Source organism: Haliotis cracherodii, unplaced genomic scaffold (genome assembly GCF_022045235.1).
Source record: "Haliotis cracherodii isolate W230 unplaced genomic scaffold, xgHalCrac1.p SCAF_5, whole genome shotgun sequence".
In the NCBI taxonomy this organism is placed as follows: domain Eukaryota; kingdom Metazoa; phylum Mollusca; class Gastropoda; order Lepetellida; family Haliotidae; genus Haliotis; species Haliotis cracherodii.
The window spans coordinates 48,242,646-48,314,734 of record NW_027266308.1 but is presented as its reverse complement, the minus strand read 5'-3'; the positions used below and the strand labels follow the sequence as shown (position 1 = coordinate 48,314,734).

At 39.8% G+C, this 72,089-nt stretch overlaps 2 protein-coding genes across 3 annotated transcripts in view; one reads left to right on the top strand and one right to left on the bottom strand.

Moving 5' to 3' along the window:
• LOC139442838 (molybdenum cofactor biosynthesis protein 1-like) overlaps window positions 1–20,911 on the top strand; it is a 24,487-nt gene extending 3,576 nt beyond the window's left edge. Inside the window, exons 2-9 of one of the 2 annotated variants that reach the window (XM_071223739.1) lie at window positions 840–1,134; window positions 1,795–2,027; window positions 12,348–12,419; window positions 13,157–13,309; window positions 14,217–14,327; window positions 15,869–15,989; window positions 17,523–17,570; window positions 18,675–20,911. In XM_071223739.1, coding sequence (XP_071079840.1) covers window positions 840–1,134; window positions 1,795–2,027; window positions 12,348–12,419; window positions 13,157–13,309; window positions 14,217–14,327; window positions 15,869–15,989; window positions 17,523–17,570; window positions 18,675–19,462 — 1,821 coding nt within the window. In that variant the 3' untranslated portion in view covers window positions 19,463–20,911. Of the gene's footprint in view, window positions 1–839; window positions 1,135–1,794; window positions 2,028–12,347; window positions 12,420–13,156; window positions 13,310–14,216; window positions 14,328–15,868; window positions 15,990–17,522; window positions 17,598–18,674 lie in introns of both variants that reach the window. The other variant, XM_071223740.1, reaches the window with a different exon arrangement.
• A 6,343-nt stretch (window positions 20,912–27,254) lies between these two features.
• Window positions 27,255–59,524, bottom strand: LOC139444291 (kelch-like protein 14). The gene is made up of 5 exons (XM_071225225.1): window positions 59,140–59,524; window positions 52,813–52,999; window positions 30,616–30,734; window positions 29,678–29,836; window positions 27,255–27,475 (listed from the first exon to the last, which is right to left on the bottom strand). The coding sequence occupies exons 1-5, from the start codon at window positions 59,513–59,515 to the stop codon at window positions 27,255–27,257; spliced, it is 1,062 nt and encodes a 353-aa protein (XP_071081326.1). The 5' UTR covers window positions 59,516–59,524.
• Window positions 59,525–72,089: the final 12,565 nt, after the last annotated feature.

Genomic DNA, 72,089 nt, shown 5'->3' with positions numbered 1-72,089 from the left:
TGTTAAACATAGTAGTGAATACAAGCCTGTGAAACATAGTGGTGAATACAAGCATGTGAAACATGGTAGTGAATACACACCTGTGAAACATGGTAGTGAATACAAGCCTGTGGAACATGGTAGTGAATACAAACCTGTGAAACATTGTAGTGAATACAAGCCTGTGAATTTCTTCCTTGAGAGGCATTTAGAAGTTGGAGTACTAAGTAGGTGAGGTGAGGTGAAATGGGGTTTAACGTCGCGTCATAGATAATTGCACTTGTATAGCGACGTGCACGTACGTGTGTGTGTTTGTCTGGCTGCTTGTACTAGTCAGGACTGATGCCGATTTATAGTGCTAGCTCACTGAGATACCATGCCGACATGAATACCCCACTCAGACACAGTATACTGACTCCGAGCCGACCAGTCCTTGTTTTAGCCCCTTAATGCCGAGCCCCAGACAGGGTAACAACAAGTACCATCTTTTAACGTCTTTTGGTATGACGCGGCCGGGGATCAAACCCCGGACCTTCCGCTCTCCTGCCGGACGCTCTACCACTAGACCACAGAGGCGGTCTGGAGTACTAAGTAAGGATTAGATAGCTAAGATAAGATATATGGATGAACAACTACTTTATTACAGTTAAGACCAACAGTTCGGTGTAGGTTCTAACTCCATGATAAAATGATGAATTATTGACCCACCATTGCTCACCGCCTTCTGCTCCTGGAAACTGCTGTATGTACTGTAATCATAATATTCTGCCTGGTGCTCAGATTCACACACATTAGTGACAATGCAGAATCTGAGACACCCAATCACATGGTCACATATATTCCACATTTCCTGTTCACAGGTAGAGTCTCCTGCTTTGAAACCGGAGCAGAAGTCGGTTCCTTCATTCTCAGACTTCCTCACCGATACATTCGGACGGCAACACACGTACCTGCGTATTTCCCTGACGGAGCGCTGCAACCTCCGATGTCAGTACTGCATGCCGCAGGAGGGGGTGCAGCTCTCCCCCAAGCAGATGCTTCTGAGTACTGACGAGATCCTAGCACTGTCCCAAATGTTTGTCAAGGAGGGGATCACCAAAATCAGACTGACAGGGGGAGAGCCCACAGTCAGGAGGGACCTGGTCGATATCCTCAGTGAGTTGTCCTTCTTGATGTATGTTCCTTTCAAAGGGGCCTCATGTCACCTCACTTACCGGGTAAAAGTGGATCTTTCGTTCAGGATAGATGTTACATGCTTATGTACCTTGTATACTCCCCAGGGAGCTGAGAATGAAAATCAAGTACACACTGATCCTTTGACTGGGGTAATAATGTAGCACTTTGAGCATGCTTAAGGCGATACGGTGCGGATTTGACGCATGAGAAATATGTACATTGCTATGATTATTATCCATATTTCATTTCATTGCGTATTAATTGCTAAAGGGGGGCACGGGTGGCCCAGTCGTCTAAGGCGCCACGATTCGCTGTGCAGAGTTGCGTCCCTTGGGCACGCCAGAAACCTATGATTGTGGGTTTGAATCCCGGTTCGGCCCGATTATGTTTCTAAGTTTGTCAGCACCATACCCGTGCTCATGGGTTTCACCGTCTGAAACCTGCATCACTTCGGGCTTTCCGCCCACAGTAAGCTGACACGCCGTGGTATATATAACTGGAATACTGTTAAAAGCGGCGTTAAACTCAAACTCACTCACTCACTAATTGTTAAAAGTGGGAGGTTCATCCAGTGGAGCCCTTGTCTATGGTTTCATTGTGTGTCATTCTTAAAGACTTACTCAAGTAATTTCTTTTCAGAGGGACTGGACAGTTTACGATCTGAGGGTCTAAAGTCCATTGCCATGACAACCAATGGAATCACACTATCCAGACGGTTGCCTCTGTACCAGGATGCTGGTCTGGATCAGCTGAACATCAGTCTTGATACTCTAGTACCTCCAAAGTTTGAATTCATCACGCGACGGAAAGGTTTTGAGAAAGTCCTGCAGGGTATCGACAAGGCACTGGAGCTGGGATATGAACCAGTCAAGGTAAGAATATGTTGAGGAGTCAGAATAGAGGCAGTGAGTGAGTGAGTGAGTGCCACTTTGAACTGTGTACATGTTATTTCAGATTGTTTGGTGATGTCATCTTTTGTAAGCTCGGTTGTCAAGCATGTTGATTGTAATCAGAGAGAATCTAGGATTCTGAATAACTACCAGTGGATCATGGCACGACAAAGGGGAACAACTCTTGATCCCCTCAATAAAATGGGACGTAAATATATTCCAGTATGTCATTGAACTAAATTGGTCTGCATTTGGGAAGAAGTCGATTTCAGTTGTTCAGTACCCAGATCCATTACTAAATTGGTCAGTATTAAGTCAGTCAGTTGAAGTATTTGACCTGTATAAAACTGGATAAAGAAGTGACTGAACATTTGCCAGAATAATGACATGTAATGATTTAATCAACAATTAAGAAGTTCTTCTGTCCAGCATGCACAAAGGGTGCCTTAACCTTTAGCCTGCTGAATTGTTTTCAGACTTCTTGGCCCTGCCTGCTGGATTAATTTTAGCATAAGGCGATGTAAAGAGGGTGGGTGATTTCAAACAGCTGGTGCTTCATTATACAAAGGCCAATTGAAGAAATATTTTGCACATTTATTCCTGACAGAAAAATACACATTACTATGTAAAAAAATCCTGATGTTTTCAATCATACCAAGGTCAAGACCAAAACGAACACAAAATTTGTAAATTTTCGTAATCTTGCCTGAATTACGATATTGAAGGTGGTTTACGTTTCATGTTAGGAACCTTTCTAAATCGTTAAATTTGTGCAAATTGATTTCAATAATCAGATCACCGATATCTTAATTTTAACTGAGTCTAAAGTCGATGTTTTTTATTGGTAAGTATCAGCGCGGTGGTAAATTATGAACCATTTCTGTAAATTTATTATCAAAACGTTAAACAGAAAAAAAACTAAATTTTCGAGGTCACCATGTCAGTTGCAGAAATACGAACATTCGAGTTAATCTAACATGTCACGTTATCAAATTTGCAGGAAACAATAAATGACTCATGAATATTCACCAATCCTTATTTCAAGTGTTTTGGTTGAATATTTACGATATACGAAAATACAAATACCATGTCATGATGCTAGCAGACGTTCGAACATCAAACATGGCGCGCTTCGCTCGACCTCGGCGTAACTTATTGCTATTTTACTATCAACAAAGTTTACACTGTCTTCATGTTTATAACTTGGCGAAAGTTGACGATCTTCTAAATAGAAGATTGTTTCATTTGTCATTTTCCGTTTAATATGACGAGAGAAAAATGAAAATAAAGATCGTAAATTCTGAGAGCAATATTTCAGTTTGCGCAAAGGTCACCGGATGTGATGTCACAGACAGGGGTAGTCTGCTGATAATCTTTCGAAACAAAACAATTACAGTCAATTTTGAAATATTTCGCCTGTATTATAAAGAATAAACACAAATCACTACATACTATCAGTAATCACCACTAACATGAAATTACAAAGTGATTTTCACGATATAATTGACGTATTTTTTAATCCGTTGGACCTTGCATGCTCCCGTGACCCGGAAACGGGAGACGATGAATCAACACGCCACATGCGAGTTTCTCGGTATCTTTTATTTGAACTTTTGTTGATACATAAGGATCACCATTCCATGTTACGTTGAATATAAAGTGATATGATTCATGTATATGCGATGTACATGTTGATGACTTTGTTTTCACTATAATAATTATGTGTTTGAAGCAATAAGTCCATAGAAATCGTCGATCGGCAACGATCACATCCCACAACAGGTGCGCGAAAATAGGCGTTACAAAACGTATTTCAAAATAGCATTCATGCGATGCCGAATATGGTAGGATATACGCAGGTGGTTGATGTAAATATATATATTAAAAATACGATATACATATTACCAGTGTTAGTTTCTAATTAAATGTGGGATATTTAAATATTTTTTCCTTTTATAATTTAATACATTTATCAATTCTAGATCTAGCATGATTTTACAACAATTCATGGATAATCTTAAAATTTATTCCATCAATATAGAGACCGCCATGATTGCGTATTGATGATAGATTTGTTAATGTTTAATTATATAATCTGTTCACAGCTTCTAAAATATTAAGTTATATTTAGTATCTATTTTTTCCACACTGATTATGTGTATGGATACTAAATATTGGTCAACAGGTCAATGCATCAGCACAGTGTAACTGATCAGACTTTAATTATTATCTTTAGTTTAAACATATTTTATTCAACAATTGTCATCTTTCACCTGAACATAAATTATGTGCATAAGTAACTATTTGATGTCATTATTTAAGTTTAGTATTTCATAAAATAATATAGAAATAGATAAGATCCTTATATGAACCTATACATACACAACTCATATGGACATTAATCTTGTGTATGAAGTTGTTTGTTTCCAAAAAACTAATTCTTAAATATAATTGTAATATGAATACGATACATTAATTTCTTGTAACAGAACATGATATTTTTGTTTGTTTAATCACAAGAACCAGGGTGGCACTTAGCTGGTGAGTTAGCCATATATTTATAAGAGAATGTTATCTTTTGAAAAAGGAATAGGGCACATATACATACATTGACAATTCTTGCAGTTCTGTTCGGTTGGAGAAATGTACATGGAAATATCCTACCTTATGTATTTTTTCAGGGTTCTCACCAATGAAATAATGTGTAATTAGTGTGGCAGGACTTTCCAGGTTTGTTGCAGTATGCTCTCGTGTGCTTGACAGTGACACTCATGCATGTCCCCTGAAGGAACATGAACCATTGTGAAATGTGATCAACAGGTTTCGTCTTCAGTCAATATAATGTACAAAAATTCTAAATAAATGCAGATCATCACCAGCTTTGGATCTGACATCCTTAATCATTTTGATGGGTTTCTGAATATACAGTCAGTATAGGTCCTTATGTTCTTTGTGTCTCTCAGCCTTCTGGGTGGAATGAAAAGAAATGTCCCTGTATACATGATTACTTTTGTCAGATGTATTTTGTCCTGTCAGCCACACCCCCTGACTTTATGTGACCTTATGTGGTTAATTTTCGCATACATGTACTGCTGCAAACCTGTTTTTCCCTTGTATATGCAATCACAGTATCAAACTTAATCAGCTGGTGTGTCACTAGTTCCTCAGTTGGTGTGTGTAAAAGTGCCCTTGCCATCATGAAACAAGAAATGCCAAAAACAAAAGCATTTGCAATAACAAAAAACCCACATTTGTCCTTTCTTGAATAATCTTAGGATTAGTACTTCAAATTTTTTGTGTCATCAATTAATTATTAAATTTCATAAGGATTTTTCTTGGATGGACCAATAACAAACCATCTGACAAGTTAGACTCAATTATTACTTTAAAAGCCCTCATTTCTGAGGTGTCCATATTTTTTTTCTACTTTTAGGACAAAACATGAGCCGTCTACCTGAGCTTGGTTACGTAAACAAATACTTGTTTAAAATGTGAAATGGAATTCCACTGATTAGATATCTTTTTTTTTATCTAATTGTTCTATGAAATCCATTTGAAATGTGCTTTTTTGTACGTAAAATGTCTTGAGAGCTTGTGCCCAAACAGGTATGTGCTTTTGTGCCCAGAATATTTTTGTATTACAGTTTTGTAGTTTCAAACTTACACATTGCTTTTTGTATGAAAAAAGTTAATTTATTATCACTTTTCTGTCAAAACGCTAGATCTACAATTACCTTACGGTTTACCAATTTACTGGCCTCTTCTCTAGTGACAAGAATTTATTACTTTCCTATCACAATCAGTCAATTTGAGTTGTGCCAATGTGGACTGACTACACTCAAGGACCACGTACATTTAGGTTAGTCATATTATGAACTTGATGAAATGTTTTACAATAATGTTCAGCTCATTGTTTGAAAAAATAAATATGATCAAAAAGATTTAGTTTAGTTTTTTTGGGTACAAAATCATCAAGTGCTTTGGGTACAATTTTGTTATGGGTACAAAATCGCATAGGCCCTACATTTATCCAGTCGACGTGAGTACCTACTTCCATCCGTTCTGAAGATTGGGGAGGGGGAGTAAACGTTCTAAAAACAATCCTTAATATTCTAAATTGTCCTTCTTGCAATGACAGACCAATAACAATATTCTGTTGTTATTATTATGGCATATGAATATGTTAAATCGCTCTCCGCTGTCGTCGTTTTCAGAAAATAATTTTAAAATCATCGAGCGCGGAATCCATTACGGTTTCGGATTTAGACTTACAAATTTGATGTTACGCATCGGAGGCGATCACGTATAAATATGAAACAAATTGGAGTGAAGACTGCTATCCAGATCAATAAATAGTAAACAAATGTCGAAAAAAAGTAAACTATGTATTTTCTTTTGAATTTGAATCTATTTCGGAATTTGTTTTATGATCGCTTACCAACTTTTGCATATTTTGCTTCGATGTGTCATGCGGTACGTGCTTCCGGTTTCAGAAATGATAGGTAAAAATGCAAGTATTTCGATTATTTTCCGTAAACTGCATTATATTGCTATTGCATGATTTACCTAGAATGTATAACAGTTCAGATTTTGCGTATCATCCAATATTTGTCATTATTTGTAGTGTTTGTTGACTTTATTCAACTACACAAATCGCGAGTTAGGCCACGCCCAAACGTATCACCGACGTTTGTCGGCTTGTTGATGTGTCCGAAAGTTTATCAAACGAAATCATTTGAAAACTCTATAAAAATGATATTTTTTACACAGATTTATACATTCGTGTCAATAATTCTAGAAAATGAAGTTAGATGTAACAAAATTATTATAATAGTCTTACGGGATCACTATGCATGTGGAGTTGTTTGTTTACCGCCGTTGCCATGATCGCACAAGATTCATCCAATCGATGATGTTACGATTCAGATTGTTTTTGTTTATAATTAATTACTTCGAAAATTGCTAATTTTTAGAAATTAAGGAACTTGAGTGTGTTCCTTTCGTCGTCAAACAATAAATTATGATCGATCGTGAAAAATGATAACATTATAAAGAAAATATCGGACTGCATGCCGATCAGCGTGAAGTGCCAAAAGTTAACAATGGCCGTTTGTGGTAGTTGTGTGCCGCGAAGTTTGGCTAAAACTTTTTAAACTCGCGATATTTTCTTTTTGAGGTAAATACACTACTGAAAGTTGTGATATTGAGCAAGCTGAGCATTTATGCATGCCATACGTAATTTAAATGTAACGCAAAGCCTTCTTGGTAAATAGATATGGCGAGTTTTGTTTGTGGATGTCCTTATGCTATTCGCCTGTCGAACTGGTTCGACAGTAGCAACACTGGTAGTGACAAACTCTGTCGAACTGGTTCGACAGTAGCATTGAGAGCTTTAAAGCCCCATCTGCGGTAGTAACTACCGCACTCTAGTGGGCGGAGCTTATACAAGTGATCTGACAGGTCAATATGACGTCATCATAAACACATAGATTTCATTGGTTAATGCGTAAACGGGTGACGTCATGTAAACACCCACCCACGTGGGCCGTTTGACAACAAGGACGTAAGTTTTAATGGTAATATAAATATCTAACAAACGATTACAAGACTTTTCAACAAACGCGTTCATCTTTGGTTTCAAAACCTACCTGCCATGTCGTCTTCACATCTTCATAAAATGATACCGTGTGAATGTCCACGATTTATCCAACACACAAATTATAGTTCTAGATTTCTAGACTAGAACGAAATATGTTTGTCGTAATGCATATGAGCAGTGTAAATGAACAAGAAACATAATATGTGTTGGGGCACCAATCGTTATCCTGTGGTGTACGGTATATCTGCAGTTTATAAATAGCATTTCTCACAATATATACGGCAATCGGTGATTTCAACAATGTTTTTCTTCGTTGTGTTCGTCTTGCCTCATCTGGATGACAACGATCGTGTAAAAAAACCTGGTCAAAAATATTTTCAATTGATCAAAGTAGTTTCTTGTCGTTTTTTCATTGCCCAGTAGCAATGTATTTTGACAAAGTCTCACTTGTCCGATGAAGCTCTTCGTGCCGAAGTAACTCGATCCGTGAAACTTGGCGAGTCCGAGTGACCCAGATCCCTTTTGATTGGCATGCCAAGTGTCATTTGCATACGGCCATCTAATTGTTTGTATGTGTTTCTCCCCTCAAGCCTCAACTAATCAGAGAGCGGGTGGACGAAATAAAATATATGACTTATCAAAAAATGTCTTTCAATAATTGTGTAAGTAATTTTATGACATTTTAAAAAAACACTTGATACTAGAATCAAGTCTATGAATTAATTTATGATGTAGATCGATTCGCTTTGCTTCGGAAACGAATTTTTAATAAACAACGGAACAAAGATAAAGTTGACCTGGTTTTATGACGGTGCATTTGTAGATGTAGAAGTATTTCTTTTATTAGATCGGTGGGCAATTTTCCACTGCCGCAGCAAAATTGAGACACGAAGACATTATATTATTTCACGTCGGAAATGAGATAAAAATATTCAAATACGGACAGCCTCACAGACTTCGAAACGATGTTCAGATAAATATTTGTTCACATTAGTTCTGTCATGTGCGTGAAAATGGGTTTCATCATTACTTTCATCAAGCTTACATTCAGGTCGCTTGCTACTTTGGCAGTCGTGTTATGTCTCGAAGCTCAAAGCAACAATGTTTCTCTCAGATACATTTTTCTCTCCATTCACGACGAATATCTGGGCAGTTGAATTCAACAATGTAATACACACGGCCTCATTCACGGCGTCATCGCAAAGATTTCTTCCAAATACCCACCATGTGATCAGGGTTACGACCTTGGGATAAATTAATAAATCATTTTGCATTTTTAGAAAATATTATTTTTTTCGTGAATATTATAATTAAAAAATATCCCCTAGATGGTACTTTTTCATTGCACTGGGTATTTCTTTTATTACTTTCTAAAACTTTTTATTTTCGCATTTCTGACCACGCGATCTCCTAGCAACCACGCCCCATGAGCGCATCCAGTTGCTGCTTACAACTGTGAAGATCTTTGCAATTTCGCTTGTCTTCAATATGAGCAACAGAAGATTTTCATGTGAAGCCTACTTTGACGAAGAATTGTTCGAGATAATCAGGGAGCCTTATGTCATTTCGATTATGACATTGGTGACTTTATCGTGGAGAAAGTTCCAATTCAAGTTGACATCATTCCGATTCACAACTCGAATCGACAAGATGGCGCCTCTCTTCCCGCCCTTGCAAGGGCAACAGAAACTTTGATAAATTCAGTGACGATTCTTGGGATTAGTGAATCAGTGTCACAGCTAGATTTCATTGTGGAACCAGATGAAGCCGAATATGTATGTTCGCCCTTCTTTTGTCAACCATGCGCGACACGGCACAGGCAATCGCAGTTAAGGAATGGTGCGGCCACCATGTTGCAGAAATTCGTCGATTCGAGCACATTGCTTCTGGTCGAAGTGTTTGGAGAGATTGTAGATACTTGGACTTGAAGAAACAGAATTAAACGTTGCAGCAGATCAGAGACCATATAATATTATATGGTCTCTGAGCAGATGAAGGATTGGTGTGGACAAAACGGGAAAGGGATCCCAGATTGTATTTTAAAACTTGTGCGCTAAGTGTATCCAAATACCCCGAACAAAAATACATGGGACAAGTGTGGATCTAATGATCAAACTCAGTTTTGTGTGTGAAAATTCTGTGAAAGTGAAGGAAGTTCATAATTAAAGTTGTCTTGGAATATGTGTATTGGAGTTTTCGTTTATCGTAAGTACAATATTATCTGGATACGCCTTCTGTAGGTCAAATCATGAAATATATTTCGTTACTCATTTACCAATTGCTTATGTGCATTGTTATTTTGATACACGTGACATATTCATCTATTGTAGTCAAGCTGAGGAATATTGGCGTAACTTCTGGTGCTTCAAGTTAGGCCCCTTCCTAAACATTAGTTGAAAAATCTGTAATAATTTACGTTTTATGAATATAAACTGATTATTGTGTGGCATAAATCTAACTGTTGAATGCAAATGACCAAAACAAAACAAGTATCTGTAATTTTCGGATAGAACTGAAAGAATCGCGTCGTCAATTTCGTATTTAAGTATCGTTACTCTTACATTAACCGAAACTGATGTTCTGCCGTAAAAATATACAACACAATACACTTTGACCACAAATGCATTAAATGTGTCACATGTACACATGACCATGTGCTTTGCTATTTATAGCGCTAACGTAATTAAGCTCCGCCCACTGTGATTGATGCAGACGCCAAACACGATCGATTCGATTTTTTATGATAAAACTACAGAAAATTTATTTACTTATATCTTGATATGGAGCCATTTTTTGTATCCATGGTTTGTTATTCAAGTTGATACGAAGTTTGACGGTCAATGGTGATCTGGTTCCCGTATGGTTTTCAAAAAACCTCTCCCGACACTCGGTTGTGTTTACATTGTCAGTCATTGTTCGAAACTGAAACACCGCCACCTTGCGGGCTATTTATAGTCAGGGTGGGGCTTTAACAGCAACAACTATCTTGACTGGTGCAGGCAATAAGGAAAATATTGAACATTAAGGCTAAAAAAATAATTGTCTTGGTTCTCAGGCACCGCCTGCATATTCATAAAATCCGCCTCATGTTTCATTTCTATTTCCATTTTCAAAAAATGTAAAAAATCCTTATACATTAAAACAATGCGATCCAAGATATCAGACAGTTACATCCTATTACATGTGCACTGCTTTACTGCGCATCTTGTGTTATGGTCATGGCGGCAATAGGAATTTGTATGCCTGTTTTTGTAGGGAGGCCCTTCCCAGGTTGATGGAACATAACTGTTTATTTAGTTACATACTAGTTTGAACAAGCAACAACAAACAAAAACACCACCTGCCCGCACTATATTTTTAAAAGTCATTGCCTGAGAACCAATTCTTTTAATTTTTTTAAGCCTTACCCTGAGACTCTTATTAATAAGTTCAATAAATATGTCGGTTGAGCTTGAGTTGAATTTGTAGACAGGTCATCAGATACCGTAGTATTGCCAGTTAAGTTAATATAGTACTGTAGAGAAGTTAAGTACTACCACATTCTTTCATTATACTATAGTTAATCTGTCATGCCTATTCTTTCATAATACTATTGTTAATATGTCATGCCTATTCTTTAACTATACTAAAGTTAATCTGTCATGCCTATTCTTTCATAATACTATAGTTAATATGTCATGCCTATTCTTTAACTATACTATAGTTAATCTGTCATGCCTATTCTTTCATTATACTATAGTTAATCTGTCATGGCATGACGTATTAACTGTAGTAATATGAAAGAATCAAGAATAGAGCTTGTCTGGTTGAAGACGTGATTCATGTTGATGTAGAGCTTGCCTGGTAGAAGACGTGAATCATGTTTATGTAGAGCTTGCCTGGTAGAAGACGTGAATCATGTTTACCCGGTATGTAGAGCTTGCCTGGTAGAAGAAGTTATTCATGTTTACGTAGAGCTTGCTTGGTAGAAGACGTGAATCATGTTTATGTAGAGCTTGCCTGGTAGAAGATGTGATTCATGTTTATGTAGAGCTTGCCTGGGAGAAGACATGAATCATGTTTATGTAGAACTTGCCTGGTAGAAGATGTGATTCATGTTTATGTAGAGTTTGCCTGGTAGAAGACGTGAATCATGTTTATGTAGAGCTTGCCTGGTAGAAGATGTGAATCATGTTTATGTAGAGCTTGCCTGGTAGAAGACGTGAATCATGTTTATGTAGAGCTTGCCTGGTAGAAGACGTTATTCATGTTTATGTAGAGCTTGCCTGGTAGAAGACGTTATTCATGTTTATGTAGAGCTTGCTTGGTAGAAGACGTGAATCATGTTTATGTAGAGCTTGCCTAGTAGAAGACGTGAATCATGTTTATGTAGAGCTTACCAGGTTGAAGACGTGAATCATGTTTATGTAGAGCTTGCTTGGTAGAAGACGTGAATCATGTTTATGTAGAGCTTGCCTGGTAGAAGACGTTATTCATGTTTATGTAGAGCTTGCTTGGTAGAAGACGTGAATCATGTTTATGTAGAGCTTGCTTGGCAGAAGATGTGATTCATATTTATGTAGAGCTTGCCTGGTAGAAGACGTGAATCATGTAAAGGTAGGTATTTAGGATTTCTGTGGAATACATTGTTGACTTTATTCTGATATACTGAGAAGGATGGCAGGAGGTAGACAAGACGTGATGAAGCAAGGTTTACTTTTCAGGTGAACTGTGTTGTGATGAGGGGCCTAAATGAGGAGGAAATCTTGGACTTCGTGGAGTTCACACAACACAAGGTAGGTGCATACACTGGAATTTGCTTGGGACAATCTGTTTGTCAGTCCACTGGACAATTGTAGCAGGATCACGAGGGGTACATGGGGTTTTATGCGTCCCTCGTAAGGTTTGATACCACGAGCCAGGTACATTGGGTTTTAAGGGTCCCATCTTAGGTTTTATACCACGAGCCTCTGGTAAAACCTAACGAGGGATGCATAAAACCCCATGTACCCTGAGAACAAAGAAAACAGCTGTTTGATTGAGCTGAGGTTAGCTTGCGCTGTGTCACACGACTTCCATTAACTTGAAAAAAGTGTGCAGCTTTTTTCTTTGAAGTGGGTTAATTAGGGATTCATTCTGCCTCTCAGAAATCTACGTGCAGCCTGACTTGCACATGGTGGGGTATAAGAGGTGTTTTTCCCTGCTGAGAAATTTATTCCCATCCAATACACAGTATCTTATCAAGATCACGTGGACCAATCAGATCTCATCTTTATGACCTGAGGGTATATGATAATGTGATTTAAAACCTCTGCCATGTGAGATTGGCCAATCAGAATCAATTATTTTCAACTATTTTCCAAATTACTGGTAGACTGTAACAGAGTTAATGTTTACTAATACATTGTATTAAACCTCATTACATGTTAAAGAACTGTTGATGTTTTTTATATTTTTATTGTTAGAGAAAAAACGTTGTGCTGTTTCGAGATGTTGTATGCCATGCATGTGTATGTGTATGTTTGAACCACAGAAAGTGGACATCCGCTTCATTGAGTACATGCCCTTCGGAGGCAACAAGTGGAACTTCAACAAGCTGGTGTCCTACCAGCAGATGCTGGACATCATCAGGTCTCGGTGGCCAGACCTTGACCGGCTGTCTGACCATGCTAATGATACGTCTAAAGTGAGTGCCTTCCATCGTGTCAATAAAAGGAAATGTTATTTTACGTATTTTCATTTATAATTTGTGCTCACTACTTTGACACAAGGTGAGGTGAAATGGGGTTCAACATTGCATTCAATATTATTGCACATACTTAGCGATGCGCATGCAAGTGTGTGTGTAGCTGCTTGTATAAGTCAGGATTTCTGTCGGTTTCGTAGCACCAGCCCACTGAGATAACACATCACAGTTTAACATGGATACCCCACTCAGACACATACTGACTTATCCCCTTTATGCCGAGCGCCAGACAGGGTAACAACAAGTGACATCTTTATAACGATTTTTTGTATGATGCGTCAAGGAGGATTGAACCACCGCCCTTACGCTCTGCAGGCATACACTCTATCCACTGCACCACGGAGGGGGTAATTTAACACAAAATGATTGCTATTGTCCCTATCACCACGCAATTGGATACAATGACATGCATTAACCAAGTCAGCAAGCATGACCACCCGATCCCGTAAGACGCTACTAAAGGGATTGGGTGGTCAGATTCCCTGACTTGGTTGATGCATGTCATCGTATCCCAATTCTGTGGATTGATGCTGATAATGTCAATCACTGGATTGTCTGGTCCAGACTCGATTATATACAGACCACCATCATATAGCTGGAATACTGCTGAGTGCAGCGTTAATCAACAAACAAACAAACAAAACGAGTCATATCAGCAAGTCCATTTGTTATATTTATGTTGGTTATCTTAGCTCTTATTCATGTTCATGGCAATGTTACCTACATCATGTACATGGTAAGAAAAGCACTCTAAATATCTCAGTGGGGTAGCACTATGAAACCGGCATTTGTCTGGACTAGTGCAAGCAGAGACACACCCACACACATATATGGTTTCTTGTTTCAGGCCTACAAAGTGCCTGGATTTGCAGGACAGGTTGGGTTCATTACTTCGATGAGCGAGCATTTCTGTGGCACTTGTAACAGACTCAGGATGACTGCTGATGGCAACCTCAAAGTAGGTCATCTTTACTGCAACAATTTAAAGAGTCTTAAGAAATCCCTGTATTGTTGAGTATAGTGGCACTACCTCTGTGTTGTTAATGGTCTATAGTTAACATCATTTTATCATTTAACTAAAGCATTTATCCATGAAATAAGCTTATGACATAAAAACATGTATGTCATACCCCAATGACATAAGTATGCAAATTAGATATGCAAATTAGATAACCGGAAGAGGGACTTTTTTTCGCCGGTGCACGTGAGTAGCTGTTTACAAACAACATGGATACCTTTGATGTTGGAGACAATGTTTTAATAGATCAAAGGGGAAGTGCTACCGTGATATCCGTGTTGACAAATGGATATTACAGGTTACAGGTTGATGGTACTTTTTTTCTCAGCGAAGGAATATGTCATAAAGGAGTTAAGAGGTTGTTTATTTTGGTTTACACGGCTATGGAAAACATGTATCACTACGCACGATCTATACGTAAGATTTCGACAAGTTGCTGATGTTATTATTAATGCAATTATTCCTTAATAGGGAAGCAAAAATGATAAATAGAATTCATCACTCGTGTTTTTTGATATGGGAAATATCAACCTCGTCCCGTTAATCGGTATTTGCCCTGCCAAAGGCTTGGCAAATACCGATTAACTAAGACTCGGTTGATATTTCCCATATTAAAAAACACTCGTGATGAATCCTCTATATATGTCTGTCTTGAAATATATGGCACATGTAGTTACAACAGTCCTAGCACCTAGTGCATGGGCATTGTAAGGGCCATGCTTGTAGATTCCACCAAAGAGGTAAACGTCTAAGATCTGCATCACTTCACGTTTTTCCCTCTTCACTATTATATAAATGAAATACTGTTCAAGGTGGTGTGAAATCGAACTCACTCCCCATGGCTGTGTCACAGAGCATGATAGAGAATGACTTGGCCCTAAAGCATCATGATATATGTGACATTGAGTATGGAACTGGTTTACATTTAACTATTGATTGTCATTGGGTGTGGGGACACAGAGGACTCTCTAAGATAAGTTAGTGATGCAGAGCAATACCTGCCAAAAACCTGCACTTGACCTTTCCTATGTTACTCGCCACTATTTGCTGTCCACGGCGATATTTGCTAATATATTGGCTAGTGAACAATCCCAGTAAGCACCCCTTCCGATTGATGAATGTACCCAAGACATATTTATTCGTGTATAATATGCACTCGTGTGTTATAAGCACCTATAATTATGGGCAATTATATTCTGGAAAATATATCTGTCATTTATAATACACACAGACTTTTCTTTTGTATCATTTCAGGCTGCCAGCATAAACCATAAAATTTACAATCTTTTAACTCTGTTTTTTTTCCCCCAAATTATAATCTAATAAGAGCCCTGTATTTCTAATTTTGAGAGCGCCCTGGGTGCTTATTACGTCAAATACGGTAAGCCTAACTCACTCATCCACTCCTTATTAAGCGGACACATCAAGATATAACTGTTAAAAGTGGCTTTGAACCCTACTCCCCTACTCCTTGTTTGTAGGTGTGCCTCCACGGAGAGGCGGAGGTGTCTTTGCGAGATGCTCTGAGGAACAACACATCAGATGAGGAGATGCTGGAGATTATCGGGGCAGCAGTCAAGAGGAAAAAGAAGCAGCATGCAGGTGAAGAATCAGGGCTTGTCAGGGAGATTATTTTGGGGGAAATATCAGTAAGAAAGAGAATTTATGGATGTCAACTTCTTTATTATGAGGAAAACAACGTCTTGAAGTATATGATGAAGGTGAAAGAGAAAGCATATACTCCGAAACGTTGTGTTCCTCATGATTACATCCATAAATTCTCTTCCTTATGTGTATCACTTCTAAATGCCTTTCAAAGACTTGAAATATCAGTGTTGAGTTTTTGGCACGATAGATGATAAGTACTAGAACTAGATGGTATTATTAAAAAGGTAGAAACTGTATAATCTTTTTCTTGTTGAGCAGATGTCTTGTGGCATGTGTAGAGCGGACTACTTGTGGAGCAGACATCTTACAGAACTGATATCTTGTTGAACAGACCTCATATAGATTAGATATCCTGTAGGTCAGACACTTTGTAGAACAGACTTCATGCAGAGCAGACATTTTCAAGAGCAAAAGTTTTGTAGAGTAGATATAATGTCTTGTTGATAAGACATTCTTTTGAGCAGACGTCTTCCAGAGTAGATATCATGTAAAGCAGAGGTCTTGTGATGTGTAGAGCAGACTTCTCGAAGAGCAGATATCATGTAGAGCAGATGTCTTGTGATGTGTAGAGCAGACATCATCCAGAGCAGATATCATGTAGAGCAAACATTTAGTAGAGCAGACATTATGTGGAAACGTTGTCTTGTGATGTGTAGAGCAGACTTCTCTAAGAGCAGATATCATGTAGAGCAGATGTCTTGTGATGTGTAGAGCAGACATCATCCAGAGCAGATATCATGTAGAGCAAACATTTAGTAGAGCAGACATTATGTGGAAACGTTGTCTTGTGATGTGTAGAGCAGACTTCTCTAAGAGCAGATATCATGTAGAGCAGATGTCTTGTGATGTGTAGAGCAGACATCATCCAGAGCAGATATCATGTAGAGCAAACATTTAGTAGAGCAGACATTATGTGGAGACGTTGTCTTGTGATGTGTAGAGCAGACATCATCCAGAGCAGATATCATGTAGAGCAGACATTTAGTAGAGCAGACATTATGTGGAGACGTTGTCTTGTGATGTGTAGAGTAGACTTCTTGAAGAGCAGATATCATGTAGAGCAAACATTTAGTAGATCAGACATTATGTGGAGACGTTGTCTTGTGTTGTGTAGAGCAGACTCCTCGAAGAGAAGATATCATGTAGAGCAGACATTTAGTAGAGCAGACATTATGTGGAGACGTTGTCTTGTGATGTGTAGAGCAGACATCATCCAGAGCAGATATCATGTAGAGCAAACATTTAGTAGAGCAGACATTATGTGGAGACGTTGTCTTGTGTTGTGTAGTGCAGACTCCTGGAAGAGAAGATATCATGTAGAGCAGACATTTAGTAGAGCAGACATTATGTGGAGACGTTGTCCTGGAAATGTCTGGTAGAGTAAAGAACTGGTAGAGTGGTCAAGATCCACAGCAGACACATTGTCATGTAGACTCAATTCGACGCATTACATTTTATCTTTTCTAGGAATGCTGAATTTATCCAAGATGAAAAATCGGCCGATGATACTGATTGGTGGGTGACGGTGGTTCTTTTGTTCACGTATGTACACATTATGTGACACAAATATACAACAGCATACACATAAACAACAGTCAGCAGTTTACTCAACTTATACCCTCACCTAATCTACAGAGATTGTCCCGTTCAGTTCATGGAAAATGACTGGATGCTGATATTGCTTCAGGTTTACAGTACTGAAATACAGTCAAAGACTGTTGTGTCGAACTTTGATGTGTCAAATTTTCGATGTCTCGAAGTAAAAGACTGGTCCCTGTGTATTCCTTCTTTATTCATCATTTTCGGTTGTTTTGAACCTCAGATAACTTGAAGTATTTGCATAGGTACTTTCAACTTTGACTCAACAGAGTTTGTAAAAATTTTACCAAGTCTTGTTGAGAACATATATATATATATATGAGACTAGGATATATTTAGAAATGAAATAATTTTTGTACATATTATTTGTAGTGGAGAATAATATCCATCTGTTTGAGATAAAAATTAAAGACATTTTTCGGAACACAAAGCTTTTGATCCTGTTTTGAACAGATAAGAATGTGCCTTGTTATTCTTTGTGGACTTGTGTTCAAAGTCGTAAACTCAGACGAACATAAAATACTTATGAACAATAACCAGACAATCACTTGATTGTGTCATCATGCATATCGCAGTTGTCAGGTTTGTTCAGGATAAGATGTACAGCCATAATCATGTCACAGGTCAGTAGATATGTATTGGTGACCAAGTATTGGTGCTCAGGATGTGATCAAGTTCACTGTTTTTAATGAATACACAAGTAGATCAGTTGTCAATGAGGGGATATGGGGGTACCCTGTTCTCTGAGGTGCAGCAGTTTGCTGTGCAGAGTTATGTCCCTTATGCATCTCAGGAACCCATGATCATGGGTTTGCATCCCAATTCATTCTGATTATATTTTTTCTATGTTTTCCTGCTCCATGCCCATGCTAGTGGTTTCATGAACATGATAATGTCTTAAGATCTGTGTCACTTTCAGCTTTCCACGCACATCAAAATGACACACCATCTTATAACTGAAATACTGTTCAAAGTGTTCAAACTCATTCTCTTTTAGATTTTTATGTTGTTTCATTTCAGACCACGGTTCAAAGACAAATCATTTTAATCAGCCAAACTCACGACCTACAGCTTCTTCTGTGATACTGCCCATGTTTAGAAGAGAATACTTTCATAGACATAAATCAGGTTGTGTTCATTTAACGAGAGATATTTTACATGTTGCAATGGGAAAGGGGTCTCACTGCTCTAATCAAATCAGACTTTTTAGTGCCTTTCGTAAAACATTTTCTTCATATGATGATGACAATATGAAATATTGGGAGGCTGACCTTAAAGAACGCAGGAAGGAACGGGAGGACGTCGACCTTGAGCCAAACTCAGGAAGCCAGTCTCAATTAACACATACTGATGAGAAGGGCAGAGCGATGATGGTGGACGTTGGGTCTAAACCAGAAACTGAACGAATTGCTTTAGCAGAAGGGAGAATTGTTTTGGGAAAGGAGGTGTTTGACCTTGTAAAGGAAAATGGGATTAAGAAAGGTGATGTTCTGACAGTTTCACAAATTGCAGGAATAATGGCAGCAAAGAAAACAGCCGACTTTATTCCTCTGTGCCATAACATTCCTATTTCAAAAGTTGACCTGACGTTCACCCTCGAGGAAGAGGAATACAGTATTGTGATCAGGTCGTCTGTGAAGACTCGAGGTCAGACGGGAGTTGAGATGGAGGCCCTGGTGGCTGTCTCCATGGCAGCGTTGACCATCTATGACATGTGTAAAGCCGTCACTCACAACATGGTGATCAGCGACATCAGACTTCTTAGCAAAACAGGGGGACAGAGGGGGGATTATTTCAAGGAAAATTGACATTTCCAGCCATTATCCTACCTCATCTTTTGTAAGAGTTATTTGGATGTTATAATGTCAAATGTTCCGATGTAGCAGCCATAAGATTTCCAGGTCCCGTGATGGGATTCAAACTGAAGACTTTCTGTAGGACAATGCCTCATGGTCCACGTGACCAAAGAGGTTAACCCCATCAACAAGCTGACACGATAAGTGTGTCCTCTGTGGGATGACTCCGTTCCCTATTACACTGACAAGGTATGATATAACTGAATTACTGTTTCCAAGAAGTGTTACCCAACTCCTTCACTCAGGCATTCATTGTCTATTACTATTTCTTTGTTAATTGGCTGCACCTCATAGATTCTACATGCCACAGAGGGTTGCATATTTAGTTAGAAATATACCCAGAATAGGCAGCTCAAATGTATCAAAGCAATAGCTATGTTGATACTTTATTTGAAATTGGTTCACAGCTTCTTCAACTCCCCCCCCCCCCGAAATATAAAGTGAAACAAATGTTCTTTAAAGCACCAATCTCATTAAAATCAGATATTAGTTTTCGCTATCGCTAAACAAAGATCTGAGGACATCCCATTACAGGTCACGTCAGAATGACCTTTCGCGAATTTTGACCAACCAATGAAATGACTGACAAGAAATCGACATTGGCCAATCAGAAGGCAGCTTTCTCGAGCTTTACGCCACTAGTTTCCAACTGGCGACTATGCTTTGAAACATATTTTGACGTATTCTCGATTAGAAATTTTAAGACTGATAAGAAGAACATTCTGGAATGGCTCACAGATGACCCTGATTGTATGAATATAACCATAAAACCTGTAACTGTCGTTCGGAATACCCCGTGTTAAATATATGGTGGTTGCATGATCAGAAAACACATTCTGACTGTCACTTTCATGATCTGGTAAGCGATGCTCTGATTGGTTGGATGAAAGGTCGATCTGACGTGACCCGTAATGGGATGTCCTCAGATCTTAGTTTAGCGGTAGCGAGAACTAAGATCTGATTTTAATGAGATTGTTAAAGCAAATCTAAGAGATATCTATAACATCTTTTATATTTTTTCCCACCTACGGACCAAGATTATTCACCAAAGAAACATGTGAACCAAGAAATAACACATCTAAACCGTGTTAACAGGAATAAAATGTTAATAAGATTAGTTGGAAGTTGGTTTTGATATCTAATAGTTGATTGGTTAATGGCGTGTCATAGTACCTGACGGCATGGATTGTTGATCACAATATCAATCACTGGATTGTCTGTCCCAGACTCAACAATTTACAAGCAGGCCACTGGATATATCTAGAATATTGCCGAGTGTGGTGTTTAAAAACAAGCAAACAAATGAAATCTTTAGGAACATTGAAAATACAAATTTGAAAAAAACAACATGTGGAACTGAGTTTTTCTGGTCAGTTGACTCCCTTGCTTCTGGAAGATGGGGGGAAAAAACTATGCACCTCTCCATTATTATCTTGATATATTCTGAACTTGAATGTATCTGTTTTCAGAAAGGTCTCATGCAGATATCTCAGTTCAGCAGCTTTTTAATCATAGATGATTATCAGTGTATGTCAATTAATTTATGTTAAACGTGTAAATCAAACTTGGTGATTTTAACTTGTTTGATTATCTCAGATACTGTAAATATCTAAATATCTGAAAATGATGTAAGGCTGTGTACTATTGATGTTCTGAAATATCAGGTGTGTATTGGAAATTCATATGTGTTTTCCAATAGCTGTGAAGTGGTAAAATCTTGTTAAATATAGCTTCTTGTTGAGAGTTTCAAACACATACACATGTTTATTATTTTCTGTATGGACTGGGGCTGTCGGATAGCCTAGAGGTTAAAGCGTTCGCTTGTGACGCCGAAGACCCGGGTTCGATTCCCGACATGGGTACAATGTGTGAAGCCCATTTCTGGTGTCCCCCGCGGTGATATTGCTGGAATATTGCTAAAAGCGGCGTAAAACCATACTCACTCACTCACTCTGTATGGACTATTGGCAACAGATGCATGATACCAATGTACTACATGAGCAATACATTACCATAGACACAGACAGTAGGGTGGTGGAGCAGTCCTGTGTTTGATCGGTTCATGCCAAGGATCCAGGTTCAATTTCCAACATGGTATAATGTGTGAACTCCATATCTGGTATCCCAGCCATACTTCTAGAATATTGCATAATTCTGTACTCATTCAATTTCAATCACCGGTAGACGATCAAGTTGACATACACTTGTGACACTGAGGAAATTACAGGATTAAAAAACCTCTCCAGCAGCCATGCTTGTTGAAAAAACATCATTGAGCATATTTGTATTATCAGTCACTGGTTTGCCTGTCCAGACTTCATGGATCTGGTGTTCAGACTCCTTGACTTGATTCATAGACACTCATTGTACCCAACGGCATGAATCATTGTTAATAATTTCAATCACTGGATTGTCTGGTCCAGGCTTGATTGTTTATAGGCTGCCCTCATGGCTGGAATATTGCTTTGTTTTTGTGGCTAAACAGCAAACAAACAAAATTTAAGGGTGTGATATTTCATACTGGGATTTAAAGGGACAATCACTCACAATGTTTTATGTTTCACAAATTGTTTCACAATTTTTGTAGATCAGTGTATTTGTTAACCAGATGGTGATGATTTGTTGATGATGTCAATGAGGAAAAGGAATAAGATTAAACAGCTTTCATTATATTCACCTGAGTTTGTTTTGTTCCCTCCCTTACTTACTCCTCAAGTGTTAATTAGGAAGGTTATACAACATATAAGAACATATGACTGGAGTTGGGACACCTTCTACTTGTGGTAGTGTTCATTCAGTGAGTCTGTGATGTTACATGATGTAAGATGACAACCATAACGAGCATAAATATGCATTTTACCATAAGTTTCAAATCGCAGTAACCACCTCTGACTGAACCCATGCTTGCCATAAAAGGCGACATGGGATCGGGTGGTCAGGCTCACTGATTTGGTTGATGCATGTCATCGTATCCCAATTGCCTAGATCGATGCTCATGATGTCAATCACTGGGTTGTCTGGTCCAGACTAGATTTATTTACAGACTGTCGTCATATAGCTGGAATATTGTTGAGTGCAACAAACAAACAAGCCTCAGATTGAAACAGCTGATTTGATGAATGTAACTGACCGCCTGTGGTCTAGTGGTAGAGCGTCCGCCGGTGAGTTGAATGTCCTGAGTTCGATCCACGGCAGCGTCATACCAAAAGATGTTAAAAGATGGTACTTGTTGTTACCCTGTCTGGGGTTCGGCATTAAGGGGCTAAAAGAAGGACTGGTCGGCTCGGAGTCAGTATACTGTGTCTGAGTGGGGTATTCGTGTTAAACTGCGGCATGGTATCTCAGTCGGCTACCACATCAGCCCGGGTCCGGACTAGTACAAGCAGCCACACACACACGTTTATGCACGTCACTATATAAGTGCAAAAATCATGGGCGCGTCGTTAAACCTCATTTCACCTCACGTCACCTATAACATAACTGTTAAAAACAATGTTCTAGCTTATGCAGCGCCATAGTTTTTTAAAAGCGAGCATCGATGTTGTTTGTTTTTTATAACAGATTGAACTCACCTAATGCCGCTTCACTCAATGTACTCGCTGACATCAAAGAGTTCGTATTTATTTTTCCATGGTAGAATGGTTCCAGACTGATAAGATAACCTAGCTCTACACTGAAAACCGAAACACTGACTGCATTAGACGTTTAAATGTGTATTGCATGAATTAACGGTTGTGCACAGAGAAATGATTTCTTTTCCTGCATTAGTATTAAACGGGAACGTTTGTTCATTACAATCAACATCAAGTTTGATGTTTGACGGATCCAAATTATTCAGATAACTTGAATTTGCTATGGCTGCGTAAATAAAACAACCTGTTGATTGAAGAACCGGAGTCAACGATGGAAGGGAGACAACTCTTGAAACTTTCTCAGACAATTCATCACGACTCGGAACCTCTCCGAAGTTGTCTTTGAATATCCTTCAAGTGTCGTTTGTTTCTTTGTTGTTTTACGCCGCACTCAGCAATATTACAGCTATAATTATGACGACGGTCTGTAATTAATCGAGTCTGGACCAGATAATCAAGTGATTGACATCATGAGCATCGATCCACGCAATTGGGCTACGACGACATGCATCAACCAAGTCAGCGAGCCTGACACCCGATCCTGTTAGTCCCTGTTGCCAAGATCTGATTTTAATGAGAATGATTCGATTTTGATAGAAATACGGAATGGAGAGAAATAATGTATAACACTGGATAAACACACACACCACCACCACCACCCCACCACCCCCATCAATTATGACTAGATGATAAACTGGTCAATGCGACGTTCAGCCTGTAACACACGCTGCTAACCGTTTATCTGATCTCGTCCAAACTTTCAAGATATAATATTGAGGAGAATCAATTTTGCCAAAATGGATAAGTTGCAAATACAACGTTTTCCACTGTTTTAGAATCCATTGCTGGATTGGGTCAGATGTATATGAATATATTTACCAGATTTGCATCATGTGACATGTACATATTCCAAAGATCAGTTGTCAATTGAATGGGTGTATCGTGAATGCAGTAAGACTAGTTGACTGAAGAGCAAGGAACCCACTCAGACCGGCACAGTCCCACATTGTGACCACCCAATCCTCACTAGTCGACATGTATAGGGGACGGGCTCTCTGTTGCCCTGGAATCCCAATCTGGGAGGATTAAAATTGAATACTATCTTTAAGTCTACTATATTTTAATGTACGATTTACAGGCGACCATCACCGCAGTTACTGAATATTATGAATTAATCGAACTAGCGTTTGATTGGCTGAATTTTAGATCGGACTTAGCTAAATTCTATAAACAGGACATGATATTGGTCAATTTATCTTAAACTCACATTAAGTTTCTGAAATGAAAATATAATTTTGGTTTATTTGTCTTTCGAGTTTTAATAATGAGCTCATAGAATCTCTTATTTTCACGAAACTAGAAATCTAGATTGTCAAAGTATTGTACTGTTTCAATGTCTGAATGAGAGCCTGAACCTTTGTGTTATAATAGATCTATTATTACAATGGCCGTGTAGACCCAAACATTTGTGCCAGGTGAGCTATATAGCCACTTTGGATTTTTACTGTAATGACATCAAATGTTTGTTTACTTTGGAACAAGTACACAAACATTTGCATTGAACCCAAAATAAAGAAAGACGAAGGGGACTCGAACTCGAAATCTTTGTTCCTCTCAGCATGAAACAACACCGTGAAGGAAAGAGTTACTTCCCTTTCACCTTAACACGCGAAACACGATTTCGCAATTTTAACAGTAGATGAGTTAATGGTTTTCTCTTTTAAAGGATGTTAAAGTATTACTTCCGTTTACAAACTGAACCCATTTAGTTTTTTAATGACATAGTATTCAAATTTGCATTTTATTCCACATCTTAGTAATGTTTAACTTTCGTCTGCGGATCCGTAAGCCAAGTAATTAAATTAAAACGCACAACATCACACCACTGCTTACTGCGGTGTTAAATACAAACAGCTAACTTAACTTAGCCTACACAAATTAGGTCCATACTTGTCATGCAACTTTTAATTTTAACGTCTAAGACAAAACGTCAATAGTCACTGATTTAAATGCCAGGTGAATGTCACGATTAATTTGTTTTTATTCAATCCCGTGACCTTGGAAAAGCTGAAAACATGGACATTACTTGAAATCCATTTTGAAGCGTCATCCATGAACTTGCAGAAATAGTGGAAACAGATGAGACTTGCTCATCTATAAAACATGGCAGGGATAACGCTTGATCATGTCAGTGTTAGTCATTGCTGACCAAATGAATCGAGTAAATACTTCATCGTAACATATAACAGTCTTTATTTACAGAATACCGTTAAGCTGTCAAACATTTGTAGAACAGCGGCTCACACGAACGAGCGATTTTCTGTTCGTGTGAGCAACATTAATTCAGCTCCATTCGTGACCAACTCGTGTTATTCCGGCACAAGCCAGATGCAGGTTACGGAAAGGGGCGACTGGTGACGAATGATTCAGCCCGCTCGTTTAAACATTGTAGCTATGTGCAGTGATTGACATCATGCGCAACGATCCACGCAATTAGGATATGATGACATGCATCAACGAAGTCAGCGAGACTGACCACCCGATCCCGTTAGTCGCTTCTTACGACAAGCATAGTCGCCTTTAACGGCATGGATGGGTTGCTGAGGACGTATTCTACCCCGGATCTAGCTGAGAATGTGATGAGAATGGAACGGGTTTTAGTGTTTTATAAAAGAAACATGCCCCAAAGAAGGATTTTGAAAGCGGATATATATCAGCCATATGGAGATGTCGGATAGTATAAGTGGAACAGTACATAGTTATGGTTTCGCAACTTCTGAGAGTAGTGGTGTATTATTATAAGTTTATTATAAGTTGTAGCAGGATCACCAGGGCTCGTGGTATAAAACCTAACGAGGGACGCATAATGTAATTATGTAGCCCGAGTGACCTGCTAAAACGTATTTATCTTACCAACATGTTTTAACATGACATTGTAAAATAATTAAAACAAATTCAAAAATGGATAGAAAACAGCTGTACGATTGTGCTACATGACTTTCATTGAATAGTGAAAAACCGTGCCGCTTTTTGCATCGAAGTTGGGTATAAGGGATTTATTCTGCCTCTCAGAAATCCACGTGCAGCCTGACTTGCTCGTGGCGGGGTATATGGGATTTATTCACCCGCTGATGAATTTATTTTCCTCCAAAGCGGGATACATAGTATTTTATCAAGATCACGCGAAGGATCAGAATCACCATTCTGACATGGAGGTAAGATAAAGTGGGTTTTACACTACGACAGAGCATATAAACATCACGGCAAAATGTTGTGTGTATACATACAGATATCACAGGTAATTGATATAACATGTATTCATGGAAGACCACGATTTGTCCATTCACGTTATATTTGGCCATGCATACATTTATCACAGTATGTTGCCTAAATCGATATCTTGTTTAATGGGTTGGGGATTTTTTTTAAAAAGTCTTGCTCTTGTCATAACACTTTAATATCTGGGTCATATTCTCAAACTGTCACCCGCAAACAAAAAACATGACAATTCATATAATGCATACTGATGAAAATATATAAGGGAACTTATAACTATTTGGCTGACGTGTTTAATGTAAATGCTTATATCAAAAATATATAAAATATATATATTATCGAGAGAAGGTTACTACATGGCGTGTTTCAAGCATTGCCAAACTATATATGGTTATCTTCGGAGAATGTACATGATATTACACCAAACACATAATTCCTTTATAACAGTTCCATTTTGTTCTCCATCAGTAAAAATTCAACTATCTTCTTAACTTAAACGAAGCCAGTAATACGTGGCCCAGATACTCCTCAATGGCATTTCTTTTCTGCAGTTAAATCCCATGATGCTAAAGAAATGCACGATAATATAAACCTCATTGTTTGATAAGCAGCGTTTGTAATGAGAAATCGATGACTACCTTTAAGCAACACTGCCTCCAAATAAATGTACAGATAATATATGTAGTAAAAAGGTGAATAGTACATTCCCCCTACTCCATCACACTGAAACACTGGAGGCTGATATTTCAACGAGTCTGGTCAAACGTTAAACATCCGACATCAAGTCTGCATCTTCCACTGATGCGCCGATGAATAAATTGTTTCCGGAAATGACATCACCACAGGACCCATTTGTTACAGATGTACTTGTCGAGGAAGGTGAAGCTGGTGTTGTGTACGGGGATGCTGAGACGACAGAGTTCCACGTTGGTGAAGTTGCCAGCAGGAAGTGAGAAGGTCTCTTGCCAACGCCGCTTGTGTGAGTCGTACACGGCAACCCGGGCCACGTTGCTCGCTGCCGAGTGGCTCATGCCCCCAAATACCCAGATGTTGTTACCTGAAAATAAACGTACACAATCTACTTTAATCTGACATGTGAATGAGATATGTCATATCGGCTGATTACCTTTGGTGGTGGGGTAACAAGCTGGCTGGCTAGTCGTTGGCACGTCCCGTTCTTGGGATGACCCAACCGTGATATGGGTGAATCATCGGAACGGGCTGAAACTGGGATCTCACGGTGAGCCTCTGACTTGGCTTTTTGCCTGTAACCGTACCCGATGGCGTGGACCATTTCTCATGCTTTCACTCACTGGATTTCTGGTCCAGGGACGCGTTCCACAAGGCGATCTTAGCGCTACGACAGTCGTAAGCCTATGTTAAAGTATGGGAGTTACGATCATCTTACCGCTAAGATCGCTTTGTGGAACCGGGTCCAGACTCTGTCATTTACAGGCAGTCTTCTTATAACCGGAAACTGCTGACCACCGTCCTTTTTGTTTAGTTGTTTGTTTGTTTGTTTGTTGCTTAACGTCGCACTCGGCAGCATTCCAGCTATATGACGGCGGCAGTAAATAATTAAGCCTGGACTAGACAATCCAGTGACTGAAGTCATGAGCATCGATTTACGCATCTGGGATACAGATCCCGTTAATCGCCTCACTGAAGCCAATTCTACCCCAGATCTTCAGGGAGGACCTCCGTGTTTAACAAATATAAAACGTCAATGCAAAAGAACAGCCAGTCTTGATTATCCGCTGAAATAGTTGCTATCGGCGTTAAGGGCAAAATAGCTGTGAAAATTATATGAATGGACCTCTGAAAATCAGTGATGACACCAGGTGTTCGCGAACTCTTATGATGTTAATTGGACGTCAGCACTTCATTCTTGTGACCGTCGATAGCGTGGCTATGACTAGCCCCAACAGTACCATAAAAAAGGTTCTAGCGAACAAGATATGGAGATAAAATATTTTATATAGCACTGCAAGTGTTATATTTAACCCCCTTTAACAATAATTCACTGCCTGCCAGTGTTACCACATCAATAATGAAAACAACATTCAGGATTGAACCTTTAATGTTCAGTTCTAGCTGATCTGTAAGTGTTCCGAGTGCATACACCTTGGCGGTGGAGTAGCCTAGTGGTTCGCGCAGTGGTAATGGGTTCGGTAGTCTGTATGTGTACACTATGTAAAAGCCATTCTTCGTGTCCTCAGTCGTGCCATGGCTACAACATCGTTGAAAGTGGCGTAAAACCAAGCTCACTTTCTGTTATTATTGATTAAAGGGGCATTCACACCACAACTAGTTGGTACAATATGTTCCATGTACCTTTATACACCTAGCTGTGCCCTGTGAGTACCCCCTAGACTAACATTTAGTCTCTGAAATCTTATATTACACAATATCCTTCTTGACTCTAAAAATATAAAAAAAACAATTCCTATGCTGATTGAGCTGGCTAGACTTGCTTTTGTATACATTTCTAGATTATTATTTTTTCATAAAATAAATATATTCCACGGTCATGGTGCAAGACTAAGTACCCCCTGATGGGGTGTTCACGCTCCATGTCCTTACTAGGGCTGGCCATACAAATTGCCCCACGAAAATGTGTTAGGAAACAAGATACGAGCACCGCTAGTGTTACATTTGTACAGGGTGATCTCCCCGTTAAGAGGAATCCACAGTCAATGACATCACATTAATGCTGCAGATGAGACGAGGTCTGTCACTGTCTCCGTTTGTATGTCTCTCCGTCAGGCTATTTGTTTGTCCATCTAAAATCCCTCTGTCATCAGTCTGTCCACTGTCTACTGTACGTATGTGTGTGTGTGTGTGTGCGTGCGTGCGTGCGTCTGTCCATCTATAGTTGACTGACTACTGTATGTATGTATGTATGTATGTATGTATGTATGTATGTATGTATGTATGTATGTATGTATGTATGTATGCGTGCGTGCGTGCGTGCGCGTGCGTATGTATGTATGCATAAAGTCTCTCCACCTAAGTGCGTACTCCTTACCCATGCTTGCCGTAAAAGGTGACTATGCTTGTCGTAAAAGGCGACTAACGGGATCGGGTGGTCAGGCTCGCTGACTTGGTTGAAGCATGTCATCGATCCCAGTTGCGTGGATCGATGCTCATGATATCAACCACTGGAATGTCTGGTCCAGACTCGACTATTTACAGACCGCCGTCATATAGCTTGAATATTGCTGAGTGCGGCGTTAAACAAAAAAATAAACAACCTTACCGAGTGCCACGGCTCCAGCATAGCTCCTGGTGTGGGGGAGAGGGGCGTGGCTGAGCTCCCAGGGTGGTCCTCGGCGCGAGTCGGGGTCCTGCAGCAGGCTGTAGTGACAGACGGAGCCCTCGTCCTTCTCCATAAACGTCTCGTGGTCGAAACTACGCCCTGGAATAGACAGTCAGGGTTGAACACTGCATTCGGAACACTTCACCTATATCACATCATCGACACATCAGAAAGAGAACAGGAAAACCGGTGGATGATAGGGTGAGCATTCATGTATCCATGACAACGAGCAGACGACACAGCAGAACCTCGTCTTGTGTGGTAATCGCCATCGTACATTCCACTCTCAAAAGCAATCATGACCACTTCCTCAGTTAGCCTTTACTTATCAGTGGCGATCACTCGACATATGGCGGTGTATTCAACCCAATATTCGCACTTGTGTATTTTTATTCCGGTCCCAGTTTCACAAGCGATCTTAGCGCTACGACTAACATTAGTTAATTATTAAATTAGGAATAACGATCATCCTTGTGCTAAGATCGCTTCATCGGTAGGGCGATTGCGGCCCAGTTCTCTGTTCCATAAAACGAGCTGATCTTATTGTTCATGGCCTTAATTTACAGAGCGATTTTAGCACTAAGATGATCATAACTCTCATACTTTAATATTGGCTTGCGACACTTTCACAATCAGGCCCAGTTTCACAAATCAATCTTAGCACTAAGACCATCGTAAGTCTATGTTGAAGTATGAGAGTTACGATCATCTTAGTGCTAAGATCGCTTTGTAAATTAAGGCCACGAACGATAAAACGCCTTCATTCAACACCCTTTTTTCTGTTGTAGGTTCTCTGTTGTGAGAGGCTAATTGTGTAATCCGATATATATATATCCACGGCATTAAGCTCCACCTACAACGCATGAAGCGCCACCTACCTCCAAGTATGAATATCCCAGAACCATTGACAGGCACCATGTTATGTTTCTCTCTCTCCTTGGGCATGGCGACACCCTCCGATACCTCAGACCAGACATCGCCGCGAGGATCGTACACCCTACAACGTATACAGGACAATATTTGTACACTTCGTCTCGTCGAAAAGCTGAGTCTTTGAGGTAAAGCGTTTCGTCATAAAGAGACAATACGAATATGTATGCTGATGTGAAGATCGTGTGTGAAAGTGACAAATATTTCGATAACCAATATGAGATAATAATATATGACTATGCAGTGTCCTCTCTTTTTCTGAGAACGTTGCTCAATCGTCCAAGACGCCCGGATTCGCTGTGTACAGAGTTGTGTCCCTTAGGAATGACAGAAACCTATAATCGTGAGTTCGAATCCCAGATTCGAGGTAACTCTTGTTTTAGGTGTGGCAGCACAATACCGCACCATACCTGTATTACTTTGGGCTTTTCTCCCACATCAATCTGTTGTGATACTGTTCAAGGAGGCGTTAAACCAAACACACTCACTATGATCACGTCCCCGTTTGGATTCAGGAGCTAGAACTTGGCCCCGTCACACAAAGCGAACTTAGAGCTACGATTATCGTACGTCTACGTTAAAGTATGGAAGTTACGATCGTCTTAGCGCTTAGACCGCTTTATGGAACGGGGACCCAGGGACATTCTAGTTGTAGGAGTCGAGAAAGGAAGACAAAGGAAGTGGTTACAATGCGTGGCCTAGCTGACGAGATTTTCATCGTACCCCTATGTGGTGGATCGTTGCTAACAGTTCAAACGTTTGGTTTGTCTTGCCCAATTTTGCTGGATAAATTAATCGTTTCGTAAAAATGAAGTAATTCGCCCAACGAAAGTTCAAGCCACGATTCCAACAAGCTTGTCATCCATTTCACTTCGACTTGAATCTGACGAATCTTTTCTCTGACGTCTATTTGAATCATATGTTGCTACTGAATCTTGAAAATACGCCTTCAGGAAATGTCTCGGTACATCAGCTACATAGTCGCAATGGTTTATAAAATAAACAGACAGATTCTCTCCGAGGAAACTTTTGGATTTCGAGAAAGTTTGACAAGGAGATGAAAAACGTCTTCAGCGGAAAATCCCAGGAAGGTCGCGCCAAAACACGAATTTCCTTTCAAGGTTGTTGCAACCAGTTCCATGGACGCTTTTTGATGCTTGAAAGTGTATTTGATTTGGCCACTTGTTGCCTGTCAAATATCCGTACTGCATTACTCGCCGCCTGAGAAGAGCCAGATATCAGTCATTGATCATAACCACATTAACTTAAAAGCGAACGGTTAAAACGAAATAACGAAATATAGCGTTAGAGAACACAATTCCTAATAAACGCCAGGAAATCGGTGCATGTCGGGAAATATCATCTGTTGACAGTTCAGAACTGGATTGAAAGAGACAAATTAAACTCCTTTCCTGGCCAAACACGGCATCATTAGTTACGTATGAGATATGTGGAGATGAGGTATGACTCACGCCCGGCCCTGCCGTGGAGCTTTGAAGTGACAGAGTCCTCATTGCACAAAAGTCCTCCTTTTCATAACGGCTTATGCCAGATTACTGAGATTTTTTACAAACTAAGAGTGACTCTCCCCAAAGCCCGTTGGCCTTAAAGATGAATGCATTTTGTTCTCGTATTGTAGAGTCGTTGAAGTGCATGTATTTGCCGGACTGATAAATGTCGGTTTTCTTTGGCTGGTGACATTTTTCTCCACCAATCCATTGATTCCTAGCACTACAGGTGGTTGTTTAATAGCTCCAACATCGGCACTGAAGGATTCTTCAGTCCTGTCTCATGCCGAAATGAGCCCTACAGTCATAGCCTTAATAGGAATATCGATCAGTCAGAAAAATCAATGACAAAGTGCTTTCCAATACCCCGTTGGTTTTTCGAGTTTTCTATTAGTCTTATCATTGGGTTACGGGCCCGCACTGAGGTTTGGCAGTCCTATTTTGTAGAAGGCAATGATTTGTCCGTCACTTGAATTATCGGGAGATAAGGCACGCGGCATTTATGCCAGGGTTTGGCTTTAATTCCCCGGATTACTTTGATGAAGACGCTCTTGGATAGAAATGAGTAATAAATTCTTTGTATAAACAGTCTTGAGGAAATGTTGGCAATAAGACCTCTTGCTATCAGACGCCGGCACACATGGGATCCAGCGCGGATCTGATGTCTGTCGTCCTGGAGTGAAGCGTCTCTGTTATGTCCCTTCGTCTGATTAGATCCACACTATATAGCATGGATAAAAGTGTGTAAATAGTATTAAGAGGTACAAGCTTAATAACAGCGTGGGGTAACCTAGAAGTGTGACATTGCTTACAGATTCCTGTCAGGCATTTTGAGTGAGAGTAGGTTTATCAAGGTCATTCTCTCAGTCTACCAAACAAATCTAAGTATTGTCAGTTCGTTACCCTAGGGCAGATGTACCCATAGCACTGTTTGTCCTTGTATTGGCCTTTGATAGTCGAACACTCAGCCCTGTCACTACGCGTATGTGGTAGACGTCCACGTTCCATTGTCCCTTCGTGTATTGAGTAGACGCACACTTTCGCTGTCGGTACCTGTATTGACCTTAGATAGACGCACACTTAGCACTGTCAGTACCTGTATTGACCTCAGATAGACGCACACTTAGCACTGTCGTTACGTACCTTCAGCTTAGACAGACGCACACTTAGCACTGTCAATACATGTATTGACCTCAGATAGACGAACACTTTGCACTGTCAGTACCTGTATTGACCTCAGATAGACGTACACTTAGCAGTGTCGTTACGTACATTAAGCTTAGATAGACGTACACTTAGCACTGTCGTTACGTACATTAAGCTTAGATTGACGCACACTTAGCACTGTCGTTACGTACATTAAGCTTTGCTAGACGCACACTTAGCACTGTCAGTACATGTATTGATCTCAGATAGACGCACACTTAGCACTGTCAGTACCTGTATTGACCTCAGATAGACGCACACTTTGCACTGTTGTTACGTACATTAAGCTTAGACAGACGCGCACTTAGCACTATCGTTACGTACATTAAACTTAGATAGACGCACACTTTGCACTGTCGGTACCTGTATTGACCTCAGATAGACGTACACTTACCACTGTCATTACGTACATTAAGCTTAGACAGACGCACACTTAGCACTGTCGTTACGTACATGAAGCTTAGATAGACGCACACTTAGCACTGTCGTTACGTACATGAAGCTTAGATAGACGCACACTTAGCACTGTTGTTACGTACATTGAGCTTAGATAGACGCACACTTAGCACTGTCGTTACGTACATTAAGCTTAGATAGACTTCCGCTTGGTACTGTCGTTTGGTACATATTGAGCTTAGATAGACGCACACTTAGCACTGTCGTTACGTACATTAAGGTCAGATAGACGCACACTTAGCACTGTCGTTACGTACATTAAGCTTATATAGGCGCACGCTTTGCACTGTCGGTACGTACATTAAGCTTAGATAGACGTACGCTTAGCACTGTCGCTACGTACATTAAGCTTAGATAGACGTACGCTTGGTACTGTAGGTACGCGTATTGAGATCGTCAGTTCGTGGGCGTAAGGCAGATGCAAACTTAGCACTGTAAGTACACGTATAGACCTTAGATAGACGTACAATTGTAATCTCAGACGTACACTTAAGACGTTAAGTTACGCTTTTGATTCTTTTATTGAACTGAGACAGATGTACACTAAGCTCACTTTTGTCGACCAAAGACACAAGTATGTACCCGTGCTATCAGTACTTGTTGTATAAGGTAGCGCGTGTGGTCCGGGCGTTGTCAACCAGAAAAGTTGGTTGGTTGAATTACGCCGCACTCAGCAATGTTCCAGCTATATGACGGTGGTCCGTAAATAATCGAGTCTGGACCAGACAATCCAGTGATTGACATCATGAGCATTGATCCAAGCTATTGGGATCGATGACATGCTTAAACCAAGTCAGCGAACCTGACCACCCGATCCCACCATAAGATGGCTGACAGTGCACATGTAGAGATCGCGTGCTCAGCTGACCAGTGAGTTGCTTGACCTCGACGACGATAGTGATGATTATCATATCAATCATGTTCGTCGTTAGTATCATAATTATAACACAACTACCATCATCATGATAATAATGACACTGACGACGAACATGAGTGATGTGATAATGATGATGATGAGGAGGAGGATGACGCTTGTAAAGCTCAGCATATGTATTCATTTAAATAAAAGACGTCCTTAATTAAGTTTCTTTAAAAGCATGAACACTAAAATATTTCTTCACCCTCGACTTGACTGTAATTCAAGTTATCCCACTTCTACAGCTCTTAACGCTTTCCACTAGTCATGCTCCGCAAACAGAATGACAATCAGGTGTGCTGTTAGGAGCCTTGTCGTTGGCAGGTTGTTTCCAAAATATGGATTAACCTTTAACCGAATTGAAGAAACATGCGGAACAATGGAAGAAAAAACGGAAAGTGAGCGACGGCTAATAGTTTCCAAATGTTTGCACTGTGTTCAATTCAATTTGCTGAACATTGTGAAGAAGGGGGTTTGAGGGGGAAGCGAGATAAGCTTAGAGGCGGTCAAGTGGGTTCCGTACATTGTCTGGCTTGGTATCTTGATATTGACACATAACGCTGGCCTACAGTGATGTAATAACTGACAGTGGATTTACTTTCAGGAAAGCCTCCAATTATTGCTCGTTGACTGGACAGGGTGCAAAAGAGGTTTTCATTCAGTGAAAAACTCGCAAATCAATCCCGCACAAGCACACCACAATAAGGTTATTGTGCTTAAACCTTCATGTTCAGGCCTATTGTGTGTTTTTTTCCTAACACTCCCTGTCTTTGAAAGTAATTAACTGAGAAAAGTCGATCACCAAAAAAGATTTTGAATGAGGGCCAACTGAAGAAAATTATGTAAACTGGTTGCAAAAGGATCAACGACGTATTTGTTTTTTTGTTTGTAACGTATTTTCACATGTCAGTGTCCTGATTGTTTTATAAAGTCGAGTCTTCATTGCACTGTATTCGGGTAATCCCGTTTCTTTTCTTGAGATTTCGGAAATGAGTTGAGACCGATATTTTAATACATTCGTGCGTACTTCCATTATAGAGGTGAAATAACTCATGAGGTCAGGATGTTGTTGATTAAATTGTCACGTTGACACTTGGATCAGTATTCTGATCATTCTGATCTAAAATGCATTAACATAACAATGTGAAGAATATTTCCTAAATATGCATATGACCTAACGTATATCGCTTGTGTTTGTCTAACGTCGTACTCAGTAATATTCCAACTAAATAATCCAGTCTGTAAATAATTGAGTCTGGACCAGACAATCCAGTGGTTGATATCATGAGCATTGATCTTCGCAACTGGGATACGATGACAAGCATGCATGAACCAAGTCAGCGAGAATGACCACCCTATCACGTTAGTCGCCTCCTACGACAAGCATGGGTTGCTGAAGACTATTTCTATCTCGATTCTTGACGTGGATATAAATGTATATATTGCAATCATGTCACTTACAAAAAACTACACTCAAAACAACAAGCGTACACGCATTTTAGTTTTCAATATTTTAGTATTATTCATTCAACTTGAACATTATTTTCTTTGCTTTTAAGATATGAGCACATTGAATAGTACGGGTTTCATAAATATACTAAATAATGCGATTACTCAACATATGAAAAATAAACACATTTAGTATTTTTCAAACATTATTTGTTTCACGTGACCAAGAATAACACTTAATTTTGATTAATATTAATAATTAATTAATAATTTTAATAATTATTCAAGACATGATTTTCCTTTTACAGAATGACACAAACGCCAGTCAAATTCACAATTTCTAATTTTTCAATTGAATTAACCTTCATGGGAGGGTCAAAACATGGAAAAAAATCCCCAAAAAATCTTACAATTACTGTCAAAAACCTCTCCAGGATGTTAACCCGTGACCCTAAGTTCGCGGAGCAGCCCTGCACACAAACTATTGCAGCTAATGAAAGCTCGCTGACAGGGGCAGATTAATCGTGGACTCAGCACGATGGGCTTATTGTTAGCATGAGAGTTTAGACCCGAGTCGGCCGAAACAGAACAAAATGTCGTTGAGTGAGGCTTATGCTTTTATCTCCATTAATTTCATAGCTTGTTATGTGTCGTCGTCGGCTTGCGTTTGTCATGTTGCATGAGAGAAAATTTCGACAGCGGAATTTTCACATTTCGACCGTCATCGAATTATGCTGAAATCGGTGCCTGAAATACATGTAGGACTACGATCACTGTGACACGTGGTGGGTAGCCCGATGACGAATTGGACAAGAATATCTAAAATGAAATCGGGGCGGTGGGTTAGGCGTTAAAGTGAAGGATCCACATGCGGAAGGTCCGAGTTCGATTCCCCCACATTGGTACAATTTGAAGCCCATTCATGGTGTCACCTGTCCTGATTTTGCTGGAATATCGGTTAGGCCGCAACTTTATTCACTCACACATACATAAAGGAATGTATATTCAAATGTCGTTTGCCTGGTCTTCGCAAAATCCAAACTTGCTCATGGTGACAGTGAATGTTTTTAGTAAGGGAACTCCACGGCCACAATATCCCAGCTACATCATGTCTGCTTGTTTAGTATCGAGTCTGGACAGGCACTTTAGTGGTTGATAGCATGAGCAACAATCCGAGCTGCGCCAGGTCACCTGTAAAGACCTCCTCATTTGAGTTGGCTTTCATCAAAGCATGGGATGTTGGGGACCAATGCTCAATTCTAACCCGGAATGCTCACGGGGCAAAAGGAGATACGATAAATTAACTAAGGTGACTGTCTGAAAATTTCGTGTGGGGATGCCTGTACGGTATTCAGTCATTATTGTGGACATACACTAGTAGTCCATTATTTAAGCCAATATTTTCACATGAAAGGCATGTTAAGCAAGGGTGAAGCTCAATATGTCTAACATACATGTATTTAATTTCACTTTATTTTAATAGAGAAATGTAATATGTTTAAAACTAATACCTAGCTGTGATGAGGGTCCATTAAAGCCAACGATAATTTAAGAAATGAGTAAACACTTTCGTTTTGAAAGGTATTAAATGTGTTCATATGAATTCTCAACCGCATCTAGAACCCCTCTTCGAGAAAAGCTACTTGGTTGATGATGGTTAAATGGTTTAAAGGCAACTTTCTCTAATCACTGGAATAGAGATTTCTCATTACTGTAATCGTGAAATTAGGTTAAAATGTTTGTTGAGGGGTATTCTGTCGATAGATATATTTCCACGTGTTTTGCATTGTGCACTATTTCTTCTGAAATTTTATAAGATACTGTAAATAAAATCGACAAAACCCTTTCCATAATCCATCATAAGAAATAACTGCTGAAAGCAATGTCCATTGAACGATGCGGACTGTATCATGAGTATGTGTCTTTGAATCACATCGAACAGTGATGATACCAGCCGTTCACGAAAATGTGAGCGTATCCTGCCACACAGGTGGCACCCGTCACAAACACATGCAAAGGTAAGTCAATTGTTCGCCTGAAACAAACACGGGACTATATGGTACAAGTCAAAATAAGGAATTGCATTTTGTCATAAAACATTTTGCTGATCAAACAACTTTTGACGCACTCTGAAATCTTTGTAGAAAGAGCATGCTCGATTGTCCATACAAAGTTGGGACACCACAGACTGGAGCCGCTGGAATGTGTCTCGACATAAAAAGGAAAGTTTAAGACATCCCTCTTGACATACAGTCTTGTGGAGAGTGTTTTGTCACTCTGAATCTTTATGCTTATATCTAATAATGAAACAGATGGGGCGGTTTCACGGGTCTCTCTCATTTCTAGTTCAGTGGGTAAATCAGTGGAATGGAATTGGCTATTTGATGGTTATTGAACGTCGATATCCTTGAAACTTATAAGATAATCCTTTCATGAATCACACATACAGATGCCTATAAATGTATATATAAAGTTCACATTTTGTATGTAGAACGAGCTGACACAATGCTTAAATCGGGTAGATAAGGTAAGTGATCAGTTGTACAAAGTTTAAATCAGGTATTTAATAAAAAATATTGAATTCTTAACGGAAAGTGTAAGCATGTAAAGGTTTCTACGTGTAGAAACTAGATGCAGCTAATACGCAATACGAATACAATTATGCAAATATAGGACCTACAAAGTAAAATTTATGCCGAAAGTTAGTTAAAGGCTTCCACAAGTGCATATTGATACAGATAACGTAGGTACATTGTCCTAAAAAAATAAACCTGATAGACAAAGATTTCAAAGTGAAAGGTTATTCAGGTAATGAAAATATTTATTTCTCTAAATAACACATTATGCAAAATCGAAATAATGTTTCTAAAAAGTGCTCTGATGTACACAATACGAACACAATAAATCCTCCATCGTATACAGTTATGTCGTGAAATGTATATTTCTATAAATTGTCAGAACAAATCCCACATAAACATTCTTGCAATCAAAGATAAATCTACGAATTAAGAAAACCGGGGCACAAAGAGGTTTATAATATGTAGGTATAGTGCTATATAGCTGCTTAAAAGAGACACTGCGTACGATGGTACGTTGGGAAAGAAATGTTTGAAAGTTTGTATTGATCTTTTGATTTAATTGTCATGTTTAATTGACAAACGCTTGTTAAATGGCAAGTTTTAGTAGGGAAGCCCCTGTCCTGAGCTTTAAGCATGACGCATACATTCACAGAGAAGCTAACATCTGGCACTGCTAACTCAAGGATTACCTCATCCGAGCAACACTCTGGAAGAGCTGAGCCTTCGCCGCTTATCAACATTTGTGTCCAAAGTCTTCAAAAGCTACATATCTTTTCTTTTATAAATCATAATTTCTGAAGAATATTTGTTAATTCAGATAACATCGAAACGACACAATCGAATCAAACAGAACAATTTGGTCGTAACAATCTTAACAGGGTTTGACGACCATACATGACAAATTGCAACTCTTCATGTATAAAATACTAGCGAGGCGTCACGTGACATCTCCAGAAGGAACGTGGCCTCCAACGACATCTAAATAGCAAACCATTGTCACGGGGGATGACACATGCAGGAGGCTCCCCCTTCCCCCCGTGTGATCCCCACCCCTCTCGCAGTCCCACAGAAAGAAGGTGAGTCAATGCTGGAAGGACGAGCATTGGGGACAGTCGTGGCCGATTAAAACAGAAATTAACAATTAAATCAGATTTTCAATTTTGGGCACAAGAACATTTTCACAATCATGGCTGAAGACTAAAGAGAAAAGCACGGAGAGGTTGCCCCCTTCATCACGGTACAAGCGTGCTATGAATGATGGTCGGGTATTTTACTGCGGTGGCCGATTTTTTATTAAACTAAATTTTTGGGGCATAACAATTAGTTTGTTTCATGTGCCGACAGAAACACGTGTATGTTTTTTTGTCTGGAAAGTTGTAAAAACTTGAAACTGTTCTCTTAAGGAAAATCATTGGCGATGCGTGTGTATGTTTGTAATTAGGACGACATTAATGCGCCATACCAATCTCTTATATCATGTCGCACTATTTTCACAAATCCTTTTTCGTGAACATTTTGAATGTCACGCCTCTATAAATCTTAGGCCGTGTGGAAACGATATTAATGGCGTATTTTCGTCGTCAACTGAATTTCCTTTATCAACTTCGTTGCATTATGATGATATCTTGAAAGAAAGGGTTTTAATCGGGGTTTTTGTGTGTACGCTCAAACACTAACAAGTAGACATTATCATCATCGTCGTCGTCATCATCATCACCACAAGCAGAAGCAGAAGTAAAATCAGCATCAATATCAACAACAAATATCCAGGTACGCTTTAAAGATGTCAGTTCTGAATTACATTTATGGAGCGTTTGATTTTCTGGGGCACTAAATTTAATGTTGACGCCATGCAAAAAAATGATGGGCGTCATTTCACACGTGTCTGGCTTTTATATCATCATAATCATCATTTGAACGCAATGCAAATTATAATTTACTTGCGTCATTTTCAAACGTTTCTGGCTTATATATCCGTATTGTGATGATTAATATACAGCTGACGATCAACATCACTATTATCATAACATTACTATCATCATTGTCAATAATGTCACCACATCACCTTGACATCACATCCATCAGTAACACCATCGTCCTCATCGACCGCAGCTGTCGTCATAAGACAGTATCATCGTCATCACAGCTTCGTTGATATTGTCTGTCATCATGGTGTTCATTGAATGATTCCGGTGTTATACACATAAAGTTAAATTTCAACATTCTATGTACCTAAATCAACCATTGCTAAATAAATGTGCTTTAGTTCATACAAATATTTATCTCCTTTCGGAAATCAGAAGAAGAAAACAAATAAAATTATTATCGCAACGAGGAACGCGGAAGAGGGAAAAAACGTTTGTTCATTTTATTGGCTTAACGGTTATTTAAAAAAGACTTAATTAAGACAGGCTCAGCTTATGTGGGTTAATCTACAGTTGAAAAGTCATAACGGGACATTGTCACGCTATCAAACAGACAGCGTGACGGATGTGAGCAGTTCACCAACATTTATCATTAATATCAGTTTTGTAAGGAGTTCTAACAAAATTGGTATTGTCCCAAAACGAAACGATGTTATTGTGACTCATTCGCTGTACCCCTGTGAACGGCGGGATGGGTCAGTGAGGGGAGGGGTTGTCGGGGGTATTTTACAGCGTTACACATCATTTAGCCACTCAAACCGGCTAGCAAAAGGGGGTTGCAGTACAGATATTGTTCGAAGCATGGACAATTGAGGGTCTCAATATTTGCACACATGGAAACAGATTTAGATAATGAACCGAGTTAGTGCACGGGTCGTGAGCGCATTGTCGTTGCGCTATCTCATCTCAGACTGATTTATGCGACACTTGAGGTTTCCTTTTTGTTTCAAAAATTAATGTTTGAAATTTGATGATAATTCTATGCATAAATATGCAAATTGTCATGTGAATCATCAGCGATTTCAAATGACAAAGTTCGGAGTACTTTTTGCTACTGATTTAAGCGGGCTTGGGGTCGAAACAAACCGCCCTTTCTGCCCTGAAGTTTAAATCATGTTCCACCGCTATAGAACACCCATTGGCTAAAAAAACGTTGCCTTTCACGGTCAACTATGCATTTAACAAGTCTGATTCATAAAACTACAGGAAATAAATTTCAAGATGATTTGAATAATAGTAACACCACATGCAATTCACATCAAAATAATTATTCCGATATTATCACATGCGAAAATTTGTTTCAAATTACATTTTATCGACGGAGATAAATTTTCGCGAACTGGCCACATCAATATTAATTTACACGAATCCAAACAGCCATTCTAACTTGATAAAGATAAAAGTTATTACACAAGCCATAAGAACAAACTTGATGGTTGTTCTATAAATAACTATTTATCATATTAATCATAAACACAATACAATATAAAAACCGCGTTGCGTTTGTACAACTCACGGTTTCAAGACGTTGTTGATTTGCGGAATGTGTGATTTTAACAACAAACATATGACAAGCGTTTTATTTGACGAGTTAACATATTGGTTGTCATTTGGCACTAATTATGTCAAGAGAGAGAGAGAGAGAGACAGAGAGAGAGAGAGAGAGAGAGAGAGAGAAAACCACACACACACACGAAAACAACACACACACACATACACACACACTTTGTATATGTTTGTTCAAGTCACGCGATCTTTAAATTAAAATCACTTGATGGCATATTGGCTTATAGGCATTCAAGCACACCCTTCACACGTAAAGAAAGTTGTTGTTTTTAACCAGTCTCTATCGGTTTCTACAAATGTTTGCCTCATAATTTGCGCAAACGAGGCATTTTAATGGCCCCGATGAATTCTAGCCTATTCGCCACCGTGACCTAATGAACCCACAAGCGAAAATCTTGCCCCATGACTCACACCCCTTTGTCGAGAAGATTCAGGCTAGAGTTCCCTCTAGCCACATATGGCACCCGCACCAAGTTCACCAACCTCAAGACAAATCTGGGCCAGGAAAAAGTGATTACATTGAGAAAAAATGCTATTTCTTTATATGACGCACACTTACGAACAAACGAGAGAAGGCTGAAGTCAGAACATGTGGTTTGAGGTGAGAATCCGTGGAACTGAACATGTTACCTGCAGGGTTTCATAGTTTCACAACAATATATCAATGCAGATGAGATGAAAATGTTAAATTAACGAAATTTGAGTTCTTAAATTGACAATGCCTCTTAAAAAGTGAAATAATTACTAAGAATTGATAAAGAATATAGTAGATTACATTGTGTTTAAAAGGTCTGAACGATCGTTTTCTCTAAACACTTGATAGGAGAAGAAACAGAGCAAGGTGAACCAATTGATGCATCTGATTGAACAAGGAACATACATGTATTATGGTCGTTCATTAGTCAGTTGCTTATAATAAGTGGACCGCCTCTGTGGTCTAGTTGTAGAGCGTCCGCCCGGAGAGCGGAAGGTCCGGGGTTCAATCCCCGACCGCATCATACCAAAAGACGTTAAAAGATGGTACTTGTTGTTACCCTGTCTGGCGCTCGGCATTAAGGGGCTAAAGCAAGGACTGGTCGGCTCGGAGTCAGTATACTGTGTCTGAGTGGGTATTCATGTTATATCAGTGGTATCTCAGTGGGCTAGCACTATAAATCGGCATCAATCCGGACTGGTACAAGCAGCCACACAAACACACCCACGTACATGCACGTCGCTATATAAGTGCAATAATCTGGGACGCGACGTTAAACCCCATTTCATCTCACCTTATAATAAGTGATATTTTCCGAGAAGAAAATGTAGATTTATAATATAGTTTTATTGTGGCAACACCTAAATTGATGTGATGCATTCCATTCCAGACAGTCTTAGACATTCACGTCGCACCTACGAATATGGATGTTTATACTTAACGTAACCAATCGCTTCTTGTAATAGTGATGACACATGGTAGAGAACGTTGGGCTAAATGAAGATCTGTCTCAACACATAGGTTTAGGGTTTGAGGTTGCAATATAGTATGAAAAGACACATGGTAGAGAACGTTGGGCTAAATGAAGATCTGTCTCAACACATAAGTTTAGGGTCTGAGGTTGCAATATAGTATGAAAAGACACATGATAGAGAACGTTGGGCTAAATGAAGACCTGTCTCAACACATAGGTTTAGGGTTTGCGGTTGCAATATAGTATGAAAAGACACATGGTAGAGAACGTTGGGCTAAATGAAGATCTGTCTCAACACATAGGTTTAGGGTTTGCGGTTGCAATATAGTATGAAAAGACACATGGTAGAGAACGTTGGGCTAAATGAAGATCTGTCTCAACACATAAGTTTAGGGTTTGAGGTTGCAATATAGTATGAAAAGACACATGGTAGAGAACGTTGGGCTAAATGAAGATCTGTCTCAACACATAGGTTTAGGGTTTGCGGTTGCAATATAGTATGAAAAGACACATGGTAGAGAACGTTGGGCTAAAGGAAGACCTGTCTCAACACATAAGTTTAGGGTCTGAGGTTGCAATATAGTATGAAAAGACACATGGTAGAGAACGTTGGGCTAAATGAAGATCTGTCTCAACACATAGGTCTAAGGTTTGAGGTTTCAGTATAGTATGAACAGAGTTTAGTTACCAGAATACCCATTATGAGCACCGATCCACGCCGTCGCGGTACGATGATCCGCGATGAACCAAGGCACCGAGTCTGACCAGCCAATCAAGTCAGTCGCTTTTGAAACAGCGTAGGTTGCTTGGGGGCTCTTTAACTAGCACGGACTCCCAACGCGGCAGCAGCAGGAACAACAAAAGTAGTAGTAGGAGCAGGAGCAGGGCGCAAATAGACCTTTCAGATGTCCAAGCTATAAGCTCGCCCAAAATTCTGGTACATTTATAGCGGCGACTACTATTTCTTCTACTACTTCTACTACTACTACTACTACAACAACTAATACTACTACTACTACAACAACTACTACTACTACTACTACTACTACTACTACCACTACCACTACTACTACTACTACTACTACTACTACTACTACTACTACCACTACTACTACTACCACTACTACTACTACTACTACTATGTTGTAGTAGTAGTTATAGTAGTAGTAGAAGTAAATAGGCCTTTCAGATGTCCGAGCTATAAGCTCGCCCCTAATTCTGGTACATTTATATACATTTATAGCGGCGACTACTATTACTACTACCAGCAGTAGTAGTAGTAGTAGTAGTAGTAGTAGTAGTAGTAGTAGTAGTAGTAGTAGTAGTCGTAGTAGTAGAAGTAGTAGAAGAAGTAGTAGTCGCCGCTATAAATGTTCCAGAATTTGGGGCGAGCTTATAGCTTGGACATCTGAAAGGTCTATTTGCGCCCAACGCATTACAGAGGTAATAAGGTTTTTGCATATGGATTCCACACAATACGCATGTAGAGAGAAATGAAAACAAAATAGTCTGCACAACATACCTGCTTCCAGTAGTAACAAGAGTTATCTCCCTTCGCCCAATAAACTCCCACTCCGTTTCCTGGTTATTTGTGCTCAGTTATAAATGATAAATATCTACCGAGGACTCTGCACAGTTTACCTTTGCAACATCTGGCGAGTATTGGTGGATTACAGACCCGAGGTCATGAATTATGTGTTACACAAACTGAATTAGGTAGGTGGTCAAGCCATTGCTGTTTTACCGACAGTCTCGAAGATGAGTTTGTTCACGGTTACTGGGTACATGCGTTTAGGGGCAGAAATAGAGTTTATATTTTTAATATTATAGTTATATAACGGCGCGTCAGCGTAAGGTGACAGAGATTGGATTTGGTTACCGCAGTGGTGTAAAGTAGTGGTAATACGTGCGTTAATTACCAGGCAACCCAGTGACAGACATTCATGAGCATCGATCCACGCAATTGGGATACGATGATATGCATCAACCGAGTCAGCGAGTCTGACCACCCAATCCCGTTAGTCGCCTCTTACGACAAGCATAGTCGCCTTTTACGGCAAGCATGGGCTGCTGGAGACCTGTTCTACCCCGGATCTTCACGGGTCAGCAAAGTAGTAGTAGTAGTAGTAGTAGTAGTAGACTTCGACATCAGCAGTATATCTCTCTTCGCCACGATTATATGATTCTTGCTTGGCTTGTGAACGCCATACACGCGCTCGTGGGTTCCCAGAAATGTTATATGCATGTGTCCTGCTGGCGAGCAGGCAGGCATCAGACTGAGATACCGTTAGAAGCAGTTTATACCCATCCAACGCCCAGTGGTAGCTATATAAATACAGCAGTGTGCAGTTATATACGCCACATCATGAAATAGCAGCTGTCAGTCCGAGCAGAGACTTATAGCGTACGCATTGATCATAGCAGCAGTATATTCCAGGTCATTGGTACGCTGGCACAACACAATAGAACCAATTAGCTTTTACGACGCGATTGTCTTTTTTAGGAATGAGTGAATTTGACAAAACCAGTATTAAATTTATATCATAGCGCGTCAGAAGCCCGACATGACACAAGTGGTAAACAAACGAACAAACGAAAGATCATAATTAGAATGACACTGTGACTCAAACCAACGATCATCGGATCCTTCCATAACTAAGGGACGTAACTCTGTATAGAAAATTGTGGCCACGAGTCTCACCATTCCCAATTGTAATCAGTAGGATAGATGTAATTTATGCTTGCTTGTTGTTCAACACCACAGTCAACAACATATCACGGCGGCCTGTAACCATATCGAATCTGGACCAGACAACCAATGATGACAACAAAATATGAGCAACGCCCCTCGCCGTCGGGAGAAGAGGACACACAATCAACCAAGTTACGGAGCATGACCAACCGATCCACTTCGTCGCCTCTTACGACGAGCATAGGTTAATGGGGACTTACTCGAACCCATTCGTGACCAACTAGTGTTATTCCGAGACAAGCCGAATAGCGACTCGTGCCCCTCTCGTGGCCTTTTTGGCGACCAGAATCCGTCTTAGCGCAAACGGGCATACCTAAAACAATTATCAACTCGTTGCGTAATGGTTCACATATATTTCCCCATATATTAAATATATTTCAAATGCAATTTAAAGCACATCGGGACGTGCGGAATTATACAGTATGATTGAACACACTTAAATGTGTCTTGGGTATAATTTTAGATGCAGGACATATGTAAAATCAAAAATTATTTCTGAGGGATTATTTGACAAAGAACTCATAATCATACGCGCATTCGGATTGGTTTGTCGTATTTTCGCACATAACATTCATCGATAGGGGGACGAGTCTTCTTGATGGTCACGGAAAGGGGCGAGTGGTGACGAATGACTCGAACCGGGAATCCCAACGGTGTTATACGGAGGGAAGGCCGAGTTGACAGAGGTCAGAGACACTCGAACACTTTCATGAAACGCCAGAGCCAGAGAACATCCAGTCTCGAGTATCCGCTGAAACCGATTCCACTGGGCTCAAAAGGCAAAGGAGCGGTGAAATTCATAGGAATTGATCACCAAAACCCATCGATGAGACCAGGTGTTCGCGAATTGGAAAGCATGTCCCAAAAACCACGACCACGGCATAGTATTGGTGCACTAAGGTCATCATCGGGCGATTCTGAAATTCAAACCCAGGACCAGTAGACGTTCGGGTAGCTAAGGAAGATAACTCTGCACAGTGATCGCTGCAACTTAAACCAAGGTGTCACTGTACCCCCTATTTTATCTATATCTGTTATAACGAATGACTTACTACCAATATCTTACGTGTTATTTATTCCACTACCCCTATTCCAGTGTTCGGGATTTCTTCAGTCAGCGATTCAAGGCATATAATTCCCACACACACAAAAAAACATTATTAAAAACATACAATTTCCACACAACACATTATTTTAACATACAATTTTCATACAACACATTATTTTAACATACAAGTTTTAGACATCACATGATTTTAACATACAATTTTCACAAAACATTATTTTTCAGAACAATAGGCTTCGTCCACTGAACGATTTTGATTTGTTATAAATCCTGCCCTTGCAAAATACCAAATGGAGGGCGACTAAAATGGAGATTGGAAGGTCAAATCGTCTGCTTAGTATGAAACATCTTTTGAGCCCTCCCGACCTTGCTCCGCGATGCGACGGCTGCGATATACTCCCATGCATCCACATTCGTTGTACGAGAGTCTAGCGAGACCAGGCAACTCTCATCTGACTGATTGTATGAAATGGTTTTCACACTATCGACCACTGGTTTGTCCAGGTCAGGTCTGCAGGGTACAGCTACAATATTTCTGGCTTTTAAATGAACCCCGTTGAACTACACTGGTATTTATTTAAAGGAAAAGCTTATATGGTAAATGTTAATGACACACTGACTAATGGTCATTTTGGGGGATAATTGGGACGTATACAAAATTCAGGTGAACATGATAGGTTGTCCGTGGCCAGTCAAAAGACAAGATCGATATGTTCGTAAGTGTGCTGTTTTGCCAATCCTAATTGATCATATTAGAAGATCAAAACATCATGAACTTTAAAACTGCGTTAAACAAATGAGGTCCCTCAGGTAAAGCCTACACGTCTCTGAAACCACAGAGGCACTTAGAAAGACACACATAGCGTCTAGTTTCATTGATTTTAAATTGCCGTTTTCTTTCTCTCTGTGTGCCCCTAATCCATCAGAGCTGTCGAGAAAGATGCTTCCCCAAATCTCGTAATCTCTCGTCGATGAGCGAGACTAAATAGCAGCCTTTTCAGCCGCCATTTTGAAACGAAATCCTCGACTGAAATTAATTACGTCGGTCTGTAAAAATCCTGCGTCACAGAGGGTAATTTTTGTCTTGGGGAAATGATGACACATGTCCGGCCTCTTGCCCCAACAAAAATTTCATTGTTAGAACACGCCAAGTTTTTTATTATTCCCGAAGGAAATATTAATCTTGCTCAGTACAAAATTTCAGCTTGCTCACAAATCGGAAATTGTGCCATTTGGGTTATCGGGTAATTTAGTATATTTGGATAGAATTAATTTAGGCTCGACTTTGATGGTATACGATGTATAAAACAAGAATCATAAATCAAAACACAAAACAAACTCGCAAACTCAGTCACATAAGCAAATACCAATATTTAACATGTATATAATTATATATCCAATACAAAAGCATAACCTATGGTTTAAAAAAGTCTTGAACTTATTTATTTCAGATACATAATTAATTATTCATATATTGAATTATTAATCTAGAGTACAGATGTAGCCACTAAGTTCATCGCGTGTCCATTAGGAAACCTTGCAGCAAACCTTTTTCTTTCATAGCTTCGATTAAATTATGGTTAATAAAGTTCCTAATTATAAACATCAAACTTGAAATGTGCACCAACTGTATCAGTTATCAGTAATGGGGTTAATCCTCAGCTGACATCAGTAATTACAAATCAACAAAAACGGAATAAAACGGTTTTTTTCCAGTTTCTAGATGTTGCTCTCTTTACATAGTGTCATATTAACGATTAAACGAGAGAAAACTATGGACTTCAAATTACAACTCGACCGTAAATGTAGAAACCCCGTTAAACCGGACGGTACCGTCGGTTAAATCGTCCGGATTAACAGATGTCCGGATTCACGTATCATGTGTTTGGAGTTGATTGTCCTGATTATGAGGGGTCCGGATTAACCAGAAGTTTAATTGTATTCAGTGTATCAACATTACACTTGAATATACATATACAGCAAAGGTTATTCTAAACGTGTTCATTCCTAAAATGCAATTCGCAATGTCAAATATCCTTGAATGCATGTTATTATTACATCTCAAATATGAGTTGATCTATTGCCAATATCAAACGAAGCATTGGGCAATGTCGATATCATCAGTTGACAGTTGTTGAGTGTATAATTATGTATGTTATAATTGCCGCTTGTTGGCATGCATTTCATCCCCTTGAGCTAAGCGAGTCGTTGACACCCAACATGTGACTCATGGTTCTAGAACACGGACGGGAATATTGGTCGGATCGCCACGTCGGGCGCAAAGTTGTCGCTCGTGATACTAACAACGAAAAATGATTTAATTCTCAAAACGCTCGCTTTCAACTTGAAATTAAAATCTGTGGAACGGGATCCGATAGGCACTTTTTGAGCACTAATCAGCACATGGTGAGTCATATTGTGGCATATGAAAGCATCTCTAAAATTAATATTTCATGAAGTAAGATGCTTCAAAGCATCTCTTTGCTTCGTCAATTAAAACCCGCCTGTAATCACATATTGAAACTATGGCAATGTTTGAGATCGTGATACACGATAGTGCTTTGATGAGCATATCAGATGCTTAGTTGGATTTAGGATGCATTTATTTGAATTTATTAATTTAAAAAAATATGTTTTTGCACTTGGGTCAAACGAACCAAATTGCATTGCATGCCATATCGTTTAACATCCTTTGTGAAGAAGTTTGCAAATCTTGATTGTTGTTGACATACTTGTGTAAGATCAAAATTCGTGTTATGGGGAAAATATTTCATTTTGATATGTTATCAGACATCACCTTCGCCCTCGTCGCGATGAACATTATCACAATCATCATCATCATCATCATCATCATGATCATTTCAATCAGATTCATCATCATACATCACCATCAACATCATCATTATAATTATCTTCACACTAAATATCATCACCATACCCCACCATTGCCATTGTATTGATCAATAACATCATCATCAACAACAACAACAACAACAACAATAACAACAACAACAATGACATGCCTACTAACAATACTTTTTGCAAATGCTTAAGTGTACCAACAAAATATCAGAAAGAGACCCGTACTACATCTAATTTCCCTCCAACTCGTTACTGAAATGACTTCACGATTAAACAGAGGGGAAATACTTAAGGACGGTGTAACAAACAATGTCAAATCAAGGGCAAAGTTCTCCCGCGGTCTATGACATAATCCCTATGATTGACCACTGGTTGTGTGTGTGGCAATGCGCCGAGTTATTGTCCTTGACGATGTATGCGTCAGCTACATCAGTAACTTCGTATTTCCATGAGAAACACACGTCCTTCATTGTTCAAGGGCAGTGACGAGTCATGCACGCCATTGTATTGTTTTTGCGGAAATACATCATTCCCACTGTTGTTTGTTGGGCCTGTCGTCTGCTCGCGCCTTGTTTGTGCAAGCTTGCCGCATCAAAACTTTGTTTCAATAATCTAATATTTTACTAGGCCTCAAAGCTGGCTTAGGTAAAGCAATCCTATGTTTTAGCTGGTGACAGAATTGTTTCAAGTTTACCATGACGTCATGACGTTAAAACCTCCGGCAGCGGTTACTCCCCTTTGTCTTTTAAGTTTGATAGTGATACAGCTGAGAAGTGCAGTGGCTTATTCAGACTATGCGCGGATAATGCAAACTGGTATGCGTTGTGATTGTATGTTAGTTTGAAGTAAACATCCAGGTTTCTTGATCAAGTGACAAATTCTCGCGGAAAATAAACACCAAGGCGGTTGGTAAAAATATAAGAACAGGATTTCCTTGATCTGCAATGGGATTATCAAATAGCTGTTATTTCCTTGTAAAATCGAAACCGCCACAAATAACAACAATGTCAGTGTGTTCGAAATATGTGAGAAAACGTTGTTAATGTGTTGTTAAAATGTTGTTTTGTTTCTTTATTGTTTCACGCAGAACCCATCATTCGATGATTCGAGATTCGATGAGATGCATCAATCAAGTTAGCGTACGTCACCGGATCCCGTTAGTTGCCTCTTACCAGAAGCATGGGTTGCTGGAGATGGGACTGTCGTGTTGTTACCGTGTTGTTGCAGTGTTGTTACAGTGTTGTTACCGTATTGTTGCAGTGTTGTTACCGTGTTGTTACCGTATGGTTGCAGTGTTGTTAACGTGTTATTAACGTGTTGTTACAGTGCTGTTTCCGTGTTGTTACAATGTTGTTACAGTGCTGTTTCCGTGTTGTTACAATGTTGTTACCGTGTTGTTTCCACGTTGTTTTGGTGTTGTTACCGTGTTGTTAACGTGTGGTTACCGTGTTGTTCACGTGCTGTTACAGTGTTGTTAACGTGTGGTTGCAGTATTGTTTCCTTCACATGTTACAGTGGCGTTTCAGGGAGGATGTTGAAAATATTTCCTGAAATGAGCGTGGTGATCTTATTTCATTCAGCAGTCCTTTTAGCTCAATACGTTTAAGGGTAATCATCATATCGAACGCTGGTATATTGTGAAAATAAAAGCTAGTCCACAGAGAAATATGATTTATAAAAGACCAGTTTTAGACTGGCATCCCTGGGGAGGGGCAGAGGTAACGACGATGATGTGGTGGTTGTGGTGGTGGCAGTGGTAGTAGCAGCAACAGGAGTAGGGATGTAAGTGGTAGTAGCAGTGGCATCTGTAACAGCGGTGGTAGTAGTGTGTGTGGTGGTAGTAAAAGAAATAGTTGTGGAGGTCGTGGTTGTAGAAGTTAGTGGTGGTTGTAGTTGTAGAAGTAGAAGTGGTTGTGGCAGTTATAGAAGTAGTGGTTGTAGTTGCAGGAGAAGTTGTAGTATTGCGGTGGTTGTAGTTGCAAAAGTAGCAGTGGTTGTGGTTGTGGTTGTGGTTGTGGTTGTGGTTGTAGAAGTAGTAGTGGCTGTGGTTGTTGTAGAAGTAGTAGTGGCTGTAGTGGTTGCAGAAGAAGTAGTTGCAGAATAGCTCCAAAGTACTCCATGTTTGCTTCTCCAACCCCATACACACGCCACCTGTTTCCTGGAATGTTCTTGTCGCAAATTAAGAAGCCGATAGCTTGGGATAACTGGCTTTGCTGATGTTGTGTCACCTTGATCTATCCTGGCGTCCCGACTCCCTGCTCTTGATATTAACCACTGGTTTCTGATTGCTTGATGGCGTCACTGTCCATACATTACACTGTACCCAGCCGTTGTGTACGTATTACCTCTTGGCTTCGATATTTATCAGTCATTTGCCTTCTGTTTTTAATTCATATACTAAAGCATACTCACCAGAAAACATTTGAGCTTTGATGCTTCAGATTGCTTATCCCTCCGGAGACATACAGACTGTCCCCCACGGAGCATGAGGCGTGGTCAGCCCGGGGGCGTGGCAGCCCCTTGACGTCATTCCATGTGTTTGTGCTTGGGTCGTAGCGCTCCACAGAATCTGTTATACGGCCTTTCTTAGTCTCTCCGCCTAAAACAATCCAGCAGTCAACTCAATAGTTTAACGGTCAATTCATAATTCAACAGTCAGTTTAACATTCTAACAGCGAATTAAACATGTACAGCTAAGGATCATTACAATAACTCAACAATACTACCACGGCTTTGAAACCTCGATTCTTATTTCAGGTTTCAAATCACAATAACCACTGAGCGCTTGAGTGAATGGTGTTTTATTGAATATGGCGGTGAGCGATAGAGTGAATGGTGTTTTATTGAATATGGCGGTGAGCGATGGAGTGAATGGTGTTTTATTGAATATGGCGGTGAACGATAGAGTGAATGGTGTTTTATTGAATATGGCGGTGAGCGATTGAGTGAGTGGTGTTTTATTGAATATGGTGGTGAGAGGTTGGGAGAATGGTGTTTTATTGAATATGGCGGTGAGCGATTGAGTGAATTATGTTTTATTGAATATGGTGGTGAGAGATTGAGTGAATGGTGTTTTATTGAATATGGCCGTGAGCGATTGGGTGAATGATGTTTTACTGAATATGGCGGTGAGCGATTGAGTGAATGGTGTGTTATTGAAAATGGCGGTGAGTGTTTGAGTGAATGATGTTTCATTGAATATGGCGGTGAGCGATTGAGTGAATTGTGTTTTACTGAATATGGTGGTGGGCGATTGAGTGAATGGTGTTTTATTGAATATGGCGGTGAGCGATTGAGTGAATTATGTTTTATTGAATATGGTGGTGAGATTGAAAGAATGGTGTGGTTTTTTTAATATTGCGGTGAGCGATTGAGTGAATGGTGTTTTACTGAATATTGCGGTGAGCGATGGAGTGAATGGTGTGCTATTGAAAATGGCAGTGAGTGATTGAGTGAATGGTGTTTTATTGAATATGGCGGTGAGTGTTTGAGTGAATAGTGTTTTATTGAATATGGCGGTGAGCGATTGAGTGAATAGTGTTTTACTGAATATGGTGGTGGGCGATTGGGTGAATGGTGTTTTATTGAATATGGTGGTGAGCGATTAAGAGAATGTTTTTTACTGAATATGGCGGTGAACGAATGAATGAGTGGGGATTTATTGTATATGTTTGTGAGGGAATCGGGTTTTCTTGAAAATGGCGGTGCTCGATTGAGTGAACAGGGTTCCTTGAAATAGTAGTGAGCGATTGAGTGAATAGAGTGTTTCTGAATATAGTGGGAGTGTGAGTGAGAATCCACGTCGTAGGGGTAGGGTGACACCAATCAACCAAGTCACCGATCCTGACCACCCGCTCCAGAAAGTCGATTCTACGACCAGTATATGTTTGTAAAAAATTGGTAGATACGTCTTATGGTTAAAGCGTTCGTTCGTGACGTCCGAGTTCGATTCCCAACATGGGTACAACATATGAAAGAAATCGAGATATGACATTTCTGAAATATCGACAAACTGGCGTTAACTATATTGCCGCAAAGAAAAATGGTGACTTAATTATACATCTGCCAAATATCACAGATATGTACGTTACCTTTACATTGCAATAGGCTGCAGAAAACTTCCTAGTCACTCATATCGATCGTTGATTGGTTAAAATTCCTGTAAAATCTGTCTTCGTAAGTAAAATGTCAGGATTAGCATCATCAAGGAACCTCTTAGAGACCGAAAAAGGATTTATGTTTGTAATCAAACACTAATTTTTTCTTGATTCAGTTTCCAGTTTAATTTTAGCCGCTTTGACGTATGCGCTGCTCTTTCTAGCTTTTATGTGAGTCATACAGCCTCACAGAAATGTAGGTGAAATCCATACATCACAGGAACCAGTGTTACTGTTACAATAGAATGAACATTTATTTCAAGTAAATTTGTATTTAATTATTATATAGGGTATTTATATCCGGCTCACGTGCTGGTAAGAGGTGTGTTGAGACGTGGTCAAAAACATGTGATGAGATGTGTGCTGAGTTATGTGGTCAAATGTGGTCAAAACCATGTGGTGATATGTGTGGCGAGAGGTGGTCAAACACATTTGGCGAGATATATGGTGATACGTGGGCCACAACATGTGGTGAGACGCGTCAAATGCAGGTGAAACATGTGGTGAGACGTGGTCAAACCTCAGGTGGTGAGATGCGTGATGAAACATGTGATGAGACGTGGTCAAACGCAGGTGGTGAGCCGTGTGGTAAAACATGTGGTGAGACGTGGTCAAATGCAGGTGGTGAGACGTGGTCAAATGCAGGTGGTGAGACGTGGTCAAATGCAGGTGGCGGGCCGTGTGGTGAAACATGTGGTGAGACGTGGTCAAATGCAGGTGGTGAGATGTGTGGTGAGACGTGGTCAAATGTAGGTGGTGAAATGTGTGGTGAGACGTGGTCAAATGCAGGTGGTGAGATGTGTTGTGAGACGTGGTCAAATGCAGGTGGTGAGATGTGTGGTGAGACGTGGTCAAATGCATGTGGTGAAACATGTGGTGAGACGTGGTCAAATGCAGGTGGTGAGATGTGTTGTGAGATGTGGTCAAATGCAGGTGGTGAGATGTGTGGTGAGACGTGGTCAAATGCAGGTGGTGAGATGTGTGGTGAGACGTGGTCAAATGTAGGTGGTGAGATGTGTGGTGAGACGTGGTCAAATGTAGGTGGTGAGATGTGTGGTGAGATGTGGTCAAATGCAGGTGGTGAGATGTGTGGTGAGACGTGGTCAAATGTAGGTGGTGAGATGTGGTCAAATGCAGGTGGTGAGATGTGTTGTGAGACGTGGTCAAATGCAGGTGGTGAGATGTGTGGTGAGACGTGGTCAAATGCAGGTGGTGAGATGTGTTGTGAGACGTGGTCAAATGCAGGTGGTGAGATGTGTGGTGAGACGTGGTCAAATGCAGGTGGTGAGATGTGTGGTGAGACGTGGTCAAATGCAGGTGGTGAGATGTGTGGTGAGACGTGGTCAAATGTAGGTGGTGAGATGTGTGGTGAGACGTGGTCAAATGCAGGTGGTGAGATGTGTTGTGAGACGTGGTCAAATGCAGGTGGTGAGATGTGTAGTGAAACATGTGAGGTGACGTGGTCAAAAACATGTGAGATGTGTGGTGAAACATTCTTAAATACATGTGGTTGGACGTGCATGGTCAAAACTATGTGTCGAGATGCACATACATATGTGGTTCACTTGGGAGTTTTAATTGATTTAAAGTAATGAAGCTCGTTCAGAATTTTTGGCAGGAAATAGACGTGCTTTGCAATTGGTTACAAGGTCTTGTCACAAGTTTTTGACACTTTTTGAAGTTTTAGAAGCGACGTTGGGACACTATTAACGAAAGAGGAAAGATGCATATCCGGAAACGACATGGTTTATTTAAGTAACTCTTTTTTTATACAGAAAAAGATAACTACACTAATAATATTAAAAACCGCTGAAAATCTATCTAAACGCATGACCACTGATGATGATACATGACATCATACACAGTCTACCCGCTGGCTCCTCCCCATCAATTCAGAGAGATCAAATAAAATAAAATCAAGGTCCTCATATCAGTAGCTAATCCTAAATTTTCCAGCAAATCAAAAACGGCGTGAAAATTTGCTGAAAGGTTCTTTGGTTTTCGTAGCGTTTCTTTGAAAAATGGGCACCTCTTGAGGCAGTTAAGCAGAAAAACGCAATCAGATCAGCTGTGCTGACAGATTCCTGCTAACACTCAAATGAAGCGTCGCACGATAGCTTATGCCCCACGAAATTCCTACACATCCTCATCTCTCGGAGGAAATTAAAGTCTAAAAGGAATTTCCCCGAGTGAAATGTTGTGAGTGGTCGTCAATGCACTAAGAAGTGATTCAGGGTTTAGCGCGGCACAACGTTTCCATAAATTGAATGTTGAGGACAATATTCATAAATTATGCCCCTAAACATCTGCCGTCATCCCCCGGGGACCATTAACCTTAGACCGGGGCAAACGGGTTTCCGGGCAGCGTTGGGTGAGCCTGGCAAACAGTCACTGGTAGAGAATCAGCAGCAAGCAATTATCATTAGATCCCGTTCGTAAACAAATTATTGTCCAGTAATGGTAGAGAATCTATTTAGAACCTATTGCAAATCAAACTCGTCTTTATGAAAATAAAAGCCACAAACCCCTTTCCATATTCATAAGAAATCTCTGCCAAAAGCAGAGTCGATTATATGATTCCGACTTTTATTATCATGAGCATGCGTTTTTGAATCACTTTCAAATAGCTATGATATCTTCAATTGGTGTTTGAGAAATCTGTATTATGTGTACGTACGTATGTATGTATGTATGTTTGATATACACAAATAATATTAACATACTTATTAACTTACTTACACTTACACGCGCTGTCATCGCGGACCGTCTGTCTAAGAAGGCTTAGCTCTACGATTGTCGTAACCTACTTTGTTTACTTACAAAAAACTGTCGATACTCTAATAACGCCTTGACAGCTTTTTGAAATTGGCCTTGAATTATTAACATTCAGCGTATATTAAATGTAATCAACTGGCTCGTCTCAATCAGGATCCCGTTATGTAGCGACAAAATAAAAGCTAAAAAATCCTTAACCATAACCATAGGATTGAGTGAGTGAGGATGGTTTAAGGCCGCTTTTAGCAATATTCCAGCAATATCACCAGAAACTGGATCCACATAGTGTATCATGTAGGGAATCGAACCCGGGTCTTTGGCGCGACGAGCGAACGCTTTAACTGATAGGCTCCCCCACCGCCCCCATAATCATAGGAAATATCCATTATACCTTTAAGCCAACTACGCATATCACTACGACAATATGTTCACATGAGGGCACGGGTGGAGCTACCGTCCTAAGCGCCTTAATTCGCTGTGTTGAGCCCCTTGGGGACGCCACACTCATATCGTCTGATAGCTAGTTCGAATCACAGATTTCCCTCGATTATTAATCTTAGTTTGTCACAACAGTACCCATGCGTGGGCGTCATCATAAACTGCCAGGCAAAGGATAGGAAACACTTAAAAAAAAAACTCGCCTAAATTGCGATCCCCCATGTTCCTTGAGCCATGTGCACGTCACCTGTTGTGGGATACTCATTGATGTGGTGCATGTAACATTGCCTATGATACCCCATCTTCCCATGGCAAGTGACTTGACTGACAATCAAAGTCCAGTTTCCACCCTTGCCGAACTAGGCTGAAATTATGGGTGCAGATTTCGGTCGATTGCAGGATTTGCCATGTGTACCGCTAACTCGGCCTTAACAAATATGTTCCAAATCTTTTCATGTTCTTAATCAAGGTGCTCACGTGATTTGAGGCACGTCGCGAAGTAAGACGCGTTTGATCACAATATAGATTTCGATCTTGACTGGTCTCCGCCCTTTTGTTTGAAGCACATGCAAGTCATATGAAAGGTGGAATCTGATTGGTCAATAGGGGGGACATAGAAGGGACGTAACTCGTCATAATCACTGGTGGCGCTAAGTCCGAGCCCAGAGATTCCTACCTAGTTCGGCAAGGGTGGAAACTGGACTTTTACAGTCAGTTAACTCCCTTGCCTCGGGAAGATGATGATTCCCGTATCATATACATCACCATCGCTTAACCATTACTTGTTTGTTTCATTTTTAGCCACCATCAAGCATGGTTGTATACTAGTTTAGTTGTCAATCCAACATGACACAGCTCGATAACGCTTACCACTGTTCCAATACCAGGAGCAAGGGTATGGTGCTAGACTAACATTTAGTCTCTGAAATCCTATATTACACAATATCCTTCTTGACTCTAAAAATATATAAAAAATCCCTATGCTGATTTCAGAGTGTGGAATGGAGCTAGCCTGAGCTGGCTAGACTTGCTTTTGTATGCGTTTCTAGATTAATATATTCCTCTTAAAATAAATATATTCCTCGGTCATGGTGAATAGAGCTAGCTTGAGCTGGCTAGACTTGCTTTTGTATGTGTTTCTAGATTATTATTTTTTCATTAAATAATAATATTCCACGGTCATGGTGCAGGACTAGTATGGTGCTGACAGGCCAAAATTTGTAATCAGGGCGAATCTTGGCTGGAACCCAGCGCCCACGGAACGTGGTTCGACCGATGGATGCAACATCAGAACATGGGGCCTTCCCGACTCAAATGATGAACATATTCTCCCGTGGATTGTGCGACGGCATTAAAAAAACATTCTTACCTATAACGTAAACATGGCTGCCAACCACTTCCGCCGAGAAGCGACACCTAGGACTCTTCATGGGACATAACTTTTCCCAGACGTTGGTAGAGGGGTCGAACCTACTGACATCAGCTACATGCTTGCCAGTCTCCCAGTCTTTACCGCCCAGTATATACAGGCAGTTGTCGAGCACGACGACACGGTAGCTGCAGATGCCTTTGACGGCGTTCATGGTGAAGACGTTCATCTTGGGAAAGATATGAGACGGATGCTTGGGATCGACCATGAAGTAATTGACTCGGGGACTTCCGGAGGCTTTATCAAACAGGAAGAGGAAGTCGTAGGCCTGCGAGATCTCAGAAGGAGGCTCGTCTTTGACTTCCAAGTCCTTCATGATGAGATCGAGTAAATTGGTTGGATTTTTTTCTTTCTGAAATTAATACGAACACATTTTTAAACATATATTTATGTAACATTTTCTGTAAAAATAAACGTCTTGACTACAGAGATGATTGATTTTCTTGAGCGACATACGTAGACATAATGTGCCTAGGATGCTTGGTGACGATCAAACAACCTATGTAGGAACAACGAACTCGCTGGCTATTCGGGTGTTCTTAAACCGTATAACACTGGTTGTATCTTGAAACATTGTTCACGTTTCAAGCAAAGTTCCTGGTTTCATTATCGTTTTTCAAGAGTGTATGGTCAAGAGTCCAAGTCGGTTTCGTTTTCACCATACACGTGTAAGAAAGAACAATGTAGACATTTCATATGACTAAAAGAGCAATAATCGAGTTCGAGAAAGAACAGTTTGCCATGTTTCGTGTTACAAGAAAAGAAATAAATACATTAGATTTTCTCGCAGGTTCCATATTTTGGCGGCAGTGGTCATTCTCGCTTCCTGCAACCCTTACTGCTTGAAGACCGCGACAGTTTAATACTATAGCAATGTTTATTGCAAGAAAATGTTAGGGAGGATGTTTTCGCCCCGATTTTAGCAATATTCCAGCAACATCACAGCAGGGGACACGTGTAAATGGGCTTAACACACTGTACTCTTGTTGAGAATCGAACCCGGGTCTTCGGCGGACTAGCAAGTGCTTTAACCACTGTGCTACCCCATCTCCCTGACCGAGTTCATCCCTGAACGCGGGCGTCCCGGTTGACAGAAAGGCGGTGTGTGTTGCGTAGTGCATGCTTTGGCTAGTATAATAGTTTAAATTTCACGACTCTACATTATGTTTTATAATTATTAATCAATCCTCTTTAAAGCTGGGATATTATCGGATTCGCCACGTTCATTGTTTAACAAAAGACTTTATTTTGCATTTAATCCAAACTACACTGAATTTATTGTTGTGTCTACCTATCAATCCTAATTTCAGATGATGTCTAATCTCTACTGGATTGCAACAATTTGTTATGACTGTAATTGTAAACTTGTCTGGACAGAAACATAGGCTGTAATTATCAGCAGTCAATGCGAGACTTAGAAATAGTAGGGTATATTTAGTCCATGTCTCTGTCTCGCAGTCCCTGAATCATATTATATTCCCTTGTGACCAACCTTTATTGTTATGCTATAGCCCTAAATGAATCAAGTCTAGATTTTCCCAGTTTCCTAGTTACCTCCACAGATCGATAGCATTAGCTGAATATTTTGATTTAGGAAATTTTATTTCCAATTTGGGAATGTTAACTGACATTTGTTGCAGAGTTGGGGTCCAATATCGCCCTCTTAGCCGGTTTAGGTATATTCCTGGTATATCAGTCATATCATGAGGTGTCTTCTGAGTAGGGGACTGAGTTTGGTTTACCGCCGCTTTCCAGAGTATTTCCCTATGTGATACAGGTCCAGGTAGATTAAAACTTTGATGAAATGTAGGAAAACGTTGATGTTGCTGACATACACAGAAACAAAGCCATGACCCTGGCATTCGAACCCTGCATTTCTGGCAAGCCCAAGGTATGGAAGTCTGCATTCGTCTTATTCAAACAACCATTATAATTGCTTTTCATCTGTTTTCATCTGCCGGCTATATCCATTAGAATTATGGCAATAACATTTGAACATCTGAATTTCATAACCCACGTGTTGTGTTTTCATTATTTATTTTTATCATTTTTATCAACTTTAATTAAAGTGCAGAATATTATTCCAAAAACATGAAAACGCCATGACTCACGGAGCACTAAAACAGATGGCCTCCTTTAGAACTCACGTGAAATAATTTCAATTTACTTTACCGACTTTTGCACCTAACATTCACGTTTCATCAAAGTCATCCGCCATTACCCGTGGTAAAGAGACAATTGTTCGGGAGAGAAAAATCGATAGCGATGATTGTGACGAACTTTGTCAACTGTTGCGGCTTATGGATACATGCGCTCGGCGTGCGTTTGGGAGGTATCCCACCCTCTTTCTTCCCCGTGTCTACAGCATCCCAGAGACTAATTGCCTAGGTGTAACCATCTCTTGTATTCATTATTGATGGTTTAAGAAAAACGAAGCTTGTGCAATTAACTTATGAGTCATCTGGTAACAAAGACTTGCCTCCCTGTGTTGCTGCCAGGCATTCTACGGGACCATGTTAAAACAAACGAAATCAGGTGAAAAAATGATCGTCTTTGTTTGTTGTTTGACAATTCAGGTATGGATACGTGTAGCAGAAAGAGTCTTGTTTGAGAAACTCCGTGACGAAGATTAAAACAGGATGGCGGCGAGATAGGGTTATGTTTTGTCAGAAAGCAGTCCACGTGTTTGACAAAGTCTTTTCAGCGAAAGCTGGTTGGGGAATAACGGTGAATAGGGATAAATCTGGATTGGTTTATTATCGAAGGATTTAATTACAGGTAGAGATAAAGCAAGTTGTTAGGGTAATGTGACTCATATGCAGGTAATCTTGGGAGCAGGCGTGGCGAGATTACAATGGCTTTTACGTGTGTTATTTTTTTCGGGGTTTTTTTTCAATTAAATATTCTTTTCAAATTGTCCGTTACTACATTCGATGACGCACTAAGGATTGTGATGTTTGGCAGGATATACTGATTGATTATCTTCTAACTGGCAATGACATTGATATGCTGAGGTTATAATCACAAACACATCTTGCACCATTATACCGTTCTTGATATGTGATGATCATGATTGATTATCAGTGTACGACTTGTACATGTTTTTCCTATTATTCACGTTATCGTCGTTATCATCATGATTATAACATTGTGTACTGTACAATTACAGTTTTTAAGATAAAGACGATGATGATGCTGATTGATGATGATGCTGCTGATGATGATGATAGTTTATCGTTTTTGTCCATTTTATGACAACAGTCAATTGTGTGAACGGTTGCTCATAATTCAGATTTTGTTACTGGTATGTTGATGAAATTAATAATGATGGAGACGACGAAGAACATGGCGGTGACACTGCTGCTATTGTTGTTGCTGCTGATGATGATGATCGCGATGTATATGACGATTATGACACTAGTTATGTTTACTGTCTTGATTAACGGAGTGCATTCACCAACGATCATAAGCAACAAACCGTTCATTTAATTACGTCTATTATATACAGTTCAGACTTTCAAAATCCGTCGCTCCAAAAATATTTCATGAACTAATTCATCGCCATTGTAGCTGTGCAAAGTGCAAATCCGTCGGCGATTAGTCGAACTTGCATGTACATGTATTAGATATAAACAATATTTGGGGTGCATACCACCCGTTCACAAAGACGACATTAGCCTAGATTTAACACCATTAGTATACATAAGTGATATACTTAAGCTCGATGAGTCATAGAACCTCCCCCCCCCCCCCCCCCCATACCCCTCCCTCCTTCCTCATGCCCTTCAGCCACGACCTCCCTGACATGTACAATGTCAGTGTTTGTTGACACGAACTGATATACAAGGAAACGTTCAAGGAAAGGGCAATCGCGCACATAGGTAAGGTAAACAGTCTGGGTCAAATCAACGTAACTACCAACCAATCAGAGACCAGTTATCGGGTTTTCCCCTTGTCGATGTGTGTCTATAAATAGCTTCAGGGAAGCCAGCTTGAAGATGATGTCATCCTTGCCCCGATAATGAGTTTGAGGCTGACATTTTGTCAACAAACATATAAGCTCGTGCTGGTGACTTGCATTTTGGGTCACACGACTATTGGCAAGTAAATAGACACGAAAAAAGATATATGTCTAAATTTGTTGATAGTCACGTTCAGTGGCCACACGAAACGCAGGTTACTATAGCAACCGATTGAACAACAGCAGGCTGTGTGGTTTAGTTGTTTGTGTTTTTTGTATGTGCATAAAATTGACAGTTATTCTGCAGCGTTTTGCAATGATATTAAAGAGTGTTAAGTTACTGACTACTTAGCAAATCTGCTGGATTCATCCTGGATGAGGAAGTGTATTACTTGCATATGCAAGTATGCGTAAAGGAATTTAACCCTTTTCACATCACGGTTTAATCAGATGAATATAATGCAGTGATATTGATGCATGTCCGTTTAATACTGTTTGACAACCAATGAATACAAATGTCATAGCTCGGTAGTCAAGGACCTTGCATTGATGCGGTTTAAGAAGCGGCGCACACCCAAAGACTGAAATTGAGAGCTTGCCATGACACTAAATAGAGGCAGATACCATACACGTAATATTTACATAATATTATTGAACATAAACACGAAAATTAGGCACCAGGGGGTCATGCTTCTTCGTTGAGGGGGGCAGGCGTGTCAATATCACTGATGCACTAATGATGTTATTGACAGTTCGTGTGAGTTGCACGTGAAACATTTACAGATGTAGTTTGAAGATTTCTGTTAACTATGCGTCATTTATTGGGAAAAACACCTGAGGAACAACGGCATCTGGCGAAGGTGAAACTAGGTCTTACTACGTCATCCTAACCAGTCCACACTGGCTCAGACTGACTGCTCCTCGCCACAAGCAGGCCAAATCAGGTTCGCAGATTGTCAACACGGTGTTGACGCAAAGCGTACCCCTCATAAAAAAATTGCTGCAGCGTTTTTATCGTTATAAATATTTCTTTCATATTGTTTAAACTTGTACAAACAATGCAGATATTTATTTGCAATATAAATCCACAACCTGTTGTTTCCTACTGAGATTAATCTGCAAATGATTGCATTTTACTACCAATAAAATAAATTTGTATGTTTTTTTATTTGCATGTTAAATCAGCCTCTAAATTTAGCATATCACATCATTTTGCAATAAATCGATTTGGCATGATTTTCTGTGTCATTGCCCGTGGGAACGGCATGGGGTTTTAAAGCCATACAAAACACACGCTGCGAAAAATTGCATATGAAGCCACTCTTCAAATATGATTGGTGCTTTATAGCTTGTATGTAGCATTTAATTGGGTTATAAATCTTGGAATTGCCATCTGTTTGCGTTATGGAAAATGATAATCATAATAAGGCACGTACGGGAGTGGGTGACGTCGTTTTCTATACTTAGATTATTTATCGATTAGTTAGCTCGGCCTGTGTTTTAGCTTGTGCGGAGTTCTACTTGATTAGGCAGGCTAGTGAGGGAGGGAGGGAGGGGACTGTAGTCAGCGACATTCACTCATCTCATACACCATCAATTAGGATAACTGTACTTGATCATTGTGATATGGGAACTCCTCGGTTTTACGGGAGAGACATAGATTGTGTTATGTTACGTTGAAGGTAGTTGTGAAGTCTCGAAGCTACTAAACGTAAAACCTTTACCAGGGACCATTTAAATGTTGAACAACACTGTGCAGATCATGGTCGTATGTTTGCTGGTCGATTGCATTAAACAGTTGTACAAATTGATTTATGGTCGTATGTTGTTTTACAAAGGGTATGCATTCAACAGTTGTACAAATTGATTTATGGTCGTATGTTGTTATACAGAGGGTATGCATTCAACAGTTGTACAAATTGATTTATGGTCGTATGTTGTTTTACAGAGGGTATGCATTCAACAGTTGTACAAATTGATTTATGGTCGTATGTTGTTTTACAGAGGGGATGCATTCAACAGTTGTACAAATTGATTTATGGTCGTATGTTGTTTTACAGAGGGGATGCATGTATATATGTATGTATGTATTTATGTATGTATGTGTGTAGGTATGTAGGCCCGTGCGTGCGTGTGTATGTACGTGTGTGTGTTCGTGTGTGTGTACGTGCGTGTGTTCGTGTGTGTGTACGTGTGTGTGTTCGTATGTGTGTGTACGTGCGTGTGTATGTACGTGTGTGTGTGTTCGTGTGTGTGTGTGTGTGTGTGTGTGTGTGTGTGTGTGTGTGTGTGTGTGTGTGTGTGTGTGTGTGTGTGTGTTCGTGTGTGTGTGTGTGTGTGTGTGTGTGTGTGTGTGTGTGTGTGTGTGTGTGTGTGTGTGTGTGTGTGTGTGTTCGTGTGTGTGTTTGTGTGTGTGTTCGTGTGTGTGTGTGTGTGTGTGTACGTGTTACAGTACAAAGAGGAAAGAAGGTACATGAAGGTAAGGTGTAGCTGAAATATACAAAGCTTGAGTATCAGACGTCGTTTGATAACATTCTACATCAGATGTCGATTATCTTGTTCGGGAATATTACCATGTTTGTTTTATCAACAATATTAATAGTAAATTATTCACAAGATTTAAACGATAAAACCCTTTCCATGATCATAATAAATCCACTGTACAATTCCAACTATACCATGATCATGCGTTTATGATTTGCTATGAAATAGTTATGATACCAGGTGTTCGCGAAAAGGTGAGCGTAATCTGTCCCACCGTCGGAAATACATGCACAGGCAAGTCAATTGTTCACCTGAACTAACACGGGAACATATGCTACAAGTCAAAATAGAGAATTGCATTGGACATCATTTTTTGTCACTGAAGTGTCACATTTTGAAATGTCCTCCACATGTCTAACATAAAATAAACTTTAAAAGCCTTGTAACCAGTTGTATTCTTGATCAAACAACTTTTGATCAAACGTCGTTTGACGCTCTTTCAAATCTTCAGGGAAAGAGCATGCTCGATTGTACCTCAAAAGTTGTGAAATGTGGACAGCAAAGGCTGGAGCTGCTGGAATATTGCACGACATAAAGGGAAAGTTGACTGTTTGAAACTTGCAGTCATCCCTCTTGTCATACTCTCTTGTGGAGAGCGTCTGTCACTCTGAATCTTTATGCATAGATCTAAATACATTACAACAGCGCACGTGTGTATCTTGACATGATGACGTATTAATCGTAATGTTAACATAAACCTATTCTCAGCCAAGAGATCCGTCAACGAACCCACATGGGCAAACTTTCATTGCAGCAAAGTCCATATCTGTTACTCTCTTGGTTGGGAAGAATACATCACTGTGCGAAGCTTGGAGAATAATGCGTGCCAAAAAACGTTTCACATCACGACTGTTTGAAGAAAGCCAGTGAAAGAAAATGGATTGTTCTTAACGATGATTAAATAAACTTGTCAATTAATATCATTTTGATTGATTAGATTTTGAGAAAACACAGCAAGTAAAATAAATTGTCGGTCAAAATAATGTATACACTATGTTTGACGTGGCTACAAATGAAACGAACAAGAAATGGTTATTCGATGGTGGTGTATTTGATACGGGTATCATAGTTGTGTTTTGGACCTTCAGTTTGCTGTGTTTCGGCGGATGTTTCCGGCCTAGTAACGTTTTGATTACGTTTGTAATTGTTCATACTTTCATTTTGCCAGGCAGTTTAGTTATTTGGGGTTTTTTACTTTTATTTACGTACGCACTTGTATGGACATAATATATGGACACATGGGCATAACATACACACAGAGAGACAGAGAGAGAGAGAGAGAGAGAGAGAGAGAGAGAGAGAGAGATCAGCTCTGAGGAAATAATGTATGCAACAATTTAACTGTTTATCTGCCATCTTATTATATTAGACCTTGCGATATTCGATCACATCTAAATGTCTTATGGCCCTTCAACTTTACTATGCAGCCGACCCTAAAAAAACGTCATCTTTGATGTTGCTAAAACAACGTTGTTCGTAGTTCCGTTGACGATTGCCTCCATGTGGAATGTATCACGCCTGAACATATCCCATTGATCTGACAAAATTTGCTAGTTCACGAGCCCGTTTATTTCATTATCCTTTTATCTATTGACAACAAATTAGATTTTCCGTCAAATGATAACTGATGAATTCGATTAAAAGCGATGGCACGGCGACGATGGTTGGACCGTGCCATCCAATCGAACATAACCCAAGTCGGCAGTCGCGTTCGAGCGATTTGAATGGACACGGTGTTATCTAATCGAACATACCCTTTTCCAACTTCAGCTCCGGTCCTTTTGGCTTGCCAATTACCATGGCACTTATTTTATTGCATTAATTAAGTCATGGTTATTTTTTCGGGATCGTTCAACAATGACCAGTTTCAAGCTGTCATTGTTAATTTTATTCTTGTGACTATGCCCATATGACGTATGCGTCATCGGATATCAACTTTATTGAATGGCCCGTTGTTGGACTCATTGTCTTAGTGAACTGGCTTTGAGACCTTAAGTCAATTGTACTCTAAATATGTATGGAAGGAGATGCTACTGCCTGACAAGATTCAAAACAATTGAGATTTGAATATTTTCTCACATATTTGAACTTATATGTTCTTCCTTCAAAATTGAAGTAATTTTGTTTCACAGGACACCTTACTTATATCAATATACGAGAGGCATTATTTGAACGGTTTTCGTAAGTGTGATCATATGAGTGACATGACATTTACAATTAAAGTACACCTTAAAGTTACTAAATGCATAGATCTCAGTGCTTTCATCCCGACATGGTGGACATGGTCAGTGATGCATTGGATGTCAGGCACGACTCTGCATGTCATTGTATTCCAATTGCGTGGATCGATGTTCTGTATCAATCACTGGAATGTCTGGCCCAGACTCGATTATGTACAGACCGCCGTCATATAGCTGGACTATTGCTGCATGCGGCGTTAAACAACAAACAAACAAAACGGTGTGGTCATCGGATCACTGACCATCCCGACATGGTGGACATGGTCACTGATGCATTGGATGTCAGGCACGACTCTGCCGAAAGATCCCAGCGATCGCCTGTACTATCAATGCTCGACAGCCATTTTGACCTCGCAATCAACATTTAGTCATTTTTACGAAATGTGTTGGAATCACGTTTTAAAGGAGACAATTTCAAACACATTTCCGTCGTTTATGGAAGTGAAAGCAAAACGTACAATAGTTTCCCACTCTTACGCCTTTTGTAATATTGACCTCTACAGTACAGGTTTGTTCAAACACAAGTAAAACACATCGTCCACTGCTATTGACGATGACGTCATAATCAATGTAACTGTTGCACGACGTCCCATTCAATGTCCCTTCATTATGCCTGATGATACAAATGTAACATAAACATATGACAGATACATAAATGGGTGGATAGGGGTGGGGGTGGGGGTGTGTGTGTGGGGGGGGGGGGGGGGGGTATATATATATATATATGAAAGCGACAAAACCCTTTCCATATTCATAAGAAATATATGCCCAAAACAGATTGTACGATTCTTACTTAACATGAGTATGTGTTTACTAATCACTATCAAACAGTAATGATACCAGGTGTTTGCGAAAAGGTGAGCGTATCCTGCCCCACCGATGGCACACGTCACAAACACATGCAAAGGCGAGTCAATTGTTCATCTAAAAAAAACAGGACAAAATAGGCAATTGCATCGAGCATTTGTTTTGTCACTGATGTGTCAAATATGAAAATGTCGACCACAAGTCCACCACAAACTTTTTGGAAGCTTTACTGAGGCCTTGAATGTTGTAAGCTTGATCAAAATTTCTAAAACATCGCAACAATGTATATTTGTAGCTGACACTTTCAACAATCTGTGACATGATTCATTATTTCAACATTATTGTTACTTTGTCTTTATTATGTATTACGTCCGCACCAGGTGTGTGTGAGTCTATTTGTATGTGTGTGCACGCGTGCGCGCGTGCATGCGTGCTCGCGTGCGTGCGTGCGTGAGTGCGTGCGTCAGGGTGGCGAATAGGCTAGAATTCATTTGTAGAAAACGATAGAGGCTGGTTAAAAACAACAACTTTCTTTACGTGTGAAGGGTGTGCTTGAATGCCTATAAACCAATATGCCATTAAACGATTTAAAATTTAAAGATCGCGTGACTTGAACAAACATATACAAAGTGTGTGTGTGTGTGTGTGTGTGTGTGTGTGTGTGTGTGTGTGTGTGTGTGTGTGTGTGTGTGTGTGTGTGTGTGTGTGTGTGTGTGTGTGTGTGTGTGTGTGTGTGTGTGTGTGTTCAATATCATGCTTGCACATATTGAGTCCAACAAGGGTTTTAAGTCTAACCTGGATTTTATGCCGAATAAATTACATATCTTGTCTTAAAATGTCCCAGTGGAATCCAGCTGCCTCGAGATTTTGTTTCAATCAGAATCACGTTATTTTTTTATGGTTTATCAAAATGTTTTAAAGTAATTTGTATTCCCTTCAGCTTCCGAACCCTCCGCTGTGTCGTGGAGCAAGCAACTGGTCCTCTGCTATCGACAACCGTGGGAAACTGTCAATCAGTTGCACACAAATCTAGAACCAGTTAATAATCTAAAGCTCTCGTTATTCTTTAGCTGAAAATAATGACAGGATAAAACACGGTGTTATGCGAGACGTTGGATGGCATTGTAGATAACAGTGATCACAACCTATAAGGAGTACAAGCTTCGTTAATTGCCGAGGAAACCATATGCTAATTATCTCGTTCACTCATTAAGAGGATGTCCTGCACGTGGGGATGAGTCACTGGGGTTAATTGTGAGTCCGCTGGGGGGAGGGGGAGGGGGGAGGAGCCCCGGGGATAGGACATGCATGATACCTTAATTGGACAATGAGAGACTCTCGTCTCGAAAAATCCAAATCTTTTGTCTACAATGTAACTAAAGACCTTCCAGAATCGCGTTCCTTTGATTTAAAATATTCATCGATTTTCGAAACGGATCCAATTACTAATTAATTTCTAGATGTAATCAGGATGTATGACAAGTCAGAAAATCCGATTAAATTAACAACGTGTAACTGATCTTTGAAAAAAAATATTAAATTTTACAGTTGGATGTGCGAATTGGGGTTGACTCAGTTACAGACATAAATAAATGAATTTGTTTGAAGCACGCATAAAACTTGATTTTTTACTCCCTGGGCAAATACCTCAATATTTATGACTGACCCGTTGGAAAAATAAATCACTTTATTTCAAGGTTTAATTTCTTGTTTGTGTATTTCTTGTTTGAAAGGAACAACAGGAGACTGTTATTTCAACGAACGATATTGAAATTTACGAGCAAACAGACCAATCTTTGCATGTTGAGACTGAAAATTGTTAACACGAAAACAAGCTGTGTTTCAGAAAAACAAACAGATATTAATTCTGGGTTCGATAATGCTGGACAACACAATAAAATAGCTTCACTGAACAAGTAGACTTGAGAAGAAATAGAAATGCGACTAGACTTGAGTTATTGTACCAATCAGGTTGTTATAAATCTGATGTATGCATCAAAAGCTATATCATACGGCTAAACTTGACATTAATTATCTCTTCTAGGGAAGATATCAAACATCATTTCATAGCTTTCACCACAGAGATCTGAGCGTATAGTGTTGTGTGGTCTTGAATCAATAAGCTTTGGTAGAATTCGTGAAATTAAGTATCCCAAAATGCAAATGACATTCAATACGAAAATTATACCGCAAAACACATGTCGATCAGACATAATCCCGAGAATTATATCATTCTGGTGCAAACGAAAAACCATTGTCAAAACTGATTAAACAGGAAATTTGAAAATTGGCATAAAAATGCAGTCAATTGCCAAGATTAAAAAACAAACACACAAACAATTACTCCAAATAATGAGCATCCTTTGACAAGCTACATTAGAAACTGAAGCGACTTCTCAATGATCAATACCCCCACCAGGAGAAGCTATTGCTATTGCTATTCAAACCTCTGCAGCTTGTCAATAACCGAATTTCAAAACAGTATCATGACTGACGTCCAGGACACACGGTGATTAATTTCACACCAACAAAGCCAACGTGTTTCGGTGGACGAAATTGACAAGGAAAATGATTAATTGTTGATTACTCAGGTAGTGTTTGCACTGTAAACGTAAATACGTGATACAACATGGTGCTGTGTGTTCTTGGTTTTTGAGCCGGGGAAATTGGTTGGCAGTGGCACCCATGGGCTTCCTTTTACGACGCTGATTAAAAGTATGACATTATGATTAATGGAATGTTGGATAAATATAATAAAAACAGGTACATTAGCTTTGTTAATGAGGAGGCGATGTCGAATGATCATTGACTTTGTAGGGCTGACTCACTGCAGTTTGATAAGCATAACAGTTATGGTGTATCACAATAAAGGTTTATCTTCCTCTCCACCAATTAGTTTCATTGACACTGTGTTTGGAAAACAACTGAAAGGTAAACACTCTTTTCCGAACCAATGCTGAATAACTGATGGAGTGTGGAATAATATAGCATCATGAACAGGTCGCTTTCTGGTTATAAATCATTATTTGATGTTGGAATATACACCGTACATCTCACAACATCATACAGGGTACATCACATTACCCATGCAGCATGCAGAATACAGACCGCATACACCGGTCACCATACAGCATATAACATACAGAATATTTCCTATAACCTATGACGCATGCAGAATACAGACCGCATACACCAGTCACCATACAACATATAACATACAGAATAGTTCCTATAACCCATGCAGCAGGCATACACCAGTCACCATACAGCATACAACATACAGAATATTTCCTATAACCCATGCAGCATGCAAACACCAGACACCATACAGTATACAA

What these genes read in the sequence shown, in the direction of transcription:
- LOC139444291 (XM_071225225.1), bottom strand. Translation starts at nt 59,515, where the DNA reads ATGAAGGACTTGGAAGTCAAAGACGAGCCTCCTTCTGAGATCTCGCAG. An exon ending in CAAAGCTCAAATGTTTTCTG is followed by an intron (nt 30,735 to 52,812) that starts GTGAGTATGCTT and finishes TATACGTTGTAG; the next exon opens with GGTGTACGATCCTCGCGGCG. An exon ending in TGGGATATTCATACTTGGAG is followed by an intron (nt 29,837 to 30,615) that starts GTAGGTGGCGCT and finishes TGTCTATTCCAG; the next exon opens with GGCGTAGTTTCGACCACGAG.